A 72,089-nucleotide genomic window follows, 5' to 3' on the forward strand; every position below is an offset into this window, starting at 1 on the left:
CTTCTCATGGAGTCCTCGTGGAGATAATGGAAAGGAATAAGGTTTAAGATTATGTTAAAGATTTTAAGTCTCTCCATAAGGGGGGAAGAAGCTTGGTAACTATGGCATCCATAAGAAAGATCATTTAGACCACCTTCTCATGGAGTCCTCATGGCATTTGTATAAAGAAAACTTGCCAAAACTTTCCAGCATATCAATTGTATATCTCCTTCTTATTACAAGGTGTATTGCTCTTTGATCCCATAGGCTATATTTGGCCTTTATGGTGCTAATATAATCATCATCTCTTTCTCTCCCCCACATTTTCATATCCACATTAGTGCATACATCTACATGATGTGAGAATGTATTACAGATGTGGTGACATACAAACACCTTCTTCAATGAACTATCTTGAACCAATTTAAGAACAAACTCAATAAATGATTGAGAAGGTTGAGTGTCATAATTTTTTGTGATACTTGCACATTGACCTTTAGTCAAATACATAAATTAGAAAGTTTACAACTTGCTACAATTGTGCTACTAGAAATGTGTGTAGGCATCCTGGCGAAATAGAAGTTAAAGTTAAATATGCTTGACATTGACCTTTCATAAATACTTAAAATAGCAAGTTACAATGGGCTTGTTAATCATGCTTACTAGAAATGTGTTTACATACTCTTGAAATAATATATGTCAAAGTCATTCTTTATAAAACATAGCCTCAAGGGCACACCATCAAGGAACAATCATGCTTACTAGAAATGTGTCAGAGACATTTCTTTATTCAATATAGCTTCAAGGGAACACCAAAATTGAACTACACCATGAGCTTCACTTGTTTTGATAGGAAATATTTTATCATTAAGTTTAAATATTATTTTTTATCTTAAAATTTAACTATCCTTTTGAGTTATCATGGTGATACAAGCTTTTGTTTATGAATTGGTTCTTACCCATATTGAAAAGGGGCATAAAGATTTATTTTGTTAGCTCACCTCCTTGGGGGCAACCAAGTTGGAGAGTTGTTTCAACAACTCTCATCATTGATTCATTCTCTTCTTGTGGGGTTAAGGAAATATTTATACTTGGTCTATCTCGGATGTCTTGAGAGGTTTCTTTCAAAATGGCGTTACATGCTTGCATTGTGGATACTTCGAAAAGCTGCATTATACAAGAATCTAAATAGAATGTGAAAAAGGAAAACCAACTTAGGAAAACTATAAGGTTTTTAAAAGAAAACATGAAAAAGAGAGTTATTAAGAAAGACTTTGAAAAACCTTTTTGATCATAATACACAAAGTTTTAAAGAAAAAATTTGAATGTATTATATTTTAAAAGACATTTTAAGGGATATTATTGAATGTTTTTTGGTAGGTTGATAAATTTTTTGAGAACAAAATCCATCTTTCTATATTCATAGTTGCTAATGAAGCATTGTGCTAAGTAAATGATGAGACAAGGATACCTTGGATCTTAGTAACTCGTTCTCTTGTAAAAGTAGATTCTCCTAAGATGGGAAAAAACAAAAATGAGGAAAAAGACCTAACATAGTGATTAAAAAATCATTACATTAAATTAGAAATAAAATAAAAACAACATAAATTTCATACCTTCTTACAAAATGTTGAACTTGTTCTAGGATTTCAAGGTAAAACAAATTAAATGTAAAGTTATAAATTAAAAATCCGTAATAGTTTTTTATGATAAAAGTATGTTAACTAGTACCTTTCTGGCCCTCACACGACATATTGCATCTTGAAGTTGGTTTTCGAGCTTTTGTAAATATTTGGTTTGAAATCCGAAAATATCTTCGCCCATTAGGTGTCTACAATATATCAAGTAAAGAGAAATGGTACAAGTTATAACACAAGAGAGAGTTATAAGTGATAAAACTTGTGAGATGTTCACTTTAGATATTCATAGTATGTATTTTTCTTTTTTGGTTAAGTAAATAATTAGCTATCCATCACATTTTAGTAGCTAGCATAAAAATCACTTTGGTGAGGGGCTACCAACATATATATTCAAAAAGGGTGGAAATGCACATATGCTTAGGTGGACTAAGAAGTAGCATCTACCACCCACGACACTAGTACTATTATCAATGCTATTTAGTAGTAATTGATCATCAATATCAATAAATGAATTGTTTTCAAGAATCTTTGCTAGTGGTAAAAGTACTTTTATTTTTTTATGAATTGTGGTGGAGATGCCTTAAAAGCCAAGGATAGTCTCTACTACTAGCACTAAAAAGTGGTCCACCTTAGCATGGCTCCACCTAAAAGGGTTCCAACATCTTACTAGCATTACCAACCTATGCGAACATCTTACCAACCTTACCAGCCCTATGCCAACACCTAAACATATTACATATATCTAGGTGCCGACAAAGGGTGTCTTAAAACCCTAACATGTCCTTGTAGAAAAATCTTAAAAAAATAATTAAAATTCACAACTACCTATGTTTTTTCTCCATGTTAGCTATTTTCTCTTGATGTTGAGTAGCTTCCTGTCTCCAATACTACAAAAAGAACAAAATACCAGTGTGATTAGCTAAAAAGCATGATAATAATTCCATCAAAAGCTTTTTAAAAAAGTATAAAATCTTTGACAAAATCAAATTTACATCATTGAAAACATGGTGGATTTTAGTTATGATGATATGATATAGTCAAACATAAATTTTATTGCTAGACTAAGATAGTTATTAGTAATCTAACACCTAGAGGTAAAGACAAAAGATCTCAATCTCACTTTGTAGAAAGTGTTGCAAATCCTTGCCTTAAATGACTTCTTTAAAGAATATGTGAGAAACTAGGCCTATAGACTTATATTCTTTATGGAAACTTTACAACAATCTTTAAAACATAAAAAATATTTGTGGTTTATTGCCTTTTCCCTCTTGTAATGGTTTTTAAAAAAATCTATTTTGGTAGTCTATGCATGTGGCATTAATGTAGTGTTTTGTGTCCTTCATTGTAGTCACTTTGAGGATGAATCGTATTACATCAAGATTATTTTTTCAAAGTACACTTTAAAGATTTGCAAGGTTTATCATGCTAGGACTTAGAAAATGTGCTCTAATAATTAGGTATATCATATTGAGAATTTAGGATGCTAATATCAAGATTGTTAAAAGTGAATGCTCCACACTCTAGTTGTATCTACAAGGGTATTTATTAATGATTTATTGAAGACACAACTTAGATAGTTTGATACACTACTATATAGGTTACATGTAAGTGAAAATTAATCTAGACACACTAAGGTAGTGAAGGAGGATATCTTCCCAAGATATGTTGTTCTTAAGATGCAACGACTAAATAGAAATGTTGATGTGTTTGGATGAGCTTAGAAGCTACACCCAAAGTATACAATATTGTGTATTCTAGTACTAGGTTGAGTCAAAATAAACCCAACCATCGGTGATTGACCATAATGCTTGGGCTTGGAATGCATTTCTTAGATTAATAAGGAATAGCCCATTGTTGTACTCTCACTAAAAAATTAGCCCATTGTTGTACTCTCACTAAAAAACTATGTGGATGTTTAAATCCATCTAAAAGGTGCTCATGAGTATGATTGAGGTAGTCCAAAAACCAAGCAATCAACACCTGTGAGACCTAAAACCGAGTGATACTTAGCTCCTTTGTTTTTGGCCATTTGAATTTACCATCATCAATGCTAGGATTTTTGCTAACTTCTTTTTTGTGTGAAAGAGAGGTTACAAAAAGAGGAGAGAGAGAGAATTATAGGTGAGAGAGAGAGAGAGAGAGAGAGAGAGTACAAGCATTGCAAGCACGCGTGTGTGTGTGTGCATGCACACACATACACATTGTGAAAATCCTTGAAGAATAACATGAATAGAAACCTCCTAAATAGGGTAGTAAAATTTTTAGGCTTCCATATAGTATCCCATATACATGAACAATAATATTCCATAAACTCTCATATATAAGGGAGAGAGTATGAGAAGTGCAAGATGAGAGAGAGAAAGAGTACAAGCATTATAATAATCTCCCATAAACTATCTCATACATAACAAGAAGATGAGAGAGAGAAAGTACAAGCATTGTAAACAATAGAATTTCATATGAGAGAGAGAGAGAGAGAGAGAGAGAGAGAGAGAGAGAGAGAGAGAGAGAGAGAGAGAGAGAGAGAGAGAGAGTAAACACACACATGCACGTGCACACACACACACACACACACACGTGTGAAAATCCTTGAAGAATAACATGAGCAAAAACCTCCTAAAAAGGGTATCAAGATTTCCATATAGTCTCTCATATACATGAACAATAATCTCCCATAAACTATCTCATACATAAGAACTCCTTGTTCGCAATCCATTATAGCCAAAGGTAATAGCATTACCATTGGCTTCTCTTTGTAGTTACCTCTTGACTTATCCTATTGTCGATTCATAGCACATTAAAAGAACTTGTTAGGAGGGGCCCTTGTTGTGCCTAGGTGGAAAAAGTCCATGTGCTAACCCTCAAAGCTTTTAGGTCTATTAGGCTTTGTAACTAAGTATTTTATAGACCTTGAACTCCTTAGTTGATAAGGTTTAAATAAGCCTAGAAAAAATGCTTAACCACATAAAAATCATATCTTAAGTTGGAAAATAAAAAACTAAAGGCCAACTAGCCCTATAAAATACATTAATAATAAAATTCTAATTGAAATAAAAAATGTGACGTGATGAAATACTCATTAGTAGAAGTTGCAACAACTTGGAATACAAGAGAATACATTCAAGACTTTAACCTAATTAGTAATCAATGGGAAACACTCAAGGCTCTAACCTCATTGGTGGAAGTTGCAATGACTTGGAATCTAAGAGGATACATTCAAGACTCTAACCTAATTAGTAATCAATGGGATACACTCAAGGCTCTAACCTCATAGGAAGAAGTTGCAAAATGACTTGGAATCTAAGAGGATACACTGAAAGATCTAACCTAATTAGTAACCAATAGGACGAGAAATGATTTAAGAAAGCCATCGGACCTATAAAGAGAACATTCTTAAAAAACAGAATCATACATCTTAAGAAAGATATATTATACTTGTGAACTTGGATAAATAAAGGTTGACAAAATGTTGAGCTTTCTGGGCAATCATATTGATTTTATTTGGCTTCTCTAGAAATAAGGATGACCTCTTCAATAATCTTCTTCCTAGCTCACCTCTCTTGTGTGCACCATACATCGATGGATATCCCTATCGCTTGTGTAGCGCAAGCTCTAAGTCCTCACTTTGCTTATAACCCTTTTAATAGACTAGCAGTGAGGTGGGTCTCTAGGTTTGTGACCCTGATGTCTTGGAGGGAAAAAGAGAACATGGCCTTGCAAAGGTTAAAGGGGTCATTGCAAAGGATAATTGGGGGTCTCTATCAAGGTAGAGAGGATGTGTGGGGAAATTGGGGGTCTCTATCAAGCTTAAGGAAGCGAGTGATATTTTGAGGGTTGTCTTGGATGCCATGGGCAAGGATGTGGAGGCTGAAGACATGGGTAGCTTGGAGAAGGTGATGGCCACTGTGTGTTAAGGCTAAGAGATAGGTTTGGAGAAGGCAATGACCACCGTGTGGTAAGGCTAAGAGATATCTTTGAGGAAACCACTCACCTCAACGTGTCATGGGGATCTTTTTGATGGCCGAGCTCATAACCCTTGAGGACTCCAAGCTCAACACCGCCATGGTAGCTTACCATTCCCCTTTTCCCGCGAGCATTGTCATACCATCATGCTATACTATGGGCATTGCTCCCTCCTCTCACCTCAAATCACTCACACACACTCACTAGTATGCATTAGAGAGAAGATTAGATAAAGGCTTAATCAGAGGGAAAGCTCCATTACACAATGGGAGATTATCCTTACATAATTAGAGAAATTGCCTAATATACATGGCTATAAGTGTTCACACACTTATATTTTGGCACACACTTAAATTTTGGCACAGCAAGTGTTCACACACTTAAATTTTGGCACGGCAAGTGCTCAAAGCTTCTACTTGGTCTATTTCTTATACATTTCTTCATCTCATAATACATTGATGCATTACAACACTAGGGAGCTTATCCTATCTCACTACCACATGGCCTTGGAGCGGGAAATACCATTACTTATTTGTTGGACCATAGTTGTCATGTACAAAAAGTTTGATTCAGTATGGTACGTTCAAATACAGTCCTCCCGAAACACACCGCTAAATTTTGAAAATAAAAATACAATGGAGGTACTGTTGTAATCATCTCCTAGACACTAGATTGAGTTGTAAAAGGGTAGACACTGCCCTTGAATCTTGAAATTAGATCAAGAGGTAAGACCCCCTTCACATTATCATGAGTACGGCCACAAGAAATAGCCAAATTTAATGGAGAGCAGTTTTACACATGGCAGACAAAAACCATGTATCTGCTAATGAGGAAAAATCTGTGGGGGCTAGTTGAGGGAAGAGATGAATGCCCAGAGGTGAGAGGGAAAAATGAGTGGAAGAGCAGGAATGAAAAAGCATTGGGACTTATCGCACTCAGTTTAAATGATGAAATCATTCATCACATCGCACGGATACAATGGGCAAAAGATGCATGGGATGAACTCAATAAATTATTTGGCACACAAGCTAAAAATTCAAAGATAAATCTGTCAATGCAATTCTACAAATTGGATATGAAGGAAAGTGAACCTTTAATCACACACTTGAACAGATATAAAAACATTAAGCAACAACTAGCAGCTATTAGCAAAAAGGTAGAAGATGATGAGGCACTAGCAGTGCTTCTCATTAGGAAAAATATGGACTCAAAAAGGGGCCGTGTAAGAGAGCCCATGTGGTGGGGACGTGTAAGCAAAAGGCGAATACTTTTGAATATAATATTTGCTTATGGAGCTTTGGATCCCTCTGAAAGGCCCAATTTTTTATTCAAATGCCTGACATGTGGTGTATTAGTTTATTCTAAAGGCTGACATGGTGTAATAATTTATTCCAATGGCGGGAATCCTAGTTCTTTTGAGCAGGAAGCTCTTTGGGTTTATCTCTTTTCCACCCTTTCTTTCCATTTCTGAGCCAAAATAGCTTGCCTGTTTCTCATTTCCCCTTCCATTTCAATGAGTGTCTCTCCGCCTCCACCTTTGAATCTATTGCACATTGAATGAAACATTGATTTAGCACACGTCGAGCTTTGATGAGATCTTTGGGCGGCATTTTTGAAAGAAGATGGAAGGGGTCTTGATCTTCAAGCTCTGGCCTTTAGGTGAGAGACCATTCATGCGCTCCGACAGATGAACATGGGATCTCTCGCCGTCCTCGGATCACGATTCAATTTGGGAATACAAGTTTGAGGTGTAGAATGCTTATTCCCCATGCTGGACGAAGAAGTCCAGATTTTGAATGATCCTCACAAGGAGATGAACGACAAAATCTTGCGGTGTGTTTTGAGGTATATGATAAAGCTCACCTTCTCCAACCCCTTTTTTTGTAACTTACACTTTGTAACTTACACGATTCATGACAACGCGAGAAAGATAGTGTTTAATTTTACGGAAGGTTCAACTCACGTTGTGATGAATCCAGAGATTTTTGGGCTTGTTCCTCAAGCAATGGTATTCTGATGCTGATTCCAATTGTTGTGCAGCTATCTTATTTCAATTTTTGCCTCGCACGCCCCTGAAGGCGCCGGTGCCACCCAGCACGGCGATCTCATTGGTGGCCTAATTGATGAGGCCCTACAGGCTGATGGTGCTATTGAGGGAGCCGTCGTCGTAGGAGAGTACCTCCACCTCCACCTCGTGGCTGGTGGACGTGTACTCAAGGCTTGAATAAGATCCTCACCTTCGTGAAGGTAGGCGAGGTCGTGTTTGTCGCGTTGGTTGCCACCAGTCGCGGCGGCATCAACGGCGGAGGGCAATATGAGTGCACTGATGAGAAGAAGAAAGAAGGCGGTGCACCAGCTAGAACTCATCGACGAAAGCACATGGGACCTGATTGATGAGGCCATGCAGAGTGATGGTGCCGTTGAGGGAGCCGTCGTCGTAGGAGAGTACCTCCACCTCCACCTCGTGGCTGGTGGAGGTGTAGCTGGCCTGGACGGTATAGCCCCGGATGACGCCCAGCTGTGTGGAGGAAGGGTCGGCACCCTCCGTTACGTTGAGGGCGAACGCCTCAGTCTCACCAAAGCTGTAGGTGGCGTTGGTGTCAAGGGCGTGGATGAGGTAGCCAGTGTCATCCCCGCCAACCTCCACCTGGACGTAGTACTCCAACGAGGCCTCATCGGACGAGTTCGTGTTGGTGACATCTGCCCCTGGTTTCGGGATGCTCAAGTGGAACTCGTTGGAGTTGAGGCTTCTAAGACTAGCGCTGAAGTTGTTGGCCAATGCAGTGTCATTGTAAGGAGGAAGGGACACCGCCTGAGTCTTCTTTTTTGCATACTTCGAAGAGTGAGTATTTTTTTTGGAAGATGGCGTATCCATGACATGTGATGTTTTATTCCTCCTGCCACATATCGAAATAAACTGAGATATCCCTACTCATGCAGTTTCCACTGGAGCCTGGTACTCGTTGGATGTGCAAACAGCAAGGGTGTACCTCACAAATTCAGTGGCAGGCGTCCACGCCAACGTCGAGCTATAAGTACAACAAAAGTAATCTCAGACTTAGTTTGTGGATCTATGTAACGAATTCGTTAGTTTGAGTGTGGTGAAAATACTTTTATATTACTGAAGGTCTGACAAACAAATCTAATAAACATTATTTTATAATATGAAGGGCAGATAGCAGGCGTGACAGAAGAATTTAAAATTATCATAGGACTGACACGCAGGTTTTGTTAATATTTTTTGAAGATTTGGAGTATCTCCACATTTTGGGTGGGTTTGTACAGAGAACCCACCACCAATGAAGCCCATTGGGAGGATTTCCTGCCCCACTGAACCCATGTGGTTATTATTATATAGAAGTCTGAAACAGCCCCCTTTTGAGTCCAAATTTTTCCTAATGAAAGAGTGTGGACAAAGGTGAATATGAAAACATTGTAGCAACACTAAAGAATGTACCTGAATTGAAGCTACATGAGATAGAAGGAGCTCTACTAGAGCAAGAGACCAATGGCAAAGAGAAGAAATGGCCCGACTCATCAGCAGGAGAAGAAAAAGCATTCTTCACCCAAGGAGGATTCTCTCGAGGATGAGGACGAGGAAGAGGCAGAGTAGGTGGAAGTACCTTTACTTGCCACAACTGTGGAAAGCTAGGACACAAGGCAAGAGACTACTACAGCAAACCCAGTGGAAAAGGAACGACATGGTAAACTTCATGGAGGCTCCTAATAAGGAAGTGGAGTCGGATCATCTTTTCTGAGACAGAGAGAGAGAGAAACCCCACAACCCAATGTAACCTGCCCCAACAGAGTAAAACCACCTCTGAGCCACCGATGATGTAGGTCATGTGGTAGATGTATATGTGAGCACTTTAGTCAAGGTCACGGGCACTTGTAGTAGCCTTGGACACATAGAGAGAGACAGAGAGTGTCAAGGACTATGAGTCTAGGGACTTGAGGCACTGGTCATAGACTATCAAGTAAGAGGGAAACTTGGTATAGGGTCCAGGTGTGCTAGGATTATTGACTTGAGGGGAGGTGTTGAAATATACAAGTGAATAGGGTGTGTGCGGGAATAAGCCCCTAGCTAGAGGCTGTAAAAGAGAATCTGTAAATGTGAGAGAACCTGTGAAAAGGTGAGAAGTATCTACTAGGAGAGAATAAAGGGTAGCATGAGGAGATTTAGGTGTGGAGATATTATGGGAGAGGTGGAGAGAATCAAGCAAAAGAGGTGGAGTGAATCAAGGAAAAATCAGTGGGATTGGATGCTTGGATGTAAACTCTATAAATTGAGGCATTGGCCTAATGAGAATTTGCTAGTTTTTTATTATCCATGCCTACATTAAGCTATCAATCACTAATCACATCTTAATTGCTCACTAATCATGTCTTAATTATCGACTAATCTCTTTGTTAATGATGTTAATTCTAGCATTTGATCCACCATAGCTTATCATATTGCTCACTAATCACGTCTTAATTATCGACTAATCTCTTTGTTAATGATGTTGATTCTAGCATTTGATCCACCATAGCTCATCACATTGCTGTAATTTTAACATCTTTAACCCTGCTATCCCTATTTCTTGACCTAATTTTGCTCTAGCTCACGATTCCTTGTAGCCAAGGGTGGGCTTGATGTTCCTCTTGAATTAGGGGACCTCTTCTTGATTAACATGGAACGACTCGTGTCCTTCTCGACACTTTCTATATAAGAAAACTTTATTATAGTCTCTGGCTATAATTATGGCTTCTGAAATAGAGGATGGTTTTGCATTCTTGATGACGAGGTTATTCAATGGTAGATTAAGCTTCCAAATGAATCGATGGAGAAGAGTTACCTCATCCATCTCTAGAGAAAATTGGAGAAGTTTAACAAAAGTTTGGTGGTATTCTTTTAGGGTCTTCCTTTCTTTGGTTAGCTCCAAAAATTCATTCATTTTTTCCTCTCAAAGTCCTAGAGGACAAAACCTTTCTTGAAGGTGTACTTTCATGGCATCCCATAATTGATTCTAGTTCCCGTGGTTAGATTGACAACAGTGCTTCCAACTAGTTTGGCATTTCTTATGATTTTTTGACAAGCAAGGGTGAACTTGCTTCTTTCATTGTATCCACGAAAAGTTCAAAAACTATCAAATACTTATCATAGTCCCACATCTAAAGGTACTTTGGATTAATATATCTGAGATCTTCATTTTTTGAGAATTACACATCTGGTGCCTTGGGATTGACACATCCAAAGATTATTAGGATTAACATGTCTGAGACGATTAGTTTTCTCAAAGTTACACATCTAGCATCTTGGGATTAACACATCTAATAGCATGATCCTTTGGGAATTACACATCCAAAGTTAGACCCATGTTTGTATGAGATGGGTTCAAGATCTTGGATGGGTTCAAGATCTTGGATGATCGTCCTAGTGTAAAGCATCCAATGGATGGCATTCACACGTCAACTATTCAAACCTTAATGGAGTTATAATCTTAATAATTTGATATATCCTCAAAATTTCTCTAAACTAAGTTTCGGTCTATCCTTCTAGTCATTCAAGTTCTCAATAGTTTCTTAGTTTGATGGCCCTATGTTTTTCCTCAAAAGTTTTCCTCCCCAATCTTATTTCTCAAATTTATTATACAAATATCTTGCGTGTGCACCCCCAAGATATAAGCACAATTTCATAGGATAATTGTCTCAACATGTGAGGATATTCAAATCACTTCTATGGCCAGTAGAGATGATTGATTCATCCTCATATGATAAACAATCACTTGTTTTAATCCCTTGATAGTTAATCTTTGAAAAAAAAATCCTAGGAACTAAGATCGGCTCTTGATAGTTAACCTTTGAAAAAAAATCCTAGGAACTAAAATACTTTAAAATATAAATATATATTGTTATTCACACATACACATAGATACAAAACTTAAAGAAGTTACAACTTACCCAAAAGATAGAATGTTGCATAAAAAATGAAAGTAGACAAATGTACATGTCATAGAGTCATGAATATATAAAGCCGCACAAGTCAGCATGGGTAAGTACAAAAATGCAAAAAGGCTAAAATCCTAGCTACTAGGTACTGAAGGTGAGAAGGACATGGCTAGATAGTAGATAGTAGAGTCTAGACTATAGAGGCTAAAAGCCCATGTCACCATCAATGTCAGAGTTGTCACTAGGCTCTTCAATATCTTCACTAGAGGAGGATACCTTAGAGCTCCCACCAAAATACCGCTAAGAACATTGCCCTCATCATCATATTTGGGCTCATTCATGAACTATCAAAGAAGAGTCTGCAATGGGAGCATTCTCAACTCTAACCATTGTCGGGGGTAGAGATCCGACTCGTGGAGTCACATCTAACATAGGTAGCCACTGGGTGATTAGAGCCTCAGGAGACAAAAGTAAGAATGGGCCAAACTTGTACTCCACCTCTAGCTCGGCGGCCATGATGAGTATGAGAGACTGTTCAGCCGCTCTAACTATCTCATACATATCTTCGTGTGTCTAAGTAAGTAGGAACTCCAGTTTATTGAATTATCCTTATTTAGCTTCTTAGCATATACTCTAGATCAAGCTCATCTAGGTGTGCTAAATCTCGGTAATGGCCTCTCTCATAAAGTGACTGAGGAGCCCCATAGTGGCCCTCTTCGTGTCTGTCATGCCTAAAACCCTATACAAGGGAGTAATCGAAAATGACTATGGCATAGACCTACTAGACCTCCTCTCTCAAGCATAGCCGTTGAATGGATCTTGCCTCATTCGACACATGAAGGTATCTCACTTTGTATCCATTCCTGCCACTCTGACAAAACCATTGTTACCTAGATAAAGGCACTCTAGAAGAAGCCACATGTAGGCAAAGCACATCGTGAGGAAGGATTCTTCATCTCCAAGTTGCTGTGATGTCAGAAGATAGCGAGGGCCTTGACTTTTTGACTAAAAAAAGTGACAATATGCTTGGCTTGTGTCACCACATTCTTCACCCACTCTAACTTGCCTATGTCCTCCATAAGTAAGTCAAGGTAGTGAGAGGCACAAGGAGTCCATGGACTTAAACTCCACCTCAAGCAAGCGGCTCATCTTGCGGGGCAATTGGATGTATTGTCCGTAACCACTTGAACCACATTTTTGGGGCCAACCTACAAGAATGATGGATGCATGAAATTTGAAAAAGAATATGGAAAATAAATGAGAGTTGAGTAAAAGGCAAAGGCTAAAGCTTCAAACTCAAAATTGTATCTCACCTTGATTATGGCTTGTCTAATGTGGCAATAGATGAAATCACCCGAGGTTTTCTACCCTGCCTTTCCAGAATCCACAGCCCACAAAAGTAAGTGCCAAGACACTAGAATGTTGAGGATTCCCCTCTTCTTTCTATCGGTCCATCTACTATTAGAGAGGATGGAACACCCATACTTCACCCATCCTGCTCGGATTGGCTCAAAGGTCTTGTTGATTCTCTCCTTTTCTTCATCAAGTGTCTTCATGTGCATGTCTTTCTAGGCGATACCATGCCGAGGGCCATGGCATGGTCCTACTTCAACAAACGTCCCTCACCATTCTTTTCCATTGAGGAGTTTTAAGGACACGAAATGCGAGATTGCACTTAATGACAATGTGTGCAATCTCCACATTTGTCTCTTGTTTCTTTGCTTGGACCCAAGAGACAGAGGTCACAGTTGCTCAAATGGTGCCTCCAAGAGTGGCTTGCCTCTTGTGTGGAACCTCAAACTCACTTGGTCTCTTTGATGAGGGGTTGGAATTGGTCAAGGGTGAGAAGGATGTGGAGGATGTATCCTTTGTTGACGGGATGACTTTGTCTTGAGCGGGCAACAGTGGGGAGACTCTTCCAGTAGTCCTTGCTTTGCCAAGCAAGGACTACTTCTTCACAATGCCATCGGCAGTAATGTCTTGAGGGATGGTGCAATTTGCCCCCCATCTTGGAGAGATGTGAAAGGATCCTAGTGGCACTACTAGTGTAGACCTTGCCACAATACTTGCAAGTCTACTTCCATGCCCTAGACTTCCCCTCATTCAAAATAAAGGCTTCATGATTTTCTCTTATGGTGAAAGAGGAGAGGGGGGTCCCAAGAGAATGAAAGGGAGAGAGAGGGAGAGGCTTGAGGAAGAGGGAGATGCTTGAGAGAGCCTCTCGCCTAAAGGCGAGAGGCTTGAAGGAGAGCTTTAGGGAGAGGATTGACTCTTGAGGAATGAGCACTTGTGAGGGGAGGGTTGAGCACTTGAAATTGTGAGGATGGGGTTGGGCGAGGGGCTATTATATAGGATGCAAGCAAAGGCTAGAGCCTAAAACAATCCGCAAAATGCCCAAGAAATGGCCAAGCAAAACAGTTAAAAAAATCAAATTTCAAACTGCCAATGGCTAGATACAACTACATTTCCACCGTACTGCCTTGTCTATATTGTACCGTCCATATCAAAAAACCCCCTTGGGCAGTGTGCGAACTGGGTGGTGCCACTATGCGCCAGACCTTTACAGGCACCCGTCCAAGTTTGAGATTTGGACATCACTGCTTCATGGCTTGTTTGTACATGAGTTTGGCATGTTCATCCTTGACATTTAATGTAGATTACCCATGCTTTGGCATATAATTGGGTGTGGCAACCTTGTTAACCCTAAAGTGGGTTAAACTAGTGTTCACATTTGACCGGCCGCCATAACTTAAAAATGATCCATGACCACTATTTCTAGCCTTTAGCAATTATATACAAGAAGTCTATGAACTAAAAGCACAAGGTAAGACCATTTCATAGCACCATCTTACAAAAGATAGGCTTCCATTATAAGATCATCAAACTCCTTTAGATAGGATGGGCAACAAGAACCATGTTAAAACCAGAGTGGAACACTCCGTACCACCACAGTAAATTATTCAAAGTCTAGCATAAGAAGATATTTGATCATGATGAATTGAAGAAAAAACATAAATATAAATATAATTCTTCGAGTACAATCAATCTTGGTGAATTGTGATGTGGTGGTTGCACTAGTCACATTTAAAAAAAAATGTATTGATGGGTGCATATACAATATTTTAGACATCACGCACCCGAAATTGGGCATCAAAACATAGAAACATCTCCTTTTATAAATTAAAACTACATGTCAATGTAGGTGGAAAACTACTTGGTCTAGTATACAAGGAGTAAATATGTAAATTGCATGTTTCATTTTTTCTACTATGTTCATTATTTAAAACATGGAGGAAATGATGTGGCCTACCCATAGCATTAAGTTAATCATGTAGATAATATTGCATTATAAATATCATGAGCATGATCTCTCAAGTAGCTCTAGCTATATAATTGTTGAAATAATACACTAAAATACTCATGTATGTGACATTGGAGCTAAGGAAAATATGTTCTAGGGTCAAAAGCCACACATTAGCTAAGATTATTCTGGCCTATTCAACCCTCCACATCATCCAAGGAAACTCATAGCTAGTGGAGAGGGATCTTTCATGCACTCTTGCCTTCTTACTAACAAGCTTAACAAGAGACTTTCTTTTGGGATGTCATTGCTGATAAGAGCTTTGAGAAGCTTAAGGGAATGCTCACATCATCCCCTATTGTTGTATGCCTAGATTTCACTAAGCCATTCAGGGTACAACATGATGCATGTGGAAGAGACATTAGGGATATTGTCTTTTAAAAACATGGAGTCACTGCATTTGAGACTCGGAAGCTAAATGTGAAAGAGATGGTTATACATGTCTAATATAGAGATATCGCCAATACTTCATGCAATAAAGAAATGGCATCATTACTTGTGGGAGTCATTTCTTTGTGAAAAATTATCATTGGTGTAATTAAATATTTCTTGTCTCAACCTAATCTATGTCCTAAGTAAAGCCACTCTACAAAACTATGATTTTGAGATCTGTTACATGAAAGGGAAGGAGAATGTAGTGACGGATACATTGGTCATATATGTGGGCATGTTCATGCATGGAAATATGTCGGAGTTACACAAGCATTGGATCATGGATATTCAAGAAGAATATCATTTGGATGAGAAAGTGGCACCAATGTGGCATAAATTATAACGAGGCTCCCATGATAATTTCTAGCATTATGAGCTTCAAAATGGTCTCATTTACTACAAGGGTAAGGTCTACCTTGTGCATGCTTCAAGCTGCTACAAGAAGAGGATATTGGAGGAAATGGATTATTCTCCATTGTTGAGGCACATGGAGCTGCTCAAGACCTTTGACAAAGTGAGAAAAAGTTGCTATTAGAAGGGTATCTGGAAAGATGTGTATGGTTTTGTGAGAAGTTGTCTACCATGCCAACAAAACATCATATTTCCATGGATTTTATCATGGAGCTACCTCACATAAAGAGGGTATGGGATAGCATATATGTGGTTATGGATAGCATGACAAAGGTAGCACACTTTATTCCTTCCAAAGTCAAGTATTCAACATCTATTGTTGCAAAACAATTAAACTGCATTGGTTACCACATCAAATTGTGAGCAACTATGATGTGAAATTTATAATCTTATTTTGGAGGACATTGTTTAAGATAATGGGGACTATTTTGATACCCAGCACCGCTTATCACCCTAGTATTGATGGGCAAACCAAAAGGGTGAATAAGTGGGTGGACACCTACTTGTTGAGGCATTATTGCCATAATATGCAAGGTGTTTGGGGTGAATAATTTACCTCTTTTCAAGTTTACTTATAATAGCACACATCATGATTCATGAGAGTATTGGCATGTCACCTTATGAAGCACTCTATGGGTATAAAGTGAATATGCCACTGTTGGTTTAAAAGCAAGAGAGAGTGAATCATAATGCGAAAGAGGAGATGTAAAAGATGGATGCACTCTTACAACAATGTAAGACTAATATGAAGAAAGCTCAAGAGAGGATGGGACATTGCACCTAGGTGGATTTTGAAACATCGTTTCAAAAGGATTTTTTACCCATGAATGAGTTGTAGAGATCCTGGTGTGAGTGGGATAAATTCTCAATGTGTGGCATTTCTCTCACCTAGTACATCTCCAACTACCGCGAGATTGTGCTTAAATTAAAAGGGATCGATGAATTCCAGACTTTGCACGGGTCCAAGAAGGGCTTACACCCGGACTATGTGCATCATTCTAAATCGGGTTTTAGTAAAGAAGGAGAGGAAAGGGTTGGTTCGAGCTTTAAAAGAAAGTTCTTTCAAGGTGATAGGGAGCACGGGGGCCTTGATGAGCAAAGAAGGGAGGGTGGACGCTGGTCAAAGAAACCACGCCAACTAAAAGAGAAAAACCAGGTGAGAACCCTTAAAAAAGAGCAATAGGATAAAGCAAGAAAAGAAAATTTATGCTTTCATTGCTTTGAGGTGGGACATAGCGCAAAGTAGTATGTTCTAAGCTAAGTACTTGAGGGAGTTCCAGTGACACCAAAAGGAGGAGGGGAAATCCTTTTGATAGGTGCATATCATTCAAAGGTTGCCACTTAGTTCCGTAGAGTTCCAAGAGGTATTGTCTATCATACGGATAGTACCAATGCTTCTTGTGTTATACGTGCCATGTGGTAGCCATCAGTGGCACCACATGATTTGGTCCATCTATATGGCAGGATAGGTGGCCGTAGAGTCACCGTCATGGTAGATGATGGAGCCACGCACAACTTTCTTAACTATGCATTGGTTAAGAAGTTGCGCTTACCTAAAACCAAAAGTGATCTTAAGTACATTATTTCATTGGCGAATGGTCATGACAAAACCGTTTGGGACACTGTGCTTTTGGGTGTACCATTGGCTATTGAGGACTATGAGGCTAGTTTGGATTTCCACGTCATGCACTTAGCTAGAGTAGATATATATATAGGCAAGGAGTGGTTGTATAACCTCGGCCCCCTACCTTGAGTCGTAGCCTAGAGTTTGTGCATGAGGGTAGAGTTGCGAGGCTACAAGATGAGCGAGAGGTTCTGGCTGCACCCCCCTTATATCTTCCTTAGAGTTGTGTTGTGCCTTCGACGCTGACTATATCTCTAAGGTATATATTTATACCTTGCTACATCATTTTGTTTTCGTAGTAGATGAAATAAGTTTGAATAATGTTATTTCCATAGATAAAATAAGTGATAAAGTTAATGTTTTCATTGTTGAAACTAGAGAAAACTTAATTAGCCTTGGACGAGACCCCTGCTTGTCAAACATTGTCTTGTCATCTTATGAACAAAAACAACAATGCAAGGCAGAAATCGAGTCAATAAAAACTAATAAGTACGGAGCTACTTTATGTTCTTTATTGCGAGAGTTTAGGGATGTTTTTTTTGAAGATTTTCTAGATGGTGTTCCACCGTTGAGAGAAATTAACCATAGCATTGAAGTGCTCCCTAGGTCAAAACCCATAAGAAAGCCTACTTACAGGATCAACCACTCCGAGCCACAGGAGGTGGAATGGAAGTTAGCCAAGTATGTGAAGAAAAGGTTTCTTAGATTGAGTTCTTCACCTTGGGCATCTCCCATTCTTTTAGTTAAAAAGAAAGATAAATCTATGTGTGGATGTGCGTAGAATAATGTGCTCTTAATCAGATTACAATTAAGAACAAGTACCCCATGCCACATATTGATGAGTTGTTTGACCAACTTCATGGTGTGCGGTATTTTTCAAAGATTGATCTTAGATTAGGGTATCAACATGTAAAAATAAGGGAACAAGATGTTCCCAAGACCGTGGTCAAGACTCATTTTGGACACTATGAGTTCTTAGTCATAACGTTTGGTTTGATGAATGCACCAGTGACTTTTATGACACTTATGGACAGTGTGTTACATCCATATCTAGGAAAATTCGTAGTAGTTTTTTAGATGACATACTTGTTTATAGTAAGTGGAGGAAAGAACACTTGCAACATTTACACTTGCTTTTCAAATTTGCTTAAGAAAAACAAGATATTTGCAAAGGAAAGCAAATGCACATTTTTTGCTAAAGAAATTCATTACCTAGGCCATATTATATACCCTAAGAAGTTGGAATCCATTCTCAAATGCCCTGAGCTGAGAAATCTAGAAGAATTATAGATTTTTCTAGGATTGTTGGGCTTTTACCAACAATGTGTGAAGGACTATGCGAAGATCGCAAGCCCCTTAATGGATTGGTTAAGAACAAAAGATAAAACTATTCATTGGGAGGATACCTAATGAAGGGGTTTTGAGAAACTCAAGGTGGCCATAGCAATGGCACCTGTTTTGAGTATTGTGAATCCCAATGAGCTGTTTATAGTGGAGAGACAGTTACAAGTGAGGAGGTTATTGGGGCAGTTTTAATGCAAAGGGGATGCCTTGTTACATTTGAAAGAAAAAATCTTGAATGTGCTCAAAGTAACTACTTGGCATATGAGAGACAGTTACTAGCTATTATTCATGCTCTGAAAAAAGTGGTGACATTACTTGTATGGCACTACTTTTGAGGTCTAGACGGACAATGAAAGTTTGAAATGTATTTGTAGTCAAAATGAGTTGATGGATAGAAAATCTCGATGGGGGCGGAGCTTCTACAAGAGTTTGACCTAAAACTCCATTACTAGAAAGGTAAGTTTAATGTAGTGGCGGATGCGTTGAGTCGCATGCCGATGGTGTGAATGAGCTAAGTTTCACTGTAACCAAAAGTAAATATTTGGATTCAATATGTGGTATTTGTGAGCATGATCATTATTTTCTCAGAGTTATGGCATGTTGTATGCATGCGTAGTTGCCAACAACCTACACCTTCCTTGTTGGAAAGGAGTGCTAGTCCTCCGGAGTGACTAGCCGAGGTTTCCATGAGAAGAAGAGTGTGAATTAGTCTAGAGAGAATAGGCAAGTCTCTTGGGTTATACCAAGAAGGAGATCTTGGGGGTGGACCCTTCACAACCATTTGACATTGGTTCATTTGGGGTGATAAAGTTTGCTGGGGGGAAAAGTATAAACACTATTCCATTAACGATGAGTACCTTCTCTACAAAGGTAGAGTTTGCGTACCAACTATTGGTGATTTTCGGTGCCAAATTCTTATTGAAAGTCATGATAGTTTGAGTGGTGGTCATCTCGGGATACAAAAGACCTATGCAGTAGTTAAAAGACAATTTTTTTGGCCTAGTTTATTTAAGGACATACAAGTCTTCATGCTGAAATGTGAGAAGTGTCAAGTCAATAAACATGAGCACCTCAAGGTTGGAGGTTTGCTTCATCCATTGGACATTTCCAAGGGGAAATGGGAAATTATTTCCATGGATTTCATCATGGGTTTACCTAGAATGAATCGATGGAATGATTCGCTTTGGGTAGTGGTTGATAGATTGACCAAGATGGTAAAGTTTATACCTAATAAAAAGGCGGTGAAAACTCCTGAGTTAGCTAGGTTGTTTATCGAGCATCTCTACAAGCTATATGGCCTACCCCCCCATAGATATAGTTTCTGAAAGAGATAGGAAGTTCGATAGTCATTTTTGGAGAGAAGTCTTCAAAAATTTGGACACCACTCTGAGTATGAGTACGACAGATCATCTGCAGTTTATTGGTTAGACAAAAAGAGTCAACCAAGTGTTGGAAGACATGCTTCAAGCATATTTCAATAAAAAGCAATCCAATTCGGAGGAGTACTTGCTGTATTTAGAGTTTGCTTATAATAGTTCAAAACATTCGGCAACTTGATTTAGCCCATTCATGTTGACGTATGGTTTGTAGGAGAGGTCTCCTGTAGCCATAGGGCTAGAGAAGGAAAAGATTTATTCTATCAAGGATTTCTTTGAAGACATGCAAGATATGTCGTAGGCAGCAAAAGATAGCATACGTAGTGCACAAGATCGTGTAAAGACATATGCGAAAAAGGGTCATTGAGAAGTAACCTTTGAAGAAGATGATTTTGTATTTTTGAAAGTCCCCACAAAGTCGGAGACACCTTTGAAGAAGGTGATTTTGTATTTTTGAAAGTCCCTTAGAAGTCGGAGACATTAAAAATGGGAGAGTCTCTACAAAGTCAGAGATGTTAAAAATGGAAAAGTATCAAAAACTTTCGCCTAGATATTGCGGTCCCTTTAAAATCCTTAAGAAGGTTGGTGGATTAGCATACAAACTTGAGTCGTCGGAGACGTTAAAAATGGGAAAGTATCAAAAAATTTTACCTAGATATTGTTGTCCCTTTAAAATACTTAAGAAGGTTGGTGGATTAGCATACAAACTTGAGTCACTGGAGAGCTCTCGAGTTCATCATGTTTTTCATGTCAGTAGACTATGAAAAACTATTGATCATAATAAAGAGAACATAGTTCTCCAAGCTTTTTGGTGGAGCTTATTGAACCAACCACTCTTCCACATGAACCCGAGGATTCTTAGATTTAGAGATTACAAAACGAGGCATACTATGTACCGAGAGGCACTTGTTAAGTGGAAGGATAGAGAGGAAGGATAGAGAGGAAGGATAGAGAGGATGAAGCGTCCACATGGGAACACTTGAGTACACTTACCAAGAACTTTCCAGAGCTTGTTTTTGTGGATGAAAACTCTTCTTAAGGGGGAGGTAATGTTGTATAGTCCATAGTGACTACATGAGGGCTTGATCGGGTTGCTCCGAGTACAGATGTTTGATAGTGAGTGATGAGCGAGTACGGGGTTCACGGGTGTGAGATGTTTGGGTCATCATAGCACCGCGGGCATCCAAGCTAGTGTGGGCAGGCATGCCACTACATATAGCCTGGTGGAATGGTTGACTCCTCATTCTGCTCTACAGTTGGGAGGTGAACTAGATCCAAATATGAGTTCTCACACAGTTGGTGGGTATGTGACTTGTTGTTCATGGACATGCAAGGACACTCCTATGCTCTTCTTGTCATCTTTACTAGCTTCTTCATGAGTAGTGGTTAGTGGTGCTTCATTAAGATCTGGCTTTTCATGGAATGATTTGAGGATGAGGGCTTGTGGATGCAGCTAATGAGGGTCTCATGGATGTAGATAAAGAGGCTTTGGGGTTAAGTAATGGATGCGAAGGGGGTTTTTGTTGAAGATGTTACAACAAATAGCTTGATAGGAGGGGTTTCGATGGGGGTTGAAGTTAGGTCGGTTGGAGAGGTGGGTGGGTTTGGCTCTGAGGATTGGCTTGTTTCCCAATTTGTCCAATGAGGGGGCTTGAGTGATGGACTTGCAGGGCTTATTCTCCAAAAGATTAGTACTCTCCCTGACTCATCGAGGTCATCCTCCTCATCTTCAAGTTTGTGGGCTTTAGAGAAAAGCAAAGGCCTCATGTGCCTCATCCATGGAGATGTCCTATGGGTAAGGCACATGAATGGTGTGAGGTGTGAGGAACTGGAGTTCCTACTCACTTAGACACACGAAGTTACACAATTGATTGAGAATGAGATAGAGCGGCTCGTTTATTGTCGCAATAACTTACGCATGGTGCATGCAATGCACGATATGAGTCAAGCTAGATATTGTTATGTAACATGTTAGACTTACATAACTTTTAATGTTTTATTATTTAGCCCCTAATCAATTATAAAACTTGTAGATAAACGTTGACAATTTCAAGTTGATGGTGGACACTCTTAAAAGTGCCCACAAGGAGCGTAATGTAGAGGAGGCCATATATGCAGATCTCTACAAAGAGCTAGAGGAGATTGATAGACGAGTCTCTTGCACTCATCGTGGCCTCCGAGCTAGAGTTGGAGTACAGGTTTGGCCTATTCTTACTTTTGACTCTCGAGGCTCTGATTTCCCAGTTGCTACCTATGTCAGACGTGGCTCCATGAGTCAGAGCTCTACCCCCACACAGAGCGATTAGAGTTGAGGATGCTTCCATTGTGGAGTCTTCTTCGTCGGTAGTTCATGGTGATATTATGGAGCTCAAATATGATGATGGGGGTAACGTTCTTAGCGATGGGGATTTTGGTGGGAGCTCTGAGGTGTCCTCCTCTAGTGAGGGTATTGAAGAGCCTAGTGTGACAGCTCTAAGTCCTGACTCTTAACATAGATGGTGACATAGGCCTTTAGCCTCTATAGTCCTCTATGGGCTTTTTGTATTTTTGTACTCTTATTTTTGTATTTGTACTTGCCATTAGGAACTCAATGGAGTCTTCTTGGGCCCTTTAATTTGCCATGAGGTTATGGAAACGTTTAACTTTTTGACAAATAGGAGCCCGCCATGTAAGCAAAAACCAATGGTTTGTAAGAGAGGTGTAAGAGTGGTCAAAGGGTACACTTTTTCCCCCAAAAAGGGGAGGGGGCAATTTTACAATTTTCGGACCTCCATAACTTCTACATACAAGCTCCGATTTGAGCGGAGATTATAGATCCGTGATCTACGCATCAAGAGCTTTCCATAGATATGTTACATGATATGGTTTTATCGGCTAGATTTTAAATTCCATTTTCCCCCCAAAATTCAAATTCGAATAAAGTAGCCGTTTTGAAGCTTCTAATTAGAAAACGTTTCTTCTTAAGAGAAAAGGTTTGACTCCCTTAAACTGCCAAATAAAAGGGCCCAAGAAGACTCCATTGAGTTCCTAATGCCATGCAGCATGCCGACTTTTGCAGCTTTATATATATTCATGACTCTTTGAGATGTCACATGTACATTTGTCTACATTTGTTTTCTATGTAACTTGCAAGTTGCAACATTCTGAATTTTTTTGTTTTGGGTAAGTTGTAAGTTGTAAGTTGTAACTTCTCTAATTTTTGCATCTATATTTATATTTTTAAGTATTTTTTAATGGATCGTACCTTCACCATATTTTTATTTTCAAAATTTAGCGACGGTGCGTTTCGAGACTATATCTAAACGTACCGTATATCGAATCAAACTTTTTGTACCTAACAACTATGTATGGCCTGAAGTAGCTTTTGCTTGTAGTTGGGAACTAGCTTCAGCATTTGGTCTAGTGTGATGTTAAACTTCATCTTGCTGAGATCCTTCGGAACAGGTCATATTCATTCACGAAGTTGTTGCTTTTCTCCTTGTTGATGGGCATAGTCTAGCCTCTAAACATTCTTCCTCCTTTACTTTCCTTTATTTTTCCTGGCATTCTCTTGTTAGCTTTCCTATCTGGCTTCTTCTAAATTCCTTTCCACTTCCGTCCTCAAGATACTTCCGCTGCTTTTTGGGCTGTGGTTGGCTCTAGTTGTGGCACCTCAACATCCTTTCTCTAGTTGCTCTATCATTGCACAATGACTTCTTTCATGCTTCAACTTTTTCCCTCCTCTTAGCCAGGCATGTCTTGTCCAGACCCTCATCAGAACGCTCTCCTAGTGGCAGGCTTTCTTGCATCATCCGCACCATCCCTTGTGCACTCTGCACTAACTTGGTGATTTTCTCATGGACTCTTTGTTATCCTGCCCTGTTCTGGCTTCTTGTCAACGTCTTCACAAGCCCTTGCAATCTTGTCATAACTATCACTTCCTATGGCATTTCTTGTTCTTTTCGTGCCCCCTGCTCCACTTTTACCATGCTTACAGTTGCATCAGCTCCTTCTGGGTTTGCCTCCCTTTGCGGCCTTACCTCTTGCATCTCCTCTTGATGGCACTGAAATATGGGGCAGTCATTTTGTCTATGCCCTAGACCACTGTAGTAGAAGCAAGCTCTCCTCTACCCAAATCTTCCACCTCCTCTTTCATATGGTTTGTTATTTTGAGGACCCATGGGTGACTTGGTCAGTTGGGACTTGTTGTTGTTGCCTTTCCATCACTCTCAGATTCGTGTTTTGAGTGTTGTAAAAACACGTCTCTGCGGTGTGGTTGTACCTTCCGTAGATAGTGCATAGCTGCTGTGTGCTTTTCAATTGGCACTTCTCCTTTGTATGACCTTGATTTTTAGACCTTGTGTACCAGATGTCCAGTCTGAGTCCGGATCCTACATGTCCTCTGGCAATCTTGTTTGGGGTGGCCCTGAGTTCTTCTTGAACATCTACTGCATGCTTCCTACCTTTCTTCTTTTAGGGCTTTCACTCTTTGGCCTCCAACTCTTGACTGGATTCTAATTATGAGGTGTGTTCTTCTTCAGAATCCAAATCAAAAGTTTATTCCCCCTTCTTCCTTTTATTGAGTAATAGTTTGAATCATATAGTGCAATGGCTTAGTAAGAGCTCTGCTCACTCAACTCTTCCATCTTCCTATTCAGTATTGTTCCTCTTCTTCGAGCCCAAGTAGACCCACCTGATTCTCAAACTATCTATGCGAAACATACTCTTGCTACCATCTCAGCCGGGTAGACCAAGTCTCTTCTATCCTCTACTTCCCCTTATCCAACTAATCCACCTTTGCCCCTTTACAACTATGTAGGTACTACCCGTTCTTCAAGAAACTGTTACAAGTTTGTTACAAACAAGAAGGCTCGGTTTGTTGCACAATGGTCAATCCAGGTGGTGCTCTCGGAGTGCTCTGGGCAGCAACCAAATGGGTTGATTGGCCGCCAACATCTAATCTCTCAATATGAAAACTAATCTACCAAGGTCTATCCTAACAAACTAAAATTCCCACATAAAGGATGATTGCTCAAAGTTTATAAAGGAATTCAATGATTATTGGCAAAGAGGGCAGTTGGGTCTAGATAATGGGATACCTTGTAAGTTGTTGTTACCCTTATAGCCTTTTTAAAAGTAGGACTTGGGTTTTGTGGGTTTAATGTTTTACTTACAAAACTAGAAAAAAAAATATATAGTAATGTTTTACCAAACTAGAAAAAATATATATAGTAATAAACTATTACACCAAGTGGGGAGTGCAATCTTAGGGATAAGTGAAAAAACTCTTATGCTCTTAGGGATAATTGAGCAAAATGTTATGTCAAATTTATCCATCGATGACTATGATTAGTTTTGGGTGAACCCAACTTACGATAAGAGAGGTGATTTCATTAGTTTTGGTTTACTGTAGTTTAAGATAAGAGAGGTGATTTCATTAGTTTTGGTTTACTGTAGTTTTGGTTTTGTGGGTTTAATGTTTTACCAAACTAGAAAAAATATATATAGTAATAAACTATTACACCAAGTGCGGAGTGCAATCTTAGGGATAAGTGAAAAAACTCTTATGCTCTTAGGGATAATTGAGCAAAATGTTATGTCAAATTTATCCATCGATGACTATGATTAGTTTTGGGTGAACCCAACTTACGATAAGAGAGGTGATTTCATTAGTTTTGGTTTACTGTAGTTTAAGATAAGGGAGGTCATTCAATAATTGGCATTACATATATAATTCAAAGGCATATGATTCTTCACCCAAAGGCTATACAATATTATGCCTATGGAAATGTAAAAGATGAATCTACTTTTAGCTTTTTATAAGTAATTCTAAAGAAAGTGTCATTTGAAGTTTTTAGGAGTAATTCTAAAGAAAGTGCTATTTAAAGTTGCATTAATTTGCAAAAGAATATTCAGTATGTTTCATAGAGTTTTGAGAGCCTGGAATTTTAAACTACTATAATTCATATTCTCTTTTCTCTAACTTTGTGTCTTAGAAAATTATGGTATTGATGAAATTTATGGTTCCATAATAGAGTTGTTCATGTGTACAGATGCCTCTAAAAGGTGTAGAAATATAGTAGCTTTTAGAATTGAAAGAAAAGCACTTGCATGGCTTATAGATTGCAAATTAGTGTAGTGGTGTCAAAATTGAATAGTGGATTGAAACACAAAGTTATAATAACTACATATTGGATATAAAGTTTTGCTTTTAAACTCTTGGATAGATCTTCATCCTAGAAAACAAACTGTAAATGATGGGTGTAACCCTACTTGTGATAGTTGAAAATTTTGGTATTGAAACTCGGTGAGATGGATTCTCTAGATGGTGTGAAGCTACTTAAACAATAAATGGTGTTTGCTTGAAATCCTATTGTTGGAAACCTACCTCAACAGACAGAAAACCAATTGTTATGTTCATAATGATTACATCCAATGGCAGATTGCCTAGTGCTGAGCATGAGTCATAATGGGGGTAGTAAACTTTTCTCTTAATGATGCATAATGACACTTGTAAAAGTCTATGATAGAATTCAATGCTTGAGAAATTCTTGATCTACAACTTGATTTACTATTGTGACCTCACTATTGTATCATTTATTTTTTTCCTCAAGTGATTTCTCCTTTTTTTCCATTGTGTGATGTTACCTTGTAATGTTGTTTGCCTTATGTCATATCACTTAGTGGTTAGCTACATCCAATATCTCTCACCACCCTCTTTGCTCTCAAGGTTTTAATGCACCTAGAGTGTCTTCTTGATGTAAAGTGTCTAACTTGGAGGAGCAACAACAAAGAGGAGAAACCTAAAAATAAAAAATTAAATTGTGTGTCAAAAAATAAGATGTTTTAAACACCTAACACCACTCTTGTGGGATGAAAAATCCTCTTACAATTATAAACATAGCTCTTGTTGTGGAGTTCTCCAAGATAAGGCTAATAAACTATTTAGCTATAAGAAATAATTTTGCCTCCCTCAAATTCTCCAATTTTAGGATCTTTGAATGCCAAAGTTGCATCTAAGAAAGCACATCTCAAATAAGCTATCACAACAACCTAAATAGGTGATCCATGTGTTAATAAATGTTGTGTTTTCTTCATAGATACTCTTAATCAAGTTGATACTAACTCAAATAAATCTTGGAGTTGGAAGCATTATTGGTTGATTATTCTAGTTTATATTGAGGATACAAAATGTGTAATAACTGTGTAGTATTAAGCATTATTAGTTGATTATTCTAGTTTATATTGAGGATACTAAATGTGTAATAATTGTGTAGTATTAAGCATTATTAGTTGATTATTGCATAATTTTATATTTAGGATAAATGTGTAAACTTACTTTGTACATATGTGGCAATATTAATAGGATGTTGTAAAGGTAGTTTTTAGATTAGAAAGTTGTGTATATATTCATGACTTGTTGGTGGGAATACTAGTATGACCTTATTAGATATTACCTACTTAAATATTTTTTATAGTGTTTATACATTTTTGTTTCATATGCAGCTTTAAGCATATGTTGAGAAATGCCCCAATGACACCTTAAAAGTTCCATAGTCAAAAACCTCTAAGCTTAGAAGAAATCTTGTATAAAGTTGAAATCTTGTACAAAAGAAAGCTTCGCCTTGCGAACTACCCAACCTAACTAGGTATTAAGTCAACCTCCCCACAAGCCACTAAATAGCCAAGTGTCAGCCTTTGGATATGAGGAAATATACACCTCATAAAGTTAGAGGAGGATTTTAAACTTGAATTTTTCATCACATCAAAGAAAAACTCACCCACCAAGAATGAATTTTCCACTACAAAGATTCATGACTATATTACAGCACAGGGCACAAGTATAATATGAGATCTGAAGGCATAATATCTTAGGACTAATGTTATGTAATAGGTATTATTTTAGCATTGCATGATTTTACATAAAGGAAACCATTACTCCATGTTTAAAGATTGAGTATGAGTGCACATTCTTCATTGTATATGGACCTTTTATAGATACACTAGGAGGTTTTTAGTCCCTTGTTATAAATAACTCCAAAGTCATATTTCTACAATGCATGCCACCTTATTTGCATAAGCCTTTTGATCTATCAACCTTATGGATGCATGTGTTCAATTCAAATTGAGATCTGATATACAACCAAGCCAGCTTATGGCACATATGCCAATAATATTGGTTAATATTTAATGGAATCTTAGAGATAAATAATCAAAATTCTTAGTATCAATCTTAACCTTAGCATGTTTTACATTTTGAAGAATGTGGAATGTGGGCAATAGGATTCCCATACATTACACTAGGCAAAAACTCTAACCATATACCATATAGAAAAACATAAGATAGATAATATCTTAACTTAAATGTATTAAATGAAAATTTAAATGAAAGTTAAACTTACATATATTTATTACTGTTTATTATAGTTAGGTTTCAAAATAGTCACATATGTCATGACAATCATGATAGTCTAGTGCACGAGAAATATTTTCATAGAAGACACTTTGTTTACTTATGGCACAAATCTCAAATGTACGCAAATAAAGCTATATATATTACATCTAGTGTATCAAGAAAAAATAAAGCTTTAAGATTACTTAAATTTTTTCTATATACAAACTATTTTTAAGACTTCTTAAATGGATCAAGAGACTGCCTAAATTATTTCTACTTAAATTCTTTAAGAGACTACTAAATTAGTTCTACTTAAATATAAAGGTATAGATACTACATCTAGTGTATTAAGAAAAGAAAAATCATAAGACTACTAACTTGTGTGTATAAAGAAAAGAAAAAGAGTAAGACTACTTAAATTGTTTCTACTTAAAAGGCCATATTAGGGATTTTGGAAAAATCCCATTACTTTGGGAATTTTCTTTTCAATATACTTTTTGGTGTATCTTCAGCATACCAAATCCAAAGTTGTCAGAGAATGTGGATTTAGAACCTATTCTTCAAGAGCTTTCCAACGATATGTCAAATGAAGTAGTTTTGACAAAAGCTTAAAAAGATTCACCGTGCCGCCATTTTTTTAATCTTGCAAAATGGAAATTGGGATTTCTCCAAAGTCCCTAATACGGTCTTTTAAATATAAAGTTGTAGATACTACATCTAGTGTATCAAGAAAAGAAAAATCTTAAGACTACTTAAATTGTTTCTATACATAACACTTGACAACTAGTTGAGTGCACTATCGTTATATTTGTAAGTCTCTTTAGAGATCCATCCAGGATAAATTTTTAATCCAATTATTTTTACCATCTATGTAAAGTATTAATCAAGGCAATTATATGTGAAGTATTTGTAAGTCTCTTTAGAGATTCATCTAGGCCCTAATTTTTAAATCCAATTATTTTAACCATCTATGAAAAGTATTACTTAAGGTAATTATATGTTTAGAAAAAAATATTTTTTTTTGTGCAAATCATTTATATGATTATGTATATGAAGAATTCAAATATTGTGATTATCCTCCTTTGTATATTATGAGGACCTCTTATCTCTTTTAATGCACTCATCATTTATATGGGAATAGCTAGTTTTTTTGAATAAGAAGAGAGCTTTTGATAAATTTGAATAGCTAGTTTTTTGAAATAATAAGAGGAGGATTTAATAAATATGGGATATTTATAAATAAGCAACTTCTTGTTTTAAATTTGATGGAATGGAGAAGATAAGAAAATTTTCTTTAAAAAATATGTAGCAACCTTATCACATTTTTGGATACACGCTTGCTTATTTTTCTATATTAAACTTTTATAATAATATCTACTTGTTGATCAAGTCGCAAGTGAATTTTTTGTCATAAATTGTATTGCTTATTATGTTTATTCCTTCATATTTTCTTACATTTCTTTCTATCTAGGTAGATCTACATGTGTAAATGGTACTGCTTATTATGTTTATCCCTTCATAGTTGTTTACATTTCTTTCTATCCAGGCTTCTATTCACATCTTTGTTTGTGGTTTATTTTCATAAGATATAAACGGAGAATATACCACTTGAGTATTATTCAATTGAACAAGAGTCAAGGAAGGTCAATGGTATATAAAAATTTAACAAAGAATGTCAATAAAGGCCAATGGTATATAAAGGTTTAACAAAGAATGTGAAGGAAAAATGTAACTATTAATCACTTTGAAAATAAAGAGCCAATAAATTTTTTAAAAATTTGAGTGGAAAGATAGTTTATACATAGAAAAACTATGGGAAGGGGTTAAGCAAGAATAGCATGAATGGTATTTTTATAGTTTATGGTTGTTTCCTACAAACTCTCCCCCATGTTTTTGTTTATGAGAAAAGTTCTTTAAAATATCTTCTTTTTTGTTACTTCTTGGAATCACTAGAGTTTTCAAAGTTCAAATGATATTTGTATTGTGAACAAGATTGCTCAATTTTAATTCAAGAAAAATATAATAACAATGTCTAAGAGATGAATACCTCTACATGTTGTGTCACATTTGTGCCATGTTGCAATAAGGTTGTGCATCTTTCATATCTCTCAAGAACCTTTGTCATGCTGATAATGTAGATCATCCTTTTTAGTTGAAGAGAACTTCTCTCTCTCTCTCTCTCTCTCTCTCTCTCTCTCTCTCTCTCACACACACACACACACACACACACACACACACACACACACACACACACATAAATATTCCACTTTTAAAGGTTGTCCTTTGAATGATCAGATACTCCCATACATACTTAACTACTAAAGGTTGTTCTTCTTTGTCTCATCAAAAACTTTCATGCATAATCATATTCAATCATAACATAAGGTTGTTGGTTAAGAGTATAAAATAAACTAAGTTTGATTTATAATAATATATTTAAATATAAAACCTTTTATTATCTTGTTTGTAGATATTTAGATCATAAAACATATCTTTTATGAGTCTATGAATGACTAAATTATGAATGTCTAAAATAGGAACTTCTATTCCAATGCTTTGTTAAATCACCTTCTATTGAACATGCTATATCCTGTATTGAAAGTTACATTTTGACCAAGAAAGCATGATTATATGAAAAAAAAAATTGTAAATTATTAATCATGTCATTAGCCTGCATAAGTGGTGTTACAACCTTGTGTAATTAGCTATACAAATGTTGAATCCAAAGTACAAAGCCTATTACATACATACATTTTACCTATTTTCTTTATTTGAAAAAGTAGCTATACATACATTTTACCTATTTTCTTCATTTGAAAAAGTAACTTTCATGGATTTTCAAGACTTTTATGAAAGCATTTTACTATAAGGTTTCAAAAAAATTTATCCTAGGAAAAGAAAACATTTAAAAGAAAAAGCAAGGACCAATACACATACTTACTTTGAGAGTAGTATGTTGGAAAAGAATTTGCTCAATGCTCCACTCTTGTGTTATTACTATGGGTGATGAATACACTCTATTTTGCAAGGCCTCCTATATGAGGAGTATTAGCCATTGTGGTGATGAGGATTTGGGCAGTTCCTATTTTGGACACTAGATAGTGCCATAGTATGGTTAGGAGATGGCTGATGTAAACTTCACACTCTGTAATGTAGGATGCATGTTTACGTTGTGGGCTATGTAGCTGCATTAGTGAGTGCTAGATATCTAGCAAACCGTGGACACACTATTCTCAAGTTGCAGGCTATGTGATTGTATTGGCTTTGTGATCGTGTTAGTGATGGACAACTAAGTGAGGACAATGTAAGAATAAGTGTTTGGTAGAATCAAAACTACAAGCAAAAAGAAAGCGTAGATGGGCGACTGTCTCCCATGGTTCTAGGGAGACTAGGTACCCTGGGACATCGGGGATACCTGCTCATCTCTCGAATCAAAGGAATATTTTCAGTGCTCCTTTGATTCAAGAGGACAAGCATAGAAATCTGGAGAGATTATGGAAATAAACCTTTTGGTGCCTTTGCATATTGGTTGTGTGATCGTGTTAGTGACGAAAAACTAATCCAGGACATTGTTCTTGGGTCACGGGGCCAGTTTGAGAGTCCAAAAGGTCTCAAGTGGGCATGGGAGCTGCCTAATGTCTTTATAGAAAATTATTATAGTCTAATATGACCTGAGTGAGGTGATATGGTCGATTAGTCATTTTGGACCAAGACATAGGCCGATGTGGCTGCAACGTGTGTCCATGGTGACATTGGATACTATATATAGAGTAGCTTGTAGCCTCATCGAGTTCATTATGTTCAGAACTCTTGCTAGAGCCACTCCAAGGGCACCACTTTGAGTTTCACTCCAAAAAGAACTCAACTCACACTCCCTACTCCTTGCTCTCTAGCATGAGGAACCATGTTCTCCTTTAGATATACTATAAAGATGGGTCCATCATTGAGGATGAGCTAAGTAGGAGGGTACTAATGCGTATGTATCAGCTCTATAGTGTACAATTTGGCCACCACATCCTCACAAAATGGGATGAACAACTCGATAAAAAAAACGAACTATATTCTTGAGTAACTCCATAGGGAGTTCCCTGTGCCAACCCTCTCTGAGAAAAATAACAAGTAAACGCTCAAGAGAATGAGAGACTTAATGACCCATCAAAAGTCCAAAGTGTGAGATGCAATAAAGAAAGAAAAGAGTAAGTCTCCATATCTTAATATCAATGACTAGAGAAAGGCTAATGAAAAGATCCATAGCACCCCCGACAAGTGAAAAGATGCAGGGAGGAAGAGAGCTTGAGCTCTTGCAAGAGCACACACACTCTCACAAACCCTAGAACAGAACACACAAGATGAGAGGCTAAAAAATGTTCTTTTTCTTCTTCACAACAAAAAGGGTTCTAACAAAAGATAAGGAAAAAACAACATAAGTACTAAAGTACTATGTACATGTGGTCCATAATGTAAACGTGCTAAATGGAGTGGGTAGGTGTGGACTAGTTGGTGTAGTCCAGCTGTAGAATCTCTGGCAAAGATATGTCAGTGCTAGCTACCAAACCTACCAATGATGTAAATGCCAAAGGTCCGTGAGTGTCAGCTCATGTTGAGCTTGACATCTCAACACTCCCCCCCTCAAGCTCAACTCTAGCTCGTGAACTCCAAGCATATGTCAAAATCTAGGGAGCTTCTGAACTCCCAAGGCCTTTGTGAAGATGTCAATGACCTGATCCTGTGTGCTGACATAGGACAAGTCGATGTCACGTGCCAAGACTCTCTCCCTAATCAAGTGGTAGTGTACCTCAATGTGTTTCGTGTGTGCATGGAAAACTGGGTTCTTGGCCAACTATATACAGCTAAGATTATCATAATATATGACAACCTTTCTCTCCACATGCAACCCCAAATGAGCAAGTAACTTGCATAACCAAGCTACCTCACACGTTGCCACACTGCAACTCCTCTGTATTTTGTCTCTATACTTGACAAGGAAACTATGGGCTACTTCTTGCTACTCCCTGTCATAGCAGCACTCCCCAATGAAAACATAAATCCACTGGTAGATCTCCTGTCTAAGATGCTACCTACCCAATCTGCATCTGTGCACCCACATAGCTCCAATGGTACACCTGCTGCCAAAAATAATGCATAATCAATATTGGCCCTCAAACACCGAAGTGTGCGTCGCACACTGTCAAGATGTGGTTTGTGTAGAACCTGCATAAACTGGCTCTCTAAGCCAATAGTGTAACTCAAATCTGGCCTGCTGATCGTGACATAGATCAAACTCCCCACAATCTTCTTGTACATAGTGGGGTCCTCCAACACATAACCTGCATCCGCACGAGCTTTCCATTTTGATCTGCTTGGCACCGAGATTTGCTTACAACCAGCCATCCCATACTTGGACAATATCTCCAATACATACTATCTCTATGACATCCAAATACCATCATGTGTGCGAATGATGTCAATGCCCCTTCGTAGATCTCCCAAATCCTTCATATGAAACTTCCTTTTGAGAAGACTTTTCACATGTTCAATCTCTTCCAAGTTGTCACCCCCAACAATAAGATCATCTACATAGATGGTGATGATCACAATACCCTTATCATTCTACATAGAATGATCTACATCTACCATATGAAAACCAATAGTGATAAGATACTCAACAATCTTATCATGCCATGCTTGTGGAGCTTGCTTCAGCCCATACAAGGTCTTACACGAAGCTTACATACATACTCTGGGTGACCTGTATCCTCAAAACCATGGTGGTTGATCCGTATACACTTCTTCTTGCAAGTCACCACCATGCAAGAACACATTTTTTACATCCATTTGATGTAAAAACCAACCTTTAGTTGCAGCCACCGCAATCACAACTCTCACAGTTCCATCTTTGCAATCGGGGCAAACGTCTCCTCATAATCAATCCCATGTGTTTGTGCATATCCTTTGACTACCAATCTAGCCTTATACGTGCTTATTCTACCATCACTGTTATGTTTCACCTTATACACCCACTTACATCCAATAGCTTTCTTGCCTTCATGCAATGGCACCAAATCCCAAGTCTCATTTCCATACAATGAATCCATCTCCTCATGCATAGCTTTCTCCCAATATACATTTTCAATAGTCTCATCAAAACGTCTGGGCTCTACAACCTGCATAACTTTTGCCATGTAAGCATAGTGATGTGCCACATAACTATCATAAGTCAATCTCTGCAGATCTTTGTCACTTTGCATTCATGGCTTCCAAAGCCTTCTTTACACCAGGTGTCCTCATTGCTAGAATCCCAAGCTCCTCATGAAGGCTCATCTCTAATCTACTAGACTCTCTATCAACAAAAGAATGCCCTGCATAAATATCAGGCATACCAAGGGGCTCTAGCACTTTCTCTTTACCTTTATGTGATGTACCAACTACATTTCTAGGACTGGTATTATGATGTAGCCTGCTACTCCATGGTCTATCAATAGACCCAACACAAGAAGACTCTCCAGGTCCACTCAATGACTATGATTGCTCACTTGCATTATGTACAATCACATTTCCAGTTACATCAATCCCAACATCATCATTTTTAGCAGTATACCAGCTACTCATTTCATCAAACAAACCATCTCTGATTACCCTCAACTCACATGTAGTAGAGTTATAGCATCTATATCCCTTTTGTTCAAGGGAGTATCCAATAAATACACATTTTTCAGCCTTTGGATCCAGCTTTGTACGCAACTCATCTAGCACATGCACATAGGTAATACATCCAAAAACTGTCATGTGAGACAAATCAGGTTTCTTGCCACACACTGAATTTCTCCTATGGTGTTATATCATGTATGGTTACAGGAGGAGTCATGTTCACGATAAAAACTGATATAGAAACAGCTTCAGCCCAATCGTTATGTAGCATATTCTTCTATATCATCAATGCTCGTGCTATCTCTGCAACGTGACTGTTTTTCTCTTAGTAACTCCATTTTGTTGCGGAGTGTATCTACATGTAAATTGTCTCTCAATGCCATTCTTCCACAAGAAATCAGAGAACTCATTGGAGAAGTACTCTCCCCCTCCACTTAACCTTAGGCACTTCACAAGCTTCCATGCCACTGCTTTTCAGCCCATCACTCTGAAATTTTGAAAATGAGTGAAAACTTCACTCTTCTCCTTCATGAAATACACCCACTCTTTCCTCGTGTTGTCATCAATATGAATGTTACATAATACCTGCAGCCACCCGTGGACGTAGTTTTTGCATGACCCCATACATGCAAATGCACAACATCTAGTACATTCCTACTTACATTTATGTCATGAGGAAATACATGCTTTTTTGTCAGCTGTCCATATTGACATGATTCACATACTTTCTGCATACAATCAATCTTAAACTTTGGCAGCCTTGTCACAATTTCTTTAGTGTGTATAGACTTCATTCTTTGCACATTTACATGCCCAATTCTCTTCTGCCAAATGTAACATTGCAGCACTCACTTCATGCATATTTACATTCAGTGTAAACATTCTGCCCTCTTTGTTATCTTTTGCCAACGAACCTGCACTTATCTTTAAAGTCTTCTACATAACAACCATCAGGGTTAAACTGCACTTGCAAACCCTGCTCAATCATTTGGCCAACAGAAACCGGATTCTTTATAATGTTCGAAACATGAAGTACATGTGCAAGATACTTCATCTTACCATCCTACATAAAAAATGGCACATCTCCAGCATGGCCAATCGGATGAGCAGTGTCATCCCTTGTTTCAACAAAACCTGATCTTTCAAGACTCTTCATTTCCTTGAACCACTCACCATAACTTGTCATCCATGTGGTTCGATGCACCTGAGTCAACATACCATACATCATCCGTACATGATGTTACATCATTTCTAGACATGGCATTAACTACATGTTGAATAACAAACAACCTCTCATTATCCTCATTATTTTTGCTAGAGGACACAGAGTTATTTTGCTACACTTTTCCATTTCACATGTCATTTTGCTTCTTACAGTAATCTGCATACACATGTCCAAGCTTACCCCAGTGAAAATAGCCTCGTGTATCATTATGTTGTCTCTGCCAATTACCATGACCTCTTTGACTCCCCCTGTCTCTAAACTAACCTCTTCCACCTATGTGTTATTGTTTTGCGAATCCTGGGACTGTTGCTGCTACTGACTATAATTGTGATTACCTGTTCGGTGCCACCACCTTAGCCACGGCCTCAGTCTCTACCTCGTTCTCTACCTCCACTTGTATAGTAGGCACGTTGCTCCAAACTGCCTTTGTTTTGTGAAGACTGGTCTTCGCACAAACTCTTTTCTTTAATGATCAACATTGACACCAAATTTTTAAAGTTGGGAATGTTCTTTCGAGTCTGAAAAGATGTCTTAAATGCCTTGTATTGTGGCCTAAGACCACGTAGATATACTTCCACCTTATCATCATCATCAACAGAAACACCAATAGATGCAGGAGGATTCCACAATGCCTTTGATCTTTAAGGCATAATCATTCATAGATATATTTTTCTCTTTTTCTTCTCCACTATGAATCTCATTCTTCAACTGAATCTTTCACACCTTGTGTTAGTTTCATATAGCTTTACCAAGGTGTCCCATACCTCCTCCTTGGGTGACTTGGCATCCTGTATATGCCCAATCATAGTGTCATGTATGGTAATAGAGAGCCAATACATAAATTTTCTTACTTCTTGATTCTAATCCTTGTATTCTTTTGCATCTGTAGTTGGATTAATCTCAAGTATCTCTGGTACCTCCTCATATTCACCTTCAATGTAGTCCCAATAGCCTTTTCCTATCAGGAAATTTGTTAATCTAAACATCCAAGCGTGAAAGTTGTTCTTGTCAAGATTTTCTACAACAGTTTGGTTGATTCCATCATTCGACATTTTGTCTACAACACAAACTCACCAAAAATAGCACTATGTTTAACCTGCATAAACTGTTGTATTCTCTGCAGCGGTACTATACTGCACCTAAACTGTCACAACCAGTGACCTCAATTCACATACATACACCCAAGGGAAACTGTAAGATGTCTTTACACAATGTCTGCACAACCAATTACACTTCTTGCAATTCTAAAAACAATAATATGCAAAGAATCGAAACTTACCCGTAGTGCACGTGAATCTTGTGAATTAAAAAACGAAGGTCAAGATACGTCCGAAATGCCTTTTCAGACCGAATAAGAAAGTCCAAAGGACAATTTAGTTATCCTGCAACTCCGCTCCCACGAAGACAACTCCTTAATTGGAGTTTGTTTCTCGGTGCCTCCCAAACAATGGTGTAGTAGACCAACACAAATACCCTTGTACTACTTCATGTGCTTCTCTTTTTGCTTGCTGCTCAGCTCTTAGCATAAACCAGGCTCTTATACCATCAAAATATGTAGCAAAAGGAAGATATCTTGAGCTCTTGTAAGCACACACACACACACTCTCACAAACCCTAGAAGAGAACACACAAGATGAGAGGCTGAAAAATGTTCTTCTTCTTCACAAAAAGGGTTCTAATAAAAGATAAGGAAAATACAACATAAGTACTAAAGTACTATTTACATGCAGTACATCATGTGAACATGCTAAATGGAGTGGGTAGGTGTGGACTAGTCAGTGTAGTCTAGCTATAGAATCTTTGGCGAAGATATGTCGGTGCCAGCTACCAAACCCGCTAGTGATGTAAATGTCGAATGGTCACGCAAGCGCCTCGTGAGTGTTAGCTCATATTGAGCTTGACATCTCAACAACAACTTACAAATAACAATAGGAGGCTTGATAAAGCATGCCTTGAAGGTTCGAAGACTTCTCACCTTGGTAGCAGCAGTGGTGGGCGACAGTGGCATCAGGTGCTTTTGTGCATACTTCCTAAGCTTTCATCTCTTTCATTTCATAATATACTTAATAATATATGTATAAATTCCTAAATATGCTAAATGTTCTTCTTTGAATGTATATATAGAGAGAAGTAGTGAGATGCGGCTATACTCAAGAAGAGTATGGCTTCGCATGGTCTCACGGAACTACATTCTTGTTTGACAAGATGGAGCGGGAATGACACGAGCTTAATTGGGCTCACATAGTCAACTATATAAGTATATAAATTATAGTTTTCTAGCATAAAACTTAACATCAATGAGTTCTAAAATCTTAAATATGGGTATCTATTAACTTATAGTTTTCTAGCATAAAACTTAACATTAATGAGTTCTAAAATCTTAAATATGGGTATCTATTAACTTTTCACTTTTTCAAAATTTACGCAAAACTTATGTATAAATTTGATCACCTTTTCTGTAGTCTTTATCTTTTTTATGTTAAGTTGTCTATTTTTATCCTAGTTTATCTATATCTAAAGTACCTAGCTAGTAACTATAAACAAAATGGGACAGGTTGGAGGCAAACTTTCCCAATTTGTCCTATTCTACCAGTTTGTCCCATCCTGTCTCATTCTGTCCAAAAAACATTTCTCACAATGCCGATATTTATGTCGATATAAGGGTCAATATAATTATCATAATAGTAGCGTCGATATTTACATCGGTGATGCAAATACCAACGATTTGACCAAAACTGGCATCAGTATACACATCGATATGTACACCAATCAGTGAGATAGTTACATCGATGTAAATACTAACAGTTCGAAAAAAGAAAGAGGAAAAACAAAGGCTAGACAATAAAAAATGCAAGGCACTCCTGTAAGCAATGCCAAAAAAAAAAGAATCAATGAGGCCGTACAACCAAAAGCATACAAATCTATGTTCACAAATGCGATCTTTAAGGTGCAACAAAAACAAATAACACAATGTGATCTTCAAGGTGCAACAAAAATAAATGACACAAATGCGATCTTCAAGGTGCAACAAAAACAAATAACACAATGAAACTTGCTTGCATTGAGATAAATTTTTCCTGAAAGGACCACAAAATTGTGTGACCAACCTTGGGTGATACCAAGGCTAGTCACAACTTATTGTCTTGGGAGACATGGACCTCACTAGGTTACTCACCTCTAACTCCTTCAATAGTTACCATTATTGCAATAAATAATTATCAATCCATATCTACTGATTGTTTTGAAATATAGTTTTACATTGGAACTAAGCTTGTTATTTGTAAGTTTTATGTGACACCAAGGAGGCACAATGGAAAGCACCCATATAAGGCCATTGACTTATCTAGAACTTTGAGCACAAACTCATATCTTGAGTATAATAACAAACTTAGAAACTTTAACAAGAAAGATGTGACTGATGGTTGCCCTAGAACTTTCATTAAAAGACAATATAGATAAGTTAGAGTCCAAATTAAAAAGCATGTAATGTTCTTTCAAAGTGTAACTACTTCACATTTTTTAACACTTTAAATTAGTAGGTAAGGTAACATGATAGAATGAAGTTGAAATGGTCCCCTTCTTAGCATGGGTTTTGTACGTAGGAACTCTACTACCCTTACACACCTTCTACATGTTCATAATAAAGACAATAAGAATCTAGTCATGAAATAGGAAGGAAACTATTTTTGATGGTGGAGATATCTTCACAATGCCCATCCATAGTTGGAATTCAAGTTTGCTCACCTTTAGTTAAAAAGGAAATTAAGGTTTTTGGATGAGCAAGGTTGCTCGTCTTGTGCCAAACGAGACACTTCAATGTGGAAAGTCAAGATTGCAAATGTTAGCCAAAAGGTATCTACACCTAGGCACTCAACAACATGGGGTAAGGCTTGAGGCTACCTTGAGCCTTGTATCTTTTATCTCACGAATCGCAAATCTCAAGGTTGACTTTTGACGCCCATTTTACATGTTTTTGGACTTTTTGGATGTTTTTACAAAGAGAAAATTTATCATGCCCGCCTTCCAGTGTTGGGTAAAATTATTATTTTCCTCACATTGAAGGACCTTTTTTATATTATATATGTATATATATCGTTCATATTTTTATCAAATAAGGGCAACTTATATTAAGAAGTTAGAAGGGGCAGTTACAACATATAAAGCACTTTAATATGCAACATATCCTTGGAGATGACATATATCATTCATATTACTTTGTAAGTTGTAACTTAAAATTTAATAATTCACTTAAGTCCTAACCTTCTTGCCCAGTGTCGTCCTCTTATAGTTTATTATATTCATTATTAAGCCTACTATATTAATTAAGTCCTAACCTTCTTGCCCAGTGTCGTCCTCTTATATTCATTATTAAGCCTGCTATATTAATGAAAATTTATGGGGTGTCATTCCAATATCATTTATTATATTCATTATTAAGCTTGCTATATTAATGAAAATAAATTTATGGGGTGTCAGCCCAATCCAGACTCCAAAGGGCTTGAAAGTTTAATATCATATGTTGGAACTTCCAATCACTTCTTTGGCAAAAAGTAAGAAACTAAGGATAATATCGATTTTATTTCTCTTTTTCTTTTTGCCAAGTAATTTTTATAAATTTTTTAGTAAATTTAAATGAAAAATCATTTTTTAGTAAATTTAAACGAGTATCTTATTTTCCTTAAATTTTCATGTAGATTTTTTATCTATTTTTTTACTTGGATTAATCATGGCTCTCCCAAAAACAAAAGGAAAAATGCACCTGGAAATTAAAAAAAAAGAAAGGGAGTTTGACTTGAATGAGGAGCTAAATAAAGATTTAGAATTTCATGGCATTGATATAGCAAATCTAGAATCATGTGAAGGAAGTAGCACTCAAAAAGAGACCCAAAAAATAAAGTTTCATAAAAGAGTAGAAGGATAAGTTTCTATGGCTACGGAGTCTCTTGCAAGAAGATAAAACTATTATTAAGTGTGACTGGTGTGAGAATTACAAGATGCTGTCCATAGGAAATTGGCCACAAAACCGTAATGGCTAAGTGGTCTTATGAGATTGACAAGCAAAGTAAACCCATCACTGTGCATGTTGCTGAGATGGATGATGCAAACAAGGCCTGGGTCATCACCACACACAATGAAACTTATGTACTTTATTCCTTAGAGAGATTTGTCCATAACCATGTACGCGGATTTATATAGCCTTGCCAATGTTCCAAATATGCCAAAAAGCATGACTACTCTTTATATACTAGTCGATATAATGTATATCAATTTCTCTATGCTATAGCCATGAAACTTCTTAAGGTACAAATAGTTGCATTGCTAGACTCCTTATTACTCGATCATGCTTGATATGAGTACTGACCATGGATTAGAGTTGCAATTGATTGTGTATGCTACATATTTGAAATGCAAAGGTTTAGGACCAAACCATGTTGAGTTCTTGGTCCATTGAAAATAATTACAAATGGGAAAGGCATCACTATTTACAATAAGTTAAAAGAATTTTTATGCCAAACAGGTCTATGTACATATACCAAGGTGTTGCTAGTGATGGTGTCTTTACCTTGACAGGATGTTAAGTTGGGCTCGTAACCTTGTTAAAGAACGATGTGCCTAGTTTGTTTCCAATGCATTGTATAATTGCACATTGCACGAGGCCCTTGTTGTTTTGTTGATGCTTCAAAGAGATTCCCCAAACTCTTGTTTGTGGAAAAGCTTGCTAATAAAAGTTATTCTTGGGTTAACAATTCCTTGAAAAAGAATAGCGAGTTGATGGGGATCTCTTCGACACAACGTAACTTGATGCACATCGTAGCATAAAGTGGTTATCATGTGTACATGTCATGAAAAGACTTGTTGGTTTGATGCCTACTATTTTGACACTTCGAAGAAGAGACGACAAGTTCACTAAATGGTATAACAAGGCAAGGATTTTCAATGTACAATTTTGTTTGTATATGCTAGTTACAAATATTTTGATAGAGTTAAAACATTTTAAGATTGAAACTGCAAGAAGAGTATGTGGACTTAACTTTTATTAGTATTGCAATTAATGTTACTATCAATAAACTAAAGCACCATTTTCTAGGTGATGAATTTATTAAAGATACAACATTTCTTGCACCATTCTTGAAATGTGCCACCTTTGGATATTTGAAAATGAAAGACAATGAGGGTCTTGCGCATCATCATGACTTATGGTTCAAAGAGATCCCTAAACTAAGTGAGAAGAAAGATGCAACAACAAATCACAGTGATGAAGCCAAAATTAGTAGGCCATACATAAATGGAACTATTGAGAGTTGCATTGCATTGACGGATTAGGACTATATTCAAGCACTTATGGATGGAATAAATGCTTGTTTTCATGATCTCCCTCTATTTAATGTAGCTAAGCTATTTAGTCCATGCCATCATGCTCAAGTTGAAATGACAAGAGAGGATAATGCAAAGTGATGTCTTGATAAACTCTTATAGTATCTTTAATCTACCAAGCAAAACTCTTTTGTGATTGACGAAGAGGCATGTGGACCAAGAAAAAAAATATGGGCTAATCTTTGCCAATTGGCTATTTTCCACAAAAATATTTGCCTGGCATCTTAAAACATTCTCCCAAATTTTGTCCGTTTTGAAGGGTTTTAGAAAATATTCAACCGATTTCGGATATTTTAGGGAATTTTTGAAAACATTCATCCCATTTTCTATAATTTTAAATTTAGATAAGAGGAATAATCGCCAACCCACCTACACTTATATATTCATGGAGGCATCTTATATTTTATCATGTGAACGTGAATTGTACACATTTATTGACACTTTGTATTTTAATTGTGAGGGATTTACTATGCAAGATGCATGGGAAACCTTCTTCGAGTTGAGAGATTAACATGATAACTTTTTCAATATGTTGAAACTACGGCAAGCAATCCTTGTTATACCAACTAGCATAGTGGCATGTGAGAGGGGGTTTTCAAAGAAAGACATAATTAAAGACATAATTAAAGATGTGAGAGGGGGTTTTCAAAGAAAGACATAATTAAAGATGTGATACATAACAAGCTCACACAATTAAGAATTTAGATTATCTAATGAGAGTATTATTGATAGGCCCAATGTTGGATGATGTTGAATGGGAGAGAGTCTTTGAAATTTTGAAGGATGCAAAGGAGCATAGTGTTGAGATATCGAGCTCATCCAGTGAGGCGGTGGACACTGATGACCCGCCTAGGGGATAGGCCCCACACTTACACCACTCGCATGGTTGGTGAGATCATGGGTGATATGCGGCCAGTGGGATGACAGGTGTGACAGCCATTCTAGAGACTGGCATAGTTATAGCGCAAGCTCATTTAGTTGGGTTCACACTATAGAGAACCTGTGTATGTATTTGGTTGAGTACCTTTCATATTGTGTGTACTCTTATCTTTGTATATGGTGTGTTGAGTGTTGAGTGAAGAAGAAGAAGATGTTCAGCCTCTCACCTTGTGTGTTCTCTATTAGGGTTTTGTGTGTGTGTGTGTTTCATGGTATCAGAGCCTGGTCCGTGCTAAGGGCTGAGCTGTAAGAGTGACTACACCCTTGTCGGGAGCTCTACGGGAGGCACCGGTAAACGATCTCTGATTGAGGAGCTTTCTTCGCGGGAGTAAAGCTATAGGGCAACTATAGAGTCCTATTGGACAAAGTTTAGTGTGTGTAAAACGCGTTTCGAGCACGTCTGGACCTCCGTTTTTCAGAAAGAAGGCGATTTCGAGCACTGCGGTTAAGTCATTGATTCTCTGCAGAACTCTGTTTTAAGAACTGCAGGAAGACAGATTGACTGTGCAGACACTGTGGGTGCTGCAAAGAGGTCAACAGTTACCATTGGGTGTATGTATGCACATTGAAGTCACTGGTTGGTGACATTTGAGAGTACTAGAGTACCGCTGCAGAAAAATACAGCAGTTTGTGCAGGAAAAACCAGAGTGCTATTTCTGGTAAATTTGTGTATCTGGCAAGATGTCAAATGATAGCATAACCCAGATTGTGGGTGAGAAGCTTGATAAGAATAACTTCCATGCTTGGAGGTTCAGGTTGACAAATTTCCTAATGGGAAAGGGCTATTGGGACTACATAGAAGGTGAGCATGAAGAGGCACCAGAGATACCGGACATAAATTCGACTGCTGCAGATGTGAAAGAGTTTAAAGACTAGAACCAAGGAGCCAGGAAAGTTATGTATTGGCTCTCCATTAGTATATAGGACACCATGATTGGGCATATTCAGGATGCCAAGTCCCCCAAGGAGGAGTGGGACACCTTGGTTAAACTCTATGAAACAAATACCAAGGCACACAAGATACAGTTGAAGAACAAACTTCATACTGTGGAGAAAAAGAGCATGTCTGTGAATGACTATGCATTGAAGATAAAGGGTATTGTGGAATCCCTTGCATCTATTGGTGTGTCATTAGATGATGATAATAAGGTGGAAGTCTGTCTACGTGGTCTCGGGCCACAATACAAGGCGTTCAAGATGTCTATTCAGACTCGGGAAAACATCCCCAACTTTACAGATTTGGTATCTATGCTGATTATAGAAGAGAAGAGCTTGGGTGAAGACCAACAGTCTTCACAAAACAAAAACAGTTCAGAGCAACAGGCCTTCTACACAAGTTCAGGAAGAGGACGAGGTAGAGGAGGCCGTGGACACGGTCAAGGAGGTGGCCGAACAGGTAATCAGAATTATGGCCAGCAGCAGCAGCAACAACAACAGTCCCAGAATACACAACAACAACAATAACACGCAGGTGGAAGAGGCAGATTCAAAGGCAGGGGGAGTCAAAGAGGCTGTGGAAATTGGCAAAGGCAGTATAATGATGCACGTGAATGCTATGATTGTGGTAAGCCTGGACATGTGTAGGCAGAATGTTATAAGAAGCAGGCTGACATGCAAAATGGGAAAGTGCAGCAGAACAACTATGCATCCTCAAGTAGAAACAATGAGGATAATGAAAGGTTGTTTGTTATGCAGCATGTCGTGAATGCCATGTCTAAAAACATTGAAGCAGCACAAAAAGATGATGTATGGTATGTGGATTCAGGTGCTTCGAACCACATGACAAGTCATGGGGAGTGGTTCAAGGAGATGAAAAACCCGGAAAGACCAAGTTTTGTGGAAACAAGGGATGACACTGCTCATCCAATTGCCCATGTTGGAGATGTGCCATTGTCTATGCAGGATGGCAAAGTGAAGTACCTTGCAGCAGATGTACTTCACGTTCCGAACATAACAAAGAATCTGGTTTCAGTTGGCCAGATGATTGAGCAGGGTTTGCAGGTTCGGTTTAACCCTGATGGTTGTTATATTGAAGACTTTAAAGACAAGTGCAGGTTGGTTGCAAAAGGCAACAGAGTGGGCAGAATGTTTACGTTGAATGTAGACATGCCTGAAATGAGTGCTGCGATGTTTGCAAATGGTTCAGGAATTGTTGCAAACATAGACATTTGGCATAAAAGAATTGGACATGTGAATGTGCAGCGAATGAAGTCTATGCAGACTAAAGGAATTGTGACAGGGATGCCAAAGTTTAAAGTGGAAGGTATGCAGAGAATATGTGAAGCATGCCAATTTGGAAAGCAAACAAAGCATGTATTTCCATGTAATAGATATGTGAGCAGAAATGCACTAGATGTTGTGCATTCAGATGTATGGGGTCCTACGAAGACCATGTCTATGGGAGGCTGCAGATATTGTGTGACATTTATTGATGACCACACAAGGAAAGTGTGGGTATATTTCATGAAGGAGAAGAGTGAGGTGTTCACTCACTTTCAGAATTTTAGAGTTTTGGTTGAAAAGCAAACAGGGAAATATGTAAAGTGCCTAAGGTCAGATGGAGGGGGAGAGTACTTCTCCAATGAGTTCTCTGAATTTTTGAAGAAGAATGGTATTCGGAGACAGTTTACATGCAGATACACTGCGCAGCAAAATAGAGTTGCTGAGCGAAAAAACAGGCACATTGCTGAGATAGAGTTGCTGAGCGAAAAAACAGGCACATTGCTGAGATTGCGCGAGCATTGATGGAAGAGAAAAATATGCTGCATAGCTATTGGGCTGAGGCTATTTCTACAGCAGTATACATCATGAACAGGACTCCAACTGCAGCCATACATGATGTAACTCCAGAGGAGAGGTTTACTGGCAGAAAACCTGATTTGTCTCATCTGAAAGTCTTTGGATGCATTGCATATGTGCATGTGCCAGATGAACTGAGAACTAAGCTGGATCCAAAAGCTGAAAAATGTGTGTTTATTCCCTTGAGCAAAAGGGATACAGGTGTTATAACCCTGCTACATGAACCCTGCTACACATGAGTTGAGGGTAAGCAGGGATGTTGTCTTTGATGAGATGAGCAGCTGGTATGCTGCTGAAAAAGAAGCTGTTGGGACTGATGTGAGTGTAAGTGTGGTTGCACAGAATGCAGGTCAGCAATCACAGTCTTTGAGTGGACCAGGAGAGTCCTCATCTAGTGGGTCTGTTGATAGACCATGGAGTGGCAGGCTGCGTCATAATACCAGTCCTGCAAATGTGATTAGTACATCACGTAAAGGAAAAGAGAAAGTGGTTGAGTCCCTTGGTATGCCTGACATTTCTGCAGGGCATTCTCATGTTGAGTCTAGTGGCTCAGATATGAGCCTTGATGAGGAGCTTGGGATCCCAGCTATGAAAACACCTGGTGTAAAGAAGGCTATGGAAGCCATGAATGAAAAGCTGCGAAGATCTGGGAGAGTGAAAAACCTTGTGTAAAGGCTTACATATGATGGTTATGTGGCATATCACTATGCATATATGGCAAAGGTTGTGCAGGTTGTAGAGCCCACATGCATTCATGAGACTGTTGGAAATGTGTGTTGGGAGAAAGCTATGGATGAGGAGATGGATGCACTATATGGAAATGAGACTTGGGATTTAGTGCAATTGCCTGAAGGCAAGAAAGCCATTGGATGCAAGTGGGTGTACAAAGTAAAACATAACAGTGATGGAAGCATAAACAAGTACAAGGCTAGATTGGTAGCCAAAGGATATGTGCAGACATATGGCATTGATTATGAGGAAACTTTTAGCCTAGGTTCCAAGATGGCAATAGTGAGAGTTGTGATAGCAGTGGCTACGTCAAAGCAATGGTCTTTACATCAGATGGATATAAAGAATGCATTCTTGCATGGGGATTTGCAAGAAGAGGTGTATATGTTACAACCACCTGGTTATGAGGATGTGTCACCCCGAGCATGTTTGCAGGTTGAAGAAAGCCTTGAATGACTTAAAACAAGCACCAAGAGCATGGTCTGACAAGATTTCTAAATATCTTGTCACTATTGGCTTTCATGTAGCAAATGCTGATTTCTCGCTGTATGTGAGACATGGTGATAGAGGGGTTGTGCTTGTTGTTATCTATGTAGTGTTGCTATATACATAGGCAGTGATGTGTGTGAACACACTTAGGACCGCCGGGGCACTTTTTCCCTCTTTAGGAGGTTTTTTTCCCCGGCTTGTATATACGCCCATCATTCTAGGGCTAACTTATCTTTGTACATTGACACAATCTAAGACACTTTGTGTTGTGTGCATTCTTGCTTCTTCTTCTCCAAGCTTTGTGTGCTTTCCTGCGACCCTAATTCCAACAATTGGTATCAGAGCAGGCATCGGCTCTCAGGGCTACGCCGCCAGCACCCTCCGACTCACGTTCTCCGATTGAGAAATTTCGACAGTGCAGTTTTCTGCAAAACAGGCATATGTATTCTATTGTGGACCGTGCTACATAGCACAAGTTGTCTTCTGTTCAGTCTTTGCTTCATTACAGGTAGATTTTGCATCAGTTTCAGTCAGTGGCCATGGCTGATAACAGCAATGATGTATTTCGCATGTTGTCTGCTGAAGACAAACTGGATGGAGACATCAACTACCCACTTTGGGCCTACATGATGCAGCATGTTTTGGTTGCAAAAAGAGTGTGGAACATTGTGCAGGGTATGGATGTACGTCCAGGTTCTGTGGATGTAGGATCTGTTGAGGATGTTGCAGATTCTAGCAGCTCTACTGTTGCTGCCACTGCTGAACAAGCTCGTTTTGGGATGGTAAAGATGCGCAGGCTCATGCCTTGATTGTACTTTCTGTCAAACGTAACATCACTCCACATATTCGTTTAGCTAAAACAGCAAAACAGGCTTGGGATATTCTAGCTAGTTTGTATGTAGGTCGTAATAACGAGGCAAAAATCGCTTACCTGCGTAAAGAGCTAGAATTGAAGATTATGCAAGAAGATGATGACATGAATGTTTTTCTTGCTGAGATTAAAGATCTCAAAGAACAGTTGATTTCTACAGGTGAGATTATTCCTGATCATTCTCTTGTGCTGCAGATTGTTTTTGATGCTTTACCTGAGACATATTAGACTTTTTCTTCCACGTGGAGACTTCTTAATGAGGACAGACCTGATGCTGTCAAGTATGATACTTTAGTCAACAAGCTCTTGCAAGAAGCGCAGTCCAGGCAAAACAGGGCCAGGCAGCGTGCAGTTGATCAAGCATTTGTTGCTGCCCAACAGCAGAGAAGAAGTGGTAAGGCAGCCCCTTCCACTATTTCTCCTCCTATTAGTAGGTCTGCAACTTCTTCTCCTTCCACAGGTAGCAACAATAAGTCTGAGAAGGCTCTTGATAAAGGCAAGAAAAAGACCAGGTGCAACTATTGTAAGGCAAATGATCATGTCATTAAGAATTGCCCTAAGCTAAAGGCTAAAGAGGCAAAGAAAAAAGAGTCAAATGCAGCCACAATAGCGGATGCTTCTACAAATGCAGATTCTGCAAATGTTGTGCAGGATACAGAATGGGCGTTTAGCGCGTATTGCCAGTATGACCCATCTGTACATGATGCATGTTTGGCAGTTTCTGTTGACTCTAATGTATGGTATTTTGATAGTGGTGCTACAAAGCACATTACCTCGCATCGTGATATGTTCACTTATCTTGAGGTTGTCCCTAATGGGAATACTGTCACATGTGCCAATAATGCTTCTTACCCAGTGAAGGGCGTTGGTAAAATTATGCTTACTGCTGCAAATGGCAGCGCTTTCACACTTTCAGATGCTTTGTATGTGCCAGGGATAAAGAAGAATCTATTGTCTGTCTCTGCGCTTACTAGACTTGGACTTGTAGTCAAATTTGTGGATGACAGATGTACTGTTCACGATTTGACTTCTGGTGATACGATTATTGTATCTGGCACCTTGTTTCGTGGGCTGTATAGGCTCAATTCTTATGACAAGTGTGTGGAAGATTCAGCAAATGCAATTTCTGAGATGAAAAGACAGTTTCAGATGCAAAACTATGGCATGCTCGTTTTGGTCATCTGAACTTTGCTAGTTTGCTGCTTTTGCAGAAATTTGATATGGTTGCTTCATTGCCCCCTCTTGAGGCACCATAGTAAATATATATTTATCATATAATACACATATATTTATATATATGTATTATATATAATACATACATATTTTTATGTATACTATTATAAATCTACTATAGTAAATAAATAAATTTATATTGATATTTATTATATAAACACATATACACACACACAAATAACTTTTTTTTAAATTGGATTTTTTATAATGTAAACATATTATGTTCAAATATACATATTTATTATATAATAAATATATATTCATATATATATATATATATATACTACATATGTATTTATACATATATGTATTATATAGTACATACATATTTATATATACTTATTATAAGTATACTATAATATATTTTTTATTATAGTATATTTATAACACGGACTACTTCAACTCGGTGTTTAGCCAAGCGAGGATATGATATGTGACTAGGCATAGCTCCTCTTGGATAAGGGTCCATGCAAAATGCCGTCTTGTACTTATTACCACTTTTCATTCTTATCGGCCCACAAGTCATTCTTGATGAAGAACTTGGCACCCTTCAATTCATCTAAGAGATCATCAATTCTTGGGATTGGGTACCTATTCTAGATGGTGATTTTATTGACATCTCGGTAATCTATGCACATTCTAAAAGTCCCATCCTTCTTCTTCACTAATAAAAAGGGTGATGCAAATGGTGATAAACTCGGTTTCACCCACCACCTTCACAACCACCATCCACATCTTTGAGGAGACCAAGGAGGTGAAGACGGTCGGTGAAGTTAACGCCAAGTTAAAGGGCTCGCCCCAATGTCTCTCCTCCTCTTGCCATGCTTTTTTTTATTGAAAACGTCACACGAAAGGGCGTCATCAAAATTTTTGGTGTCCCCTCAAAAATCTACCCTGATCACGGTCATCATATATGATATACGATGTATATTTAATTTACGACCATGATATATAATATATATAAAAAATGCATGCAATGCAACAAATGTCAAACATGTGCGTGGGAAAATAAAATAAGGATGTACTTGGGGCTGGCGAACTCGAAGAGCTTTCCGGTGGCCGAGAAGATGATGAGGGCGAGGTGGGGGTCGCAGAGGACGGAGAGCTCGTAGGCCTTCTTCCGGAGGCCCTTCTGACGCTTGCTAAACGTAGCCCGCCTGCTAATAGTGTTCTCAATCCTCCGTATCTGGATCTTGCCGCGCGCATTGTATTTGCTGGCCTTGTTCTCCACCACGGTCATGCTGTTAGGCACACCAGCTCCACGTTCCTCCTCGTCACCTCTATTGGTCTGATCGGTTTCAGGCGGCTCCTCATGATCATAATCATCATCATCATCATCGTGGCTTTTGATACCATCCTGCTGCGTACTTGGGATATCATGCGCAGTGCGTGCTGCTTGGTCGGCTGTCTCCGTAGTGTTGGCCATTGTAGATTAGAAGAACGACTGGAGGGTGCGAACGGCTCGCGTTGAAGTAACCCAGACACTCACACCTTGATCATGACTAAGAGCGAACGGACAAACCTGAAAGAGAGAGAAAAAGGGATGCCATCATGGTACTCACACACTCCTATATAGAGAGATAAATTAGTAAGATGAGAGAGAGAGAGAGAGAGAGAAATGCCATCGAGGTACTCAGATACATCCTATATGAGAGAGAGAAATGCCATCAAGGTACTCAGACACCTCCTATATATAGCCCTATATAGAAAGATAAATTATTAAGATGAGAGAGAGAGAGAGAGAAAGAGAAAGAGAGAGTAGTGTGTGTGAGAGAGAGAGGGTAATGCATAACCTCGGAAGCAAGAGCAAAGGACGAACCTGAGAGAGAGAGAGAGAGAGAGAGAGAGAGAGAGAGAGAGAGAGAAATGCCATCGATGTACTCAGATACATCCTATATGAGAGAGAGAAATGCCATCAAGGTACTCAGACACCTCCTATAGATAGCCCTATATAGAAAGATAAATTATTAAGATGGGAGAGAGAGAGAGAGAAAGAGAAAGAGAGAGTAGTGTGTGAGAGAGAGAGGGGGTAATGCATAACCTCGGAAGCAAGAGCAAAGGACGAACCTGTGTGAGAGAGAGAGAGAGAGAGAGAGAGGGGGGGGGGGGGAAGGGAGGGGGCAAAACGAGACAACTAAAGCTGTCAATAACTAGCCAGATGAATGAAAGGGCAGAACCAGAGAGTGAGAGAGAGAGAGAGCTGTGAGCAAGCTGAAAGATCAGCTCACAACGTAGCTCCAAGAAAGCTGTGCGTGAGAGAGAGAGAGTGAGAGAGGGAGGGGAGGCCGCCTGAGCCAAATCGAGCAAGGGTATTACCTGCGCGCTGCCTGCACCTTGCTTGCTTGTAAGCCTGTCGCTGAAGGCCAAGACGTAGGACATACAAACCCAAAAAAAAAAAAAACCAAAAAAAATCGCCCCCTCTACGTACTTACTACAATATTGAATTGTGGGCAGTGATGAAACGTACAGTATTGAATTGTGGACGGTGAAACGTACGTGATGCAACTCTTCCCAATAAAAAAGCAACTTTTTCCTCTCGTACACTAGTTCCTATTGGATCTCCGTTACCTGTAGATGTCCATACTTATATACAAATATACAAATGAGCAATTCTTCCTTCTCGTGTACTCCTTGTGCTTTCGTGTACATGTAGATCTCTATACATACGTCCTTTACAAATTTGTCATGTCAGATTTAAAATCTTTGGTTTCGATGTTTCAACTTCCAACTCAACCGTAATGTGACGGCGTTGCCGCTTTTCATTAACCAATTACTAAAGTTCAATCATTAAATTCAACTCCTCCTAACTTCAGACGCTATGCTTGTTCTAGTGGTTAAAGGAGTGGCTTGTAACCTGGAGGTACTAGGTTCAATCCCCGGCTTGTAACCTGGAGGTACTAGGTTCAATCCCCGGCTAAACACTCGATTGTTACTTTGCCCTCACTTTGTAGAGGATATGAGGGATCCTCACAGAGTATGTTGCTCCCTTCTAGTAGTCACCCCAAATAAAATTAAACTCCTCCTTCTAATAAAATCTAATTTTGCGTTTCGAAAATTTTGTAATGAGCTCTGTGTCCGCATACTTGTAAGGTATGATTTTAATGTACGTTTTTGGTGTTCTTGTTTTTTTAGAAGGTTCCATTTCTCATGCATAGAGTGAATCTTAGAACTCTCTCTCTCTCTCTCTCTCTCTCTCTCTCTCTCTCTTCGCAAACGGCTGCCAGGCTGAGGCAAGAAACCGTTGTACAGTATGTGTCACGTAGGCTGTAACGCCTGTGAGCAACGGCATACCGGATGGCCAAGGACGTGGCCATCCGAGGTTCAGTGGGAGAGGACACCCATGTGGAGTCATGGGCGGCTAGGCTAGTGTGGACGGCCAGGCCACACACTATATAGCCTGGGGGATGAGGGGCAATCCTCATTCTTCCTCTATGGCTGGGTGGTGAGCTAGAGGCCGTTCCCTCCTGTGGTAACGCCCGTAGTGGTGTTACAGTAATCTAACACTATGAAGACAAACTATGTGTATCTTGCATCATGGATTTGGAGGTGTTAAGCACAGCAGGTAGGGGAGTAGTCATCCTTTGCACAAGGTCCCCAAGGAAAGACGTGCGTGTGTGTACGCGCGTGCGCACGAGCATGTGCGTTCGGGGTAAATTAAAATTTTTAAAAAATCTTAAAAATTAGTGAAAAATTAGACAAAGGTTATTTTAAATTTATGAAAAATGCGAGGTTGGTGTTTAGCATGTGGTGTGTCCATTCTGTGACCATTCAAATTCCTTTAAAAATACATTTTTTGACCCAAAAAATAGAAAATCCATTAAAATTATAATTTTCATTGGATTTGAGAATTGTCGAGTAGAATTAAAAATTTTGTAAAGAATGGGATTCTCAAGAGAAATTAGAAATATTCTAGAAATTATTTTTAAAAATCCTAAAAATTGGTATTTTTTAAATATCAATGATATTTTGGCAAATCTATTTGCTAAATTTTTTTTTAGAAAAATATAGGTTTGGAATGCCATAAGATAGGTTTGGTGGAATTCAAAATTATCATATCCTTAGAAAATTAGAAAAAAATTAGAAAAAAAATCATAAATTTTTTTTCTCGAGAATTTAATATTTTCGAGGGTTATTTAATGTTGAAGTACATTTTCTCATGCTAACATTAGATAGATGCGGGTTATTTGCATATTATTAATACGTTTATACCTCGTATTAGTAGATATTTCTGTTTGGATTTATTCTAAACGATATTTTTATGATTTTTTACCATTGTTTAGCCATTCTTTGGACATGTTTCTTAATTTCTTTTGATGGCTATAATTTGCGTTCAAAGTGTGTTTCACCTTTGATACTTTTCCATGATAATTTATTTTGCACTTGTTTAAGTGTGGTATGTGCTTAATTTCTTAAGCCTAAGACAAATTCTATCAGGAGTTAGTTGATCAATTTGTTTTGGTAGATTTTATTGGATGTTTTTCAAGTTTTATTTGGACTCATCAGGTTCTACCTAGATCACTTGTGTCTAGGGTTTTTTTTTTAATGAGTGCTACACACGTGTTTTCACTTGCTTACTTTGGAGTTTTGCTTGAATGACACCATGTTCATATACTCCAGAATCCTAGATTGATGAGTTGGCCACCAATTTTAATGCTTCTTTTGGCATGATTAATGTACATTAGATGGTATGCATCGATTTTTGTGATCAACTATGGTTTTCATGGAGCTTCTATGCTTTTATCCATGGTTTTATAAGGATCTTTTGATCTTTTGAATAATATCATGTGCTTTGAAGGTAGCATTTACCTTCGTTTTTTGCACATAATTTTGGACTATGTTCCTTGTACTTTTATACATATTCCAACTTAGATACCTAGTTACTTATATATCTAGGTGAATTGTTATTTTTCTACCCTAACTTTATTGAGTTTATTGGGTAGTTATCATTAGAAAGGCGCCAATAATTCAAAATTCTTTTCTAATGATGTACTCAAAAAGAGTTATTCCTTGATGTAGTCTCAGGGATATAGAGACAGATTTTAGTATGTGAAAGTGTGGGATAAGGCAATCTTATTCCTTTTATATACAGGATTTCATTCATATTTCCTAGATGGCATACTAGGGAGTTTCAAATTCATAAGGTATATATGGGTGGTATCATGGTGGTATGGGACGCTAGCGATTCCTCGCATATATTATCTTATGGGATAATTTGGACCCAGGATTGTTGCTTTGCTTACACATATTGACTTCAACATTCAAAGACAATCTCATTTTCTGAATTTATTTAAAGTTGTTGTGTGGGCATTCTCTAGATAAACTTCTTTTATCTATAGCCTGCATGTATTGATGAGTGTAATCTTGTTGGCATATTCACTTGTTGAAATCTTTTTCTTTAGAGTTTCAACAAGTTTATCTTATTGTGTTCAGATTAAGAAAATTGGATTTTTCCTTTGTTGGCATTTCTTTCTCTAGTTTCATACTTTAGGTGATTTATACAGTCGACTTGGTGGTTTACGGATGGACATATGTGACTCATCGAGATGTTGATGACTCTCTATGTTGATATGGATAACTTGGGATGCCGATAATTCCATGTGCAGATGTGGGTATGTCGGGTCACCGATGGATACCTAGTTCCTGCTATTATAATGCCACGTTTTCCTACTTTATTTCGAATGGTTTACAACGAGGAAAACTACTTTGTGTATGAGTTCCTCTGGTCATCCACAGTAGTCTGATGGGCAAACAGAGCATGTGAATTAGATTGTAGAGAGGATATGCTTCGTGAATATGTCTCTGGAAAATCATCAAATTGAAAAAAGTATCTTCCAATGATGGAATCTGCCTATAACAGTTCTAAACATACGACTATTGGTTTTAGTCTGTGCATACTTATGTATGGGTATCAACCTAGACCACCTATTGATGTCACTCTTAAGGACATTGAGCTTGATGCATCGAGGGATTTCTTGCGTGATATGTAGGAAATGCTGACCGAGGCTCAGGATTCTATTAGGAGTGCTTAGGATACAGCACGATTTTATGCTGATAGAGGATGCTTATCTTAGTCTTTTGAACCAGGAGCATTGGTTTATTTAAAAGTTTCTAAAGATTCCCAGACTTTGTCAAAAGAAAAATACTCAAATTTATCTCCTAAATATTGTGGGCCATTTCAATTTATACATCGGATTGGCACGGTTGCGTATGAACTTAAACTACCTCCACATGTTAGAGTTCATCCAGTCTTTCATATCAATAGATTGAAAGGAAAACTGTGAGGTGAGGATAACACAATTACTTCTCAATAACTCGTTGAAGTCGAAGAATTATCCTATGTTCCACATGAACTTGATAAGGTACTTGAATTCAGGGAAAGGAAACTTTGTAGTTGACTAATTCCTGAGGTTAAAATTAGGTGGAAAGATAGGAAAATAGAGGATTTGACTTGGGAGTCGGTTGAGATTGTTCAGGACAGTTCTCCTTCTTTTCATTTTGCAAGAGTGCAATGTTTTGAGAGAGGGGAAGTATGTTATATGCACATTATATGTGTATATACTAGGAGGCTAACCCACATTAGGCTTGTGAGCATGGGAGCATGGGAACAAGGTCTAGTGGACCATGGGTTAGGACTAACCTTAAGGGTTAAGGTTAGGGTCAGGCATCCAAGGGTCACACATGAGAAATGGAGAGTCAAGAGTAACTTGAGGGCCCTCCTATATAATAGGGGCATGGGGCACACTCAAGGGGAGCTGAGAGGCAAAGGCTATTTTATCTTGAGGCTTAGGCTATGGTCTCTTAATGTTAGCTTGAGGCTAGGTTGTGTTATGCTTTCTTGTGTAGAGGATCATAACTACTCACCTTCCATTCCACACTATAGCTACATGCTACTGGATTGGAGTTATACCTCTTGATGGTATAGGACATCAAGGTAAAGATATGATATATTTCATTATAATTCATGTGTGTATCCCTTGGGCTCCGGGGTGGTCGGGTGGATGAGTTTATGCATGATTTATACATGTTTATGCATAACAATTATCTATAGAGATCTTAGGGTTTTAACATAATGTACATTCCAACCATGATGCATTGATAATGCAATAATACACCTAATCATAGTCATAAAAGATGTGGATGCAAATGTCTCATCATTATCTATGTCCTTATCTTGAGCATAGCGCTTTGCAAAAATCCTTGCCTTTTGTAGTGATCAATGCTAACATCAGCTTAAAAACACTCTCTACCAATGGCCTTTTCATTATAAGACAAACTTGCTAAATATCAAGTGTCAATTTTTAGGATTAAGTAATACTCATCCTTCATGGCCTTCATCTAATGATTATTTTCATGTGCTTCTTTAAAGAAAATCGATTCCTCTTCATTGCATAGGCAATCGGAGCATGATCCATAAAATAATAAGATGCATGATGAGAACCTGCACGTCCTTCTACGTAAAGGAGTAGCATTAGGAAAAATTTAGACTTAAATTGGGCCCTTTAAGGATTGCTACACATTCTCTCTCTACAAAAAATGAGCGCACAGTGGGATTTTTCCAAATCAACTTAGAAGTGAGTAGAGTTCGAACATTTGGAGTCTGTTCTTCAAAACCTTTCCAATGATATATAGCATGATGGAAAATTTTGCATATCTAAGTAATAACCAAATTTTGCATATCTAAGTAATAACCAAATTTGGGGACTTCTTGGATATGTGAAATTGCCCATCATGCTATATATCATTGGAAGGGTCTTGAAGAATAGATTCCAAATGTCTAAACTCTGCTCACTTCTGAGTTGATTTGAAAAAAAGTTCCTCGTGCGCCCATTTTTGTAGAGAGAGAATGTGTATCAATCTGTAAAGGGCCCAATTTGAGTCCAAATTTTCTCTAATGCTAATTTGATGTCTCGTAAAAATGTCTTCACACTACTACATGATAGCCTAATACCGGCGCTTATATCGACGTCATTAAACGGGGTATAAAAAAGCCCCGTCATCGGTATAAACCCCGATATCTACGTCGGAAGCATAACGTCGATATTTGCATCGGTAATACCCGATATATATATCGACGCTCATACTGGCCCTCATACCAGCGCTCATACCGGCGCTCATACTGACGCGCATACCAACACACATATCGACGCTCATACCGGTGCTCATACCGACGCTCATACCAGCACGCATATTGGTGCTCATATCGATGCTCATACCAGCACGCATACCGATGCTCATACCAACGCTTATACCAGCACGCATATCGACGCTCATACCGACGACCATAGCAGTAAATTTTTTTGACAGAATGGTGTTGCCTGCTGCCTGCAATCACAACAGGACTCAACAGCAGTAAACAGACAGCACCATTCTGTCCAAAATAGAGCACAAAAGATAACCATGCTCGTTTTTGTATTTTTCAGATAAAGAAATAAGAAACATTACTCATGAATATTTTGATCATATACTAATAGTTTAGAGGACTTACATTATGGTAATGCCTCCCAATTGATGGTCTCTCCTTCTGCTTCAAGCATCTCAAATAAGGCAACAAGGGCATATTTGTGAGCGTACTCTTCTCGCCTACTTGGTAGGCGATTCATGGCCAACTCCTACATAAACGATTAACAATTACAACTTTTAGAAATCAACATTTAGCCCATATACATACATTTAGATAAACAAAATTACTACAAATACTTACGAATTCATGGCGCATGGTTTCGTAACCACCACTCCCAAGATGACAAGACCCTACTGTTTGGAGTCTCGTCCTTGCCGCCTCTCTTTGTTGTTGAAACCTCTCTGGTGTCTCTGTGAGCTCCTGAGCTATGGCTTCCCACTCCCTATCATCTAGCCAAACAGGTTTCTCTTTCCCCTCTCTAAATGCATCCCTCGCCTCTGACCTATGATGCCCCATCAAAATGCGAGCTGTATATTGTATCCACTCATTAGAGACGATATTCCTAGGGTCAGATGGCTGAAACTCTTGCTTTATCTTTGTATTTATGTAATTTTTCTTCTCCTTATCTTGCTAATCCCATAAAGTCACAACAGAGTTGTGAAACTGTATAGTGCACAATTGTCGAATTCGTGTCTTCATTGCCTTCCCTGCACTATTCATTATAGTTGTCCCATCCCTAATTGTGTATATCTTGTTGTTGTCATGGTCATGTGCATCCCAAGGAGTGGAAGGTGAACCCATGGGTGTGCTATCAACAGATGAGAGCGAAGGACGTCGCTCACGTGGTGGTGGTGTCACAGCATTTGTGGCACTACCACCACAACAACCTCCCCCTGAAGACGTACTACGTGAGCGACGTCTATGTGAAGAGGTGGTAGATTGAGCTATAAGAGGAGTGGAAGGCTGTGTGGTATTAGGTGTGGGAACTGCTGTCGTACCTGCAGGTGTGGGAATTACCGTCGTGAAGCCAGATGGTGAGGCAGATGTCCCTGCTCTAGAACCCTAATAAGTCTGAGCCATGGCTCTCTGCTCTGGAGTCATGGACGAGAAAAAACCATATAACTGGTCGGGACTCATGCCCTGAGGTGTAGGGTTAAATGAGAAATTAGGAATATAGTTGAGTGGCAGTGAGTCATCACCCATGGCCTGTTGGACAAAAAACCATATGATAAACTTCTGCGAAATGAAAATTACATGGTAAACAATGAAAGAACCATATGACAAACATTAACAATAATAAACAACAATGGTAAACCATATCACTTTGCATCTGCACTAGTGATTATGATGGTAAACATTAACAATGGTAAACAATGAAAGGACCATATGACAAACATTAACTTCCCTAAACAACAATGGTAAATCATATCACTTTGCACCTTCAATGTCATAAAATCATTACAAATATGTCATAACTATTTGCATAATCATTAAGATACATCATTTTAAAAATTATTATCTATTCTATCATCCTCATTAAGATCAGTAGCCCCAAAGAGATCTATTTCTATGTACATTTCAGCATCCTCATTAAAAGTCCCTTGATGATGAAGGCTGTCCTCATCATCTATGTCTTCTTCCTCAACAGGTTTTCCAGCTTCATTGGTTTGCACATCTTCTTCCTCAATAGATTTCCTAGCTTCATTGGTTTGCACCTCTTCATTTGGATCTTGCTCTAGTTGCTCCTCTTCATTTGCTTGCTGCTCTTCATTATTGATATCGGCTTGTTCTTGTTGCTCCCCACCACCCTCTGAATCCACATCACCCTGTTGTACCTCTAATTCTTTACAAATTTGCTTACTGCGGGGGGCGACTTGAACCACAAATAGCCAGCGTGGATCTTTTGGATCCGCTTTAAGACAACCTGCTCACAATGCTCTGGGCGCACAAAAGTATCTTGATGATCAGTCCATACCTTTGTGGAGTCCACTTGGATGAGGCCACTCTTGTCTCTACGTACAGTTGCATGTGGCCCATTTGTGATTACCTTGAACCACTTCACATCAAAGATAAACAACTCAAAACTTCTAAAGCCAACCTTTAATATGTCTTGAATGGTTCCAAAGTAATCAAGCATTCCACTAATAGTGTTATCATCACTTGCACACTTGCTCGACTTTCTTGAAAAAATTATGCTATGACACCACAATCAAAGGTTGCTCTTCTTTGGTCTATTTGTTCTACTCGAAAATGACGTTCATGTGACCAAAACGCCCCATATTTGTGATACTACAAATAGCACATAAAGATTGTTGATGGACAAATAATAACTGAGACATGTACAGAAAAAAAGGAGAGATATGTAGAACTTAAACACTTACATGCCAATTGCATCCTTTTGTAAGCTCCTCCTCCTCCTCTGTTATAGTTAAACCAGCACGTTTGGCTTCTAAATTTGTAGCTTCTAGCCATCTACCTGTGGGAAAGTCCGGAAGAGCTTGCAAACCTTCTAGATATGGGAGATTTTTTGTAGTGCGATTCCTTTTGAAACTTAAACGATCTTGTACTCGCTGTCGCTTGAGAGCTTCATATGTCTCAATCCACTTCTCCATTACATGCGAGTTCAAGATGCAAAATTTGTTGATTTTTCTTTCGCAAATTATTATCCATCTTTCTCTTAATGCCTTGGCCTTGAGGTTCCTCACCAATGACTCACCTGTTAGACTTTTGAGACCATAGTCGAGGTATCTTTGGATCTGATGAACTTAAATATTCAGTGATGTAAACAAGGGACTCTTGTATCAGCCACCCTTCTGACATACTTCCCTCCGGGCGAGCCATTTGGTGAACAAATCCCTTTAATGTCTTCATAAACCTCTCCAAAAAGAACATCCATCTTGAATGGACTGTTCCAGCAACTACAACCTTATCTACAACATGAACTAGCAGATGCATCTGGATTGTTAATAAACTTGTAGGGAAAAACTTCTCTACCATGCGGAGTGTCTCTATGGAGTTTAAATGCGCTGTCTCCAAAGTGTCTCTCTTTATCTCTTTTGAAGAAATCCAACGCACCAATGTGCTAATCTTATAGATAGTAGCTCTAATGTCTTCAGTGAGGTAATCCTTTATTTCTATGGGGAGCACAAATTGTAAAAACTTGTGCCAATCATGACTCTTGAGGCCACTAAGATCATCATCCTTTGTAAATGCACTTTTCAAGCAATGCATACAACCTGTAGGAGTCCGAAACTCTGAAATTGTCCTCTTCACGTGTTGTTCCTCCATCTTTAGTATCCTTTTTTCCTGTCATGGTCTTCCACAGAATGTCAGCTACATTCTTGAAAATATGCATCGGGTCAAGCAAATGGTTTATAAGAAGATCACCCCAATAGGGGATTTGGTGAAAGATAGAGAGCCTCTTCATCCCAGGACATGCCAAGTTGCCACATTCCTCCCATTTGAGCTTCCAATCGCTTGCCTTCAGTGCGCTTGGAGGAGGTCTTCCTAGATTACTATCCCGCAGTTCATGATTTTCTGGAAGATACCTAACATAGACATTCTTTCGTAATGCTTTTGAGTATCTTGAACCAAGTCGAGGACCACATAGAGGACATGCATTATAACCCGATATAGACAAATGTGAGAATTCTCCATAGCTAGGCCAATCATGCATTGTCCACATGAGAATACCTTGCACAGTTGTAGGTCTTTGGCCACTCTGCTACTTTGACATGTCCACTTCAATTCCGTTCCACAAGGTGCGTAACTCATCAATAAGTGGTGCCAAATATACATCCATGTTCTTCACCTTGTTCTTTCCTGGAACTATTAATGAGAGCAACAAATGACCTTTCTTTATTACTAACCATGGCGGAAGATTATAATTCACAAGGCAAACAGGCCATGTGCTCCATGAAGAGCTCCGTAAACGAAAAGGGTTTACACCATCCATTGCTAGGCCAAGACGGAGGTTACGAGGATCTTCCCTAAAACCTGGCCATTTCTCTTCAATGTGTCTCCATGCGGGTGAATCAGCAGAGGCACACACATCACTTCATCTGTGGATTGAGTTGTGGCATGCCATGTCATCAAGCTTGCTAGAGATTTGCACCTGAACATGCTTTTTTTTCTTGGGATGATTGGAAGAAGCTACACCCAAAGTATACAATATTGTGTATTCTAGTACTAGGTTGAGTCAAAATAAACCCAACCATGGGTGATTGACCATAATGCTTGGGCTTGGAATGCATTTCTTAGATTAATAAGGAATAGCCCATTGTTGTACTCTCACTAAAAAATTAGCCCATTGTTGTACTCTCACTAAAAAACTATGTGGATGTTTAAATCCATCTAAAAGGTGCTCATGAGTATGATTGAGGTATTCCAAAAACCAAGCAATCAACACCTTGTGTGAGACCGAAAACCAAGTGATACTTAGCTCCTTTGTTTTTGGCCATTTGAATTTACCATCATCAATGCTAGGATTTTTGCTAACTTCTTTTTTGTGTGAGAGAGAGGTTACAAAAAGAGGAGACAGAGATAATTATAGGTGAGAGAGAGAGAGAGAGAGAGAGAGAGAGAGAGAGAGAGAGAGAGAGAGAGAGAGAGAGAGAGTACAAGCATTGCAAGCACGCGTGTGTGTGTGCATGCACACAAATACACATTGTGAAAATCCTTGAAGAATAACATGAATAGAAACCTCCTAAATAGGGTAGTAAAATTTTTAGGCTTCCATATAGTATCCCATATATATGAACAATAATATTCCATAAACTCTCATATATAAGAGAGAGAGAGAGTATGAGAATTGCAAGATGAGAGAGAGAAAGAGTACAAGCATTATAATAATCTCCCATAAACTATCTCATACATAACAAGAACATGAGAGAGAGAAAGTACAAGCATTGTAAACAATAGAATTTCATATGAGAGAGAGAGAGAGAGAGAGAGAGAGAGAGAGAGAGAGAGAGAGAGTAAACACACACATGTACGTGCACACACACACACACGTGTGAAAATCCTTGAAGAATAACATGAGCAAAAACCTACTAAATAGGGTAGCAAGATTTCCATATAGTCTCTCATATACATGAACAATAATCTCCCATAAACTATCTCATACATAAGAACTCCTTGTTTGCAATCCATTATAGCCAAAGGCCAAAGGGACGACTTAGAAGAGACAGGTTGCATGCAAGAGTTGTGGGCTCGCACTAGACCCAATGGAAAGGTGCTACATACCATTGGCTTCTCTTTGTAGTTACCTCTTGACTTATCCTATTGTCGATTCATAGCATATTAAAAGAAGTTGTTAGGATGGGCCCTTGTTGTGTCTAGGTGGCAAAAGTTTGTGTGCTAACCCTCAAAGCTTTTAGGTCTATTAGGCTTTGTAACTAAGTATCTTATAGACGAACTCCTTAGTTGATAAGGTTTAAATAAGCCTAGAAAAAAATGCTTAACCACTTAAAAATCATATCTTAAGTTGGAAAATAAAAAACTAAAGGCCAACTAGCCCTATAAAATACATTAATAGCAAAATTCTAATTGAAATAAAAAGCACGGCAAGTGCCCAAAGCTTCTACTTGGTCTATTTCTTGTACATTTCTTCATCTCATAATACATTGATGCATTACAACACTAGGGAGCTTATCCTATCTCACTACCACATGGTCTTGGAGCGGGAAATACCATTACTTATTTGCTGGACCATAGTTGTCATGTACGAAAAGTTTGATTCAGTACGGTATGCTCAAATACAGTCCCGAAACACACCGCTAAATTTTGAAAATAAAAATACGATGGAGGTACAAAAAAATACTTTAAAATATAAATATATATTGTCATTCACACACACATAGATACAAAACTTAAAGAAGTTACAACTTACCCAAAAGATAGAATGTTGCATAGAAAATGAAAGTAGACAAATGTACATGTCATAGAGTCATGAATATATAAAGCCGCACAAGTCAGCATGGGTAAGTACAAAAATGCAAGCACAAAAATGCAAAAAGGCTAAAATCCTAGCTACTAGGTACTGAAGGTGAGGACATGGCTAGAGAGTAGATAGTAGAGTCTAGACTATAGAGGCTAAAAGCCCATGTCACCATCAATGTCACAGTTGTCACTAGGCTCTTCAATATCTTCACTAGAGGAGGATACCTTAGAGCTCCCACCAAAATACTACTAAGAACATTGCCCTCATCATCATATTTGGGCTCATTCATGAACTATCAAAGAAGAGCCTGCAATGGAAGCATCCTCAATTGTAACCATTGTCGGGGGTAGAGATCCGACTCGTGGAGTCGCATCTAACATAGGTAGCCACTGGGCGATTAGAGCCTCAAGAGACAAAAGTAAGAATGGGCCAAACTTGTACTCCACCTCTAGCTCGGCGGCCATGACGAGTATGAGAGACTGTTAAGCCGCTCTAACTATCTCATGCATATCTCCGTGTGTCTAAGTAAGTAGGAACTCCAATTTATTGAATTATTCTTATTTAGCTTCTTAGCATATACTCTAGATCAAGCTCATCTAGGTGTGCTGAATCTTGATAATGGCCTCTAAAGTGAGTGAGGAGCCCCATAGAAGCCCTCTCCGTGTCTGTCATGCCTAAAACCCTATACAAGGGAGTAATCAAAAATGACTATGGCATAGACCTGGCACTAGACCTCCTCTCTCAAGCATAGCCGTTGAATGGATCTTGCCTCATTCGACACATGAAGGTATCTCACTTTGTATCCATTCCTGTCACTCCGACAAAACCATTGTTACCTAGATAAAGGAACTCTAGAAGAAGCCACATGTAGGCAAAGCACGTCGTGAGGAAGGATTCTTCATCTCCAAGTTGCTGTGATGTCAGAAGATAGCGAGGGCCTTGACTTTTTGACTAAAAAAAGTGACAATATGCTTGGCTTGTGTCACCACATTCTTCACCCACTCTAACTTGCCTATGTCCTCCATAAGCAAGTCAAGGTAGTGAGAGGCACAAGGAGTCCATGGACTTAAACTCCACCTCAAGCAAGCGGCTCATCTTGCGAGGCAATTGGATGTATTGTCCGTAACCACTTGAACCACATTTTTGGGGCCAACCTACAAGAATGATGGATGCATGAAATTTGAAAAAGAATATGGAAAATAAATGAGACTTGAGCAAAAGGCAAAGGCTAAAGCTTCAAACTCAAAATTGTATCTCACCTTGATTATGTCTAATGTGGCAAAAGATGAAATCACCCGAGGTTTTCTACCCTGCCTTTCCAGAATCCACGGCCCACAAAAGTAAGTGCCAAGATGCCAAGACACTAGAATGTTGAGGATTCCCCTCTTCTTTCTATCGGTCCATCTACTATTAGAGAGGATGGAACACCCATACTTCACCCATCCCGCTCGGATGGGCTCAAAGGTCTTGTTGATTCTCTCCTTTTCTTCATCAAGTGTCTTCATGTGCATGTCTTTCTAGGTGAAACCATGCCAAGGGCCATGGCATGGTCCTACTTCAGCAAACGGCCCTCACCATTCTTTTCCATTGAGGAGTTTTAAGGACATGAAATGTGAGATTGCACTTAATGACTATGTGTGCAATCTCCACATTTGTCTCTTGTTTCTTTGCTTGGACTCAAGAGACAGAGGTCACATTTGCTCCAATGGTGCCTCCAAGAGTGGCTTGCCTCTTGTGTGGAACCTCAAACTCACTTGGTCTCTTTGGCGGGATGACTTTGTCTTGAGCGGGCAACAGTGGGGAGACTCTTCCAGTAGTCCTTGCTTTGCCAAGCAAGGACTACTTCTTCGCAATGCCATCGACAATAATGTCTTGAGGGATGGTGCAATTTGCCCCCCATCTTGGAGAGATGTGCAAGGAGCCTAGTGGCACTACTAGTGTAGACCTTGCCACAATACTTGCAAGTCTACTTCCATGCCCTTGACTTCCCCTCATTCAAAATAAAGGCTTCATGATTTTCTCTCATGGTGAAAGAGGAGAGGGGGGTCCCAAGAGAATGAAAGGGAGAGAGAGGGAGAGGCTTGAGGAAGAGGGAGATGCTTGAGAGAGCCTAAAGGCGAGAGGCTTGAAGGAGAGCTTTAGGGAGAGGATTGACTCTTGAGGAATGAGCACTTGTGAGGGGAGGGTTGAGCACTTAAAATTGTGAGGATGGGGTTGGGCGAGGGGCTATTATATAGGATGCAAGCAAAGGCTAGAGTCTAAAACAATCCCCAAAATGCCCAAGAAACGGCCAAGCAAAACAGTAAAAAAAATCAAATTTCAAACTGCCAATGGCTAGATACGACTACATTTCCACCGTACTACCTTGTCTGTATTGTACCGTCCATATCAAACCATCCCACTTGGGCAGTGTGCGAACTGGGTGGTGCCACTATGCGTCGGACCTTTACAGGCACCCATCCAAGTTTGAGATTTGGACATCACTGCTTCATGGCTTGTTTGTACATGAGTTTGGCATGTTCATCCTTGACATTTGATGTAGATTACCCATGCTTTGGCATATAATTGGGTGTGGCAACCTTGTTAACCCTAAAGTGGCTTAACACTAGTGTTCACATTTGGCCGGTGCCATAACTTAAAAACGATCCATGACCACTATTTCTAGCCTTTAGCAATTATATACAAGAAGTGTATGAACTAAAAGCACAAGGTAAGACCATTTCATAGCACCATCTTACAAAAGATAGGCTTCCATTATAATCATCAAACTCCTTTAGATAGGATGGGCAACAAACCATGTTAAAACCGGAGTGGAACACTCCATACCACCACAGTAAATTATTCAAAGTCTAGCATAAGAAGATATTTAATCATGATGAATTGAAGAAAAAACATAAATATAAACATAATTCTTCGAGTACAATCAATCTTGGTGAATTGTGATGTGGTGGTTGCACTAGTCACATTTAAAAAAAATGTATTGATGGGTGCATATACAAGATTTTAGACATCATGTACTCGAAATTGGGCATCAAAACATAGAAACATCTCCTTTTATAAATTAAAACTACATGTCAATGTAGGTGGAAAACTACTTGGTCTAGTATACAAGGAGTAAATATGTAAATTGCATGTTTCATTTTTTCTACTATGTTCATTATTTCAAACATGGAGGAAATGATGTGGCCTACCCATAGCATTAAGTTAATCATGTAAATAATATTGCATTATAAATATCATGAGCATGATCTCTCAAGTAGCTCTAGCTATATTATTGTTGAAATAATACACTAAAATACTCATGTATGTGACATTGGAGCTAAGGAAAATATGTTCTAGGGTCAAAAGCCACACATTAGCTAAGATTATTCTGGCCTATTCAACCCTCCACATCATCCAAGGAAACTCATGGATAGCTAGTGGAGAGGGATCTTTCATGCACTCTTGCCTTCTTACTGACAAGCTCTAGCTATATTATTGTTGAAATAATACACTAAAATACTCATGTATGTGACATTGGAGCTAAGGAAAATATGTTCTAGGGTCAAAATCCACACATTAGCTAAGATTATTCTGGCCTATTCAACCCTCCACATCATCCAAGGAAACTCATGGATAGCTAGTGGAGAGGGATCTTTCATGCACTCTTGCCTTCTTACTGACAAGCTTAACAAAGAGACTTTCTTTTGGGATGTCATTGTGCTGATAAGAGCTCTGAGAAGCTTAAGGGAATGCTCACATCATCCCCTATTGTTGTATGCCTAGATTTCACTAAGCCATTCAGGATACAACATGATGCATGTGGCAGAGACATTAGGGATATTGTCTTTTAAAAACATGGAGTCACTGCATTTGAGACTCGGAAACTAGAGATGGTTATACATGTCTATGATAGAGAGATATCGCCCAATACTTCATGCAATAAAGAAATGGCATCATTACTTGTGGGAGTCATTTCTTTGTGAAAAATGATCATTGTGTAATTAAATATTTCTTGTCTCAACCTAATCTATGTCCTAAGTAAAGCCACTCTACAAAACTATTATTTTGAGATCTGTTACATGAAAGGGAAGGAGAATGTAGTGACGGATACATTGGTCACATATGTGGGCATGTTCATGCATGGAAATATGTTGGAGTTACACAAGCATTGGATCATGGATATTCATGAAGAATATCATTTGGATGAGAAAGTGGCACCAATGTGGCATAACGAGGTTCCCATGATAATTTCTAGCATTATGAGCTTCAAAATGGTCTCATTTACTACAAGGGTAAGGTCTACCTTGTGCATGCTTCAAGCTACAAGAAGAGGATATTGGAGGAAATGGATTATTCTACATTGTTGAGGCACATGGAGCTGCTCAAGACCTTTGACAAAGTGAGAAAAAGTTGCTATTAGAAGGGTATCTGGAAAGATGTGTATGGTTTTGTGAGAAGTTGTCTACGATCCAATAAAACATCATATTTCCATGGATTTTATCATGGATCTACCTCACATAAAGAGGGGATGGGATAGCATATATGTGGTTATGGATAGCATGACAAAGGTAGCACACTTTATTCCTTCCAAAGTCAAGTATTCAACATCTATTGTTGCAAAACAATTTTAGATCATGTGTTTAAACTGCATTGGTTACCACATCAAATTGTGAGCGACTGTGATGTGAAATTTATAATCTTATTTTGGAGGACATTGTTTAAGATAATGGGGACTATTTTGACACCCAGCATCGCTTATCACCCTAGTATTTGTTGAAATAACGGTAGAGGAGGAGGAGACACACACACAAGAGCAAACCCTAATGTATATTGCAAACCCTAACCATAGAGGGAAGCCATATCCACTCTCACACAAAGCATAATGCACTAATCCATAATCCACACACCATGAGTTGTGTCCACACTCTACTAACCCTAGCTAATGTCCACACACTATGACCAGCTGGACACGCGGTCATTTATGTCTCACACATGTTCCTACCTAATCTGCCAGCACATAGCATAGCTGGCTCACATTGACATCGAGCTTGAATCTCAACAGCCCCTCTCAAGCTCATGATGTACTGCCGATGAAGATGTAGATGAGCTTGGGATATTAAGACTCTCAACACTCCCCCTCAAGCTCATCCCATGTACTCCCAACATAGTCCGAAAGTACTCAAACTTCTCCCTGCCAAGTGGCTTCGTGAAGATGTCTGCCACCTGCTCATCAGTCTTCACATAGTGAAGATCAACTGTACCATCCAGCACCTTCTCTCTGACAAAGTGATAATGGACCTCTATGTGTTTGGTCCTCGCATGAAACACTGGATTCTTTGCCAACTGTATACTGCTCATGTTGTCACAATGAATGACAACTTTGCCATCAAGAGGCTCACATAAATCTGCCAAGAGACTCTTTAACCATATAGCCTCACAAGTAGCAATGGCTGCACCCCTGTACTCAGCCTCTATACTGGATAAAGCAACTGTAGGTTGCTTTTTGTTACTCCAACTTACCACAGCACTTCCAAGTGTAAAAGCATATCCACTAGTAGACGTCCTGTCATATGCGCTACCTGCCCAATCAGCATCTGTGTAGCCATGTATGTCCAAGCTTTTACCACTCTCATAAAATAGACCATAATGTGCTGTGGTCTTCACATATCTCATGATGCGTCTCACGGCATCCAAATGTGGTTTCCTGGGGCTCTGCATAAACTGACTGACTAGCCCCACAGCATAACTCAAATCCGGGCGTGTGATAGTCATATATATGAGACTACCAACCATCTTCCTGTACATAGAAGGATCATCTAATTCCTCGCCATAATCAGCCCGCAACTTCACATTTTGCTCCAATGGTGTACTCATAGGCTTACACCCTGTCATGCCATACTTTGTCAACATATCCAATGCATATTGGCGCTGTACTAACCAAGTACCTGCATGATCTTTCACCACTTCAATTCCAAGGAAGTATCTCAACTCACCAAGATCTTTCATGTCAAATTGCCCACTCAAAGCTTTCTTGACATGCATCACATCTGCACCATGATCACCTGTGATAATCAAATCATCTACATAGATGACTAGTAAAACAATCCCATGCTGTGTCTTCTTCACATAGAGTGAAGAATCTGCTGTAGAAATCTGAAAACCAAGTGAGATAAGATATCTGCTCATCTTATCACTCCAAGCACGTGGTGCTTGCTTCAGACCATACAATGCCTTTTTCAACCTACATACGTGAGTGGGATATCTAGGGTGTACATATCCTTCTGGCTGTGCCATGTACACTTCCTCTTGTAGATCTCCATTTAGAAATGCATTCTTGACATCCATTTGATGCATTTCCCAGCCATTAGCTACAGCCATAGCAATGACTGCTCTCACTGTGCCCATCTTAGCCACTGGACTAAACGTCTCATCATAATCCAATCCTTGGGTCTGTGCATTACCCTTTGCTACCAATCTTGCTTTATGTCTCTCAATAGAACCATCAGATTTGCACTTCACTTTGTAAACCCATTTACATCCAATAACATTCTTGTCCTGTGGTAGTGCAACCAAGTCCCATGTATCATTATGGACCAATGCGTCCATCTCAACATCCATTGCTTTTTTCCATACATGCTCTCCAATAGCCTCTGTATAGCATGTAGGTTCCACATGCTTCACCATAGATGTCATGTATGCATAGTGCATAGCAAAATCTCTATATGTCAATCTGTCAACAGGATATCTGACTCTCTGGGATCTCCGCAATGCCTGCAGGTCACTCTGTACACCTGTAACTCTAGCATGTGGTGGCACATATCTGTCCTGCCTAGCACCAGGTGTGCGTAAAACAGGTATGCCAAGCTCCTCATCCAAACTCTCGGAACTAGATGACTCATAACCTGTGATTCCAATTCCTTCAACTTTCTCCTTTCCTTTGTCCATAGCACTACTCCCAGTGCTTACACTCTCATGCCTCAAACGTCCTAATCATGGACGTACACTGCTACTCTCAGCTTCTGCTGCTGCTGGCCCAGACATAGTAGTAGAACTAGAACTTGCTTGTGGTGGCAAGTTCACATGAACATCAGCCTCAAGTGACTCAATAACACCCTCATCTTTTGCTTTGTACCAACTAGCAAGCTCATCAAACACCACATCACGTGAGATGACCACTTGTCTAGTTTGAGGGTTATAACATTTGTAGGCCTTTCGATCCTGTGCATATCCAACAAATACACATTTCTCTGCTTTAGGATCCAACTTCCTTCTTCTTTCATCAGGCACATGTACATAAGCTATGCATCCAAAAACTTTAAGATGTCCAATGTCTGGCCTGTAACCTGTGAGCCGCATCTCTGGCGTGCTTCCATGAATGGCTGCTGTAGGTGTTTTGTTCAATATATACACTGCAGTAGCACATGCTTCTGCCCAATAGTAATCTGGCATGCTCTTTTCATTAAGCATTGCCCTTGCCACTTCACATATGACTCTATTCTTTCTCTCAGCCACACCATTCTGCTGAGGTGTATACCTGCAAGTCAATTGTCTTCTTATTCCATGCTTCCTCAAGAAATGCTCAAAAGCTTTTGAGGTGTATTCACCACCTCCATCTGTCCTCAGACATTTAATCCAACAGCCATACTGCTTTTCTGCAAAAGCTTTGAAATCCATGAATTTTTCCAACACTTCACTCTTCTCTTTCAGAAAGTATATCCATGTCATCCTGCTGAAATCATCTATGAATGTAACATAGTATAAACTGCCTTTGATAGATGGGTTTTGTGCAGGACCCCATACATCACTGTGTACTATCTCAAGTGGCCTGTTACTCATATTTCCTTCTCTAGGAAACCTCAACCTTGCCTGCTTCCCAAACTGACAGGCTTCACAAACATGCATATGTCTATCATATTTGAACCTAGGCAATCCATTGACAATGCCTCTTGTTTGCATGTTCTTTAATCTCTGTATATTGACATGTCCAATCCTCTTGTGCCACATATCAATGTCCTGTACCAC

General features: G+C 38.7%; 1 protein-coding gene across 2 annotated transcripts; it reads right to left on the bottom strand.

The window, feature by feature from the left end:
• Positions 1-2,396: 2,396 nt before the first annotated feature.
• LOC147640376 (MADS-box transcription factor 23-like) lies at positions 2,397-52,128 on the bottom strand. Of its 2 annotated transcripts, none has more exons than XM_086823676.1 (4): positions 52,060-52,128; positions 50,769-51,265; positions 30,483-30,561; positions 2,397-2,506 (listed from the first exon to the last, which is right to left on the bottom strand). In XM_086823676.1, the coding sequence occupies exons 2-4, from the start codon at positions 51,167-51,169 to the stop codon at positions 2,441-2,443; spliced, it is 546 nt and encodes a 181-aa protein (XP_086679802.1). In that variant the 5' UTR covers positions 51,170-51,265; positions 52,060-52,128; the 3' UTR covers positions 2,397-2,440. The 2 variants fall into 2 exon arrangements, with proteins under 2 accessions (XP_086679802.1, XP_086679799.1); XM_086823673.1 differs by lacking the exon at positions 2,397-2,506 and adding an exon at positions 26,699-26,843.
• Positions 52,129-72,089: the final 19,961 nt, after the last annotated feature.

Source organism: Cibotium barometz, chromosome 3, assembly GCF_041138505.1.
Source record: "Cibotium barometz isolate CiBa-2024 chromosome 3, ASM4113850v1, whole genome shotgun sequence".
NCBI classification, from domain to species: Eukaryota; Viridiplantae; Streptophyta; class Polypodiopsida; order Cyatheales; family Cibotiaceae; genus Cibotium; species Cibotium barometz.

Excerpts from the sequence above, each read along its gene's own strand:
- LOC147640376 (XM_086823673.1), bottom strand. The coding sequence starts at position 51,169 with ATGGCCAACACTACGGAGACAGCCGACCAAGCAGCACGCACTGCGCAT. Across the intron at positions 30,562-50,768 it reads TTCGAGTTCGCCAGCCCCAA|CATGACAAAGGTTCTTGAGA; the intron begins GTACATCCTTAT and ends CTACATTATCAG. Across the intron at positions 26,844-30,482 it reads ATGTGACACAACATGTAGAG|GTTTCTCCTCTTTGTTGTTG; the intron begins GTATTCATCTCT and ends TTTTATTTTTAG.